Source organism: Solanum dulcamara, chromosome 8 (assembly GCF_947179165.1).
Source record: "Solanum dulcamara chromosome 8, daSolDulc1.2, whole genome shotgun sequence".
NCBI classification, from domain to species: domain Eukaryota; kingdom Viridiplantae; phylum Streptophyta; class Magnoliopsida; order Solanales; family Solanaceae; genus Solanum; species Solanum dulcamara.
This window is the reverse complement of record NC_077244.1, coordinates 53,071,040-53,143,128: the sequence shown is the minus strand read 5'-3', so window position 1 is coordinate 53,143,128 and position 72,089 is coordinate 53,071,040. Positions and strand designations below refer to the sequence as shown.

Below are 72,089 nucleotides of genomic sequence, written 5' to 3'. Positions count from 1 at the left end.
CTTAGTGCTGTAAGGGCGCGACGCGCCACTATCGCGCCAGAAACATGCCTCAGTAGTTTGGTCTCTGGCGCAGCGTGCCACTATGAGGTGTGCAGGTTTTAGGCGTGTTTCAGCCTGGCGCTGCAAAGGCGCGATGCGCCACTATCGCGCCAGGTGCATTTTTGCCTATTTTTAGAACTTTGGAGAAGGGGCAATTTGGGAATTGCCCCAAATTATATATGTATCACCCTAGACTATTTTAGTATCATTTCTTCAGCCCCCACTCTCTCTCTAAAAGCCCTAGAAAACTCTTCTCTCTCTCTCTCTCTCTTCTTCTTCTTCCTCTCCAAATCATTCTCCAACAAGAAGAGTTCCAAGAGCTTCAAGGTTTGAGTTTTCCATTGAAGACCCACCCACAAGGTTTTCTTCAAGTCTTCACTAAGGTATGTAAGGCTATCCAAAATATGGACTAATTCCACCCATGTGCCCTACTCTTGCTTTGAGGTTAGATATCTATGAAAAATGTAGTTTCTTGGCATGATTCATGTTTGAATGAGTTTTGTCCCTTATTTATTTAATGCCATATGTGTTGATGTTGTTGAGCTAAGAAACTCCTAAAACCTTCATGTTAGTATGAGTTGATGGAGATGACTTGTTATTTTGTTTTGTTGATCTTCTTAGCCAAGTGATTATGTTGCTTAAGTCATTTTCCTTAAATGTGTTATTCTACTTAAATTGTTGAGCTAAAGTCATAGAGTCGTGATGAGTCTTGAGGAGATGTCATGAATGCTTACCTAAATGAGGCTTGATTGAGTTAATTGGAGGATAGAATTGACGAGGGGACAAGGTCCTAAATGAGACCTGCCATCATGACTTAAATTGAGTTAAGAATGAGCATAGAGTTGATGAGTGGGAAATGTTCCACATGAAGCTAGCTGTGAGGGCTTATTTGAGATGATTGGAGGGAGTCTTATGAGCATAGAGTCATGTGAGGAGTATCGAGCACCGAAGCGGGTAAGAGTATAGTCCATACTCGAACCCCAGAAACTACGCCGCCAACATAGGTAGGGATGGAACTGTTAAAGTTGGATGTTTCCCATGGGATCGAACCGTTAAAGTCATATATTTCCCATTTTACTGTCCTGAAATGATAGGACTTGACTAATCGATGGTATCCATGATTAGGGAGGCGTTCATACACTGGCAAGGTATGGACGGACGTGGAACTAACGTCTGATTGTTGTACTATCACTGGCTCATAGGTGATGGTTGTCGGTTAAGAGAAACTCCCATTTAGGCCTTGATAGTGCTCCGAGTCAGTAGAGTTAAGTGGCTTATGAGTTAGTCCTGTCTAAACTATCCTTGTTGGACTTACGAAATTTGAGTGAGTTGTCATGTATACATGTATGAGTTGTTATCCTAACTTGATATTGATGTTTTCTTAATGTGGTTTCATCTGGCCATTTTACATACTCGTACATTCCATGTACTGATGCCATTTGGCCTACATCGTTTCATGATGCAGAGTCAGGTACTAGAGATCATCAACCGGTGCTCCGTTGAAGATCCACATACACTTCCAGCTAGTTAGTGATTCCCCTCAGTTTCCGGAGGATCTTGAGCCTTCTTGTACAGTTTTGTTGTTATTTCTTTTATTTTGATTATTGGTAGCCATGGACCTATCATTAGCACCTTTTAGACTTGGATAGATGCTTCATAGACTGGAGTGTGGGGAGGTTGAACAGTTAATTCGAGGAGTCCTATTATATTTGTTGTTGAGTTGGTGAATGCTTGGCCTTCGGCCCTCATGTTACGAATAGTATTTCATTAATTGAGTTTCCGATAAGAGAATGTGATTGAATGAATATGTGAATGGACCAGGTGGTTCGCTCGGAGGTCAGAAATGGCCTTCGGGTGCCGGTTACGTCTAGGGTACCCTCCCGGGGTGTGACAAACATGATATCAGAGCACAGAGTTCAAGTGTCCTAGGGAGTCTATGAAGCCGTGTCTAGTAGAGTCTTGATTATGGGTGTATTGTGCACCACACTTATAAGCAGGAGGCTATAGGACATTAGGAATTATTTCACTTCTTTCATACTCTGACTTCGTGCGATAGAGTTAAAACTCTATAAGACTCCTTTCTAATTCGTGCGTTTATACGTTACAGATAATGCCTCTAAAACGTACTGCTAGCCAGAGGAATGTTGATAATGCCGATATGCCCCAGTCCGAGACACGCCCGGCAAGGGCTAGAGGCCGACCTGTGAGATACTCGGAGGCAGCCCAAGTGTCAGCTACTCCACCTGCACCCATATCAGAGGCTGAATTTCGAGGGGCAATTGCAATGCTCACGCAACTAATGGCTGCCCGAGGTGGTAATCAGAGTTCGCCGACTCTTAGCTCTAGATCCCAAGAGCCATCTGCTGCCACTAGAATTAGAGACTTCCTAAGGATGAATCCATCGGCATTCATGGGTTCTAAGGTTGATGAAGACCCCCAAAACTTTATTGATGAAATGTGTAAAATCTTGAAAGCTATGCATGCTACGGAAATGGAGGGGGTTGAGTTGGTGTCTTATCAACTCAAGGATGTGGCAAACATTTGGTATAACCAATAGGAGCAAGGTAGGGGTGAGGATGCTGAACCTGCTAGGTGGGATGAATTTGAGGGAGTCTTTCTTGACCACTTCTTTCCCCGAGAATTGAGGGAAGCAAAAGTAGAGGAATTTGTGAATCTGAAACAAGAAGGCATGACCGTTAAGGAGTATGGCCTGAAGTTCATCCAGCTGTCCAGGTATGCTCCAAAAATGATTCCTGATGTGAGGTCAAAGATGAGGAAGTTCGTCTCCGGATTAGGGAGGCATGTGAAGAAGAAGTGCAAAGCAGCATTGTTGATCTTAGACATGGATATTTCGAGACTAATAGTGTATGCTCAACAGGTGGAGGATGAGAAAAGAAAAGACAGAGAGGAGCATCTAAGCAAGAAGGCAAAATCAGCGGGCCCTGAGGGTAAACTGAGGCAAAGCAAGAGCAATAGGTCCTTCTTCCAGAAGAGGCCTCCAAATCATGCCTCATCTACCGCCAGCGCACCTATGCCACAGAAAAGGTATGATCGGCAGGGAAAGAGTCATCAGAATTTCAGACCCCAGGGTTCTCAATCCCAGGCCAGTGTGAGTCAAGGTGCGAGGGGGAGTCCACCATGCAGTACGTGTGGTAGGCTCCACTTGGGAGAATAAAGAGCGGGAAGGGTTGGTTGTTATAAATGCGGCCAAATAGGCCATTTTCAGAGGGAGTGTCCCACAGGGGGAAATAGAGTCCAACATTTTACCACCGTACTGCTGGCTAGAGGTAATCAGAGGGGCACTACTTCAGGCACCAGCGGAGGCACCAACCGTTTATATGTTATGGGTAGTCGCCAAGACCAAGAGAACTCTCCAAACATCATGACGGGTATAATTTGAGTCTCTTCTCTTGATTGTTATGTGTTGATGGATCTAAGTGCCACCCTATCTTTTGTGACTCCTTATGTGGCTAGTAAATTCAATAAAATTCCCGAATGTCTTCTTGAGCCTTTCAGTATAGCTACTTCTATCGGTAATTCTGTCTTAGCTGAAAGAGTCTATAGAGATTGCACTGTGTCCATTTATCACAGGGATACCTTGGCCGACCTAGTTGAGTTCGACATGGTTGATGTTGATGTGATCCTTGGCATGGACTGGCTCTATGTTTGTTACGCCTCTATTGATTGTAGGACTCAGATTGTCACGTTCAAATTCCCAAACGAAGCAATAATAGAGTGGAGGGGTAGTCCTATTATGACTTAGGGTAAGTTTATTTCTTACCTTAGGGCCAGGAAGCTGATCTCAAAAGGGTGTATCTATCACATTGTCTGAGTAAAAGATGGCGATGTTGAGTCTCCATCCCTTGAGTCGGTTTCGATTGTCAAGGTGTTTCCCGACGTCTTTCCCGAGGACCTGCCTGGAGTCCCTCTTGATAGGGAGATCGACTTTGGGATTGATGTTCTTCCTGATACCCAGCCTATCTCAATCCCTCCATATAGGATGGCTCCAGCCGAGTTGAAAGAGTTGAAGGAGCAGTTGAAGGACTTGTTGGATAACGGATTCATTAGGCCGAGCGTCTCACCATGGGGTGCTCCCGTCCTATTTGTGCGAAATAAAGATGGGTCCCTTAGAATGTGTATCGACTACAGGCAGCTGAATAAGGTCACCGTAAAGTACAAATACCCTCTCCCCAGAATAGATGATTTATTTGATTAGCTTCAGGGTGCCACTTGTTTCTCAAAGATAGACTTGAGATCCGACTACCACCAGTTGAAGGTGAGAGAATGTGATATTTTGAAGACTGCTTTCCGGACTCGTTATGGCCACTTCGAATTTTTGGTCATATCCTTTAGGTTGACTAATGCCCCCACCGCTTTTATAGATCTCATGAACCGAGTATTCAAACCATATCTTGATATAATTGTGATTGTATTCATAGATGATATTCTGGTTTACTCCAAGAATGAGGAGGAGTATGCCCATCATCTTAGAGTCGTCTTGCAAACTTTGAGAGACCAGGTATTGTATGCGAAGTTCTCTAAATATGAGTTTTGGCTTGCATTAGTGGCCTTCTTAGGCCACATTGTATCTGGAGATGGTATTCAGGTTGATGCTCTGAAAATTGAAGTTGTGAAGAATTGGCCTAGACCCACATCCCCAACAGAGATAAGGAGCTTCCTGGGTTTGGCCGGGTATTATCGAAGGTTTGTCGAGGGATTCTCATCTATATCATCACCATTGACTAAGCTGACCCAAAATAAGGATAAGTTCCAATAGTTCGATGCTTGTGAAAAGAGTTTCCAGAAACTGAAGGCTAAGCTAACCACTGCTCCTGTCCTGACTCTGCCCGATGGGACAGAGGGCTTTATGGTCTATTGTGATGCATCTAGAATCGGGTTGGGCTGTGTACTGATGCAGAGGGAAAAGGTGATAGCCTATGCTTCGAGACAGCTTAAGGTTCATAAGAAGAATTACCCAACTCATGACCTTGAGCTGGCAGCTGTGGTATTCGCGCTTAAAATCTGGCGCCACTATTTGTATGGAGTGCATGTCGACGTATTCACTGATCACAAGAGCTTGCAATATGTCTTCAGCTAGAGGGAACTCAACCTGAGGTAAAGGAGATAGCTTGATCTACTCAAGGACTACGACATGAGCATCCTCTACCATCCAGGTAAAGCTAATGTTGTTGCTGATGATCTTACCAGGTTGTCTATGGATAGCACTATCCATGTGGAGGAAGGAAGGAGGGAATTGGCAAAGGAAGTACATAGATTAGCCCAATTGGGAGTTCGACTCGAAGAAAATAATGAAGGTGGAGTAAACATTCGAGATGGGGCTACGTCCTCACTTGTAGCAGAGGTAAAGGAGAAACAAGATCAGGACCCCATCCTCCTTCGGTTGAAGGAAGTGGTTCACAAACAAGGGGTGATGGTTTTCACCAAAGGGGGAGATGATGTGTTGAGGTACCAAGGTAGATTGTGTGTACCTGATGTCGATGATGTTCAAGAAAGGATTATGGCCAAAGTGCATAGTTCCAGATACTCTATTCATCCAGGCTCCACGAAAATGTATCATGACTTGAGGGAAATCTATTGGTGGAGTGGGATGAAGAGGGATATTGTGGAATTTGTTTCTGAGTGCCCGAATTGCCAACAGGTGAAGGTTGAGCATCAAAAGCCATGTGGTTTAGCCCAAACCATAGAAATCCCAGAATGGAAGTGGGAGATGATCAACATGGACTTTATTACAGGCTTGCCGAAGTCCCGAAAGCAACATAATTCCATTTGGGTGATTGTGGATAGAATGATGAAATCAGCTCACTTCTTGACGGTTAAGACTACTGATACCATAGAAGATTATGCAAAGTTGTATATACAGGAGATCGTCAGATTGCATGGGGTCCTTTTGTCTATCATCTCAGATAGAGGAGCTCAATTCACTTCCCGATTTTGGAAATCCTTTCAGAAGGGATTAGGTTCAAGGGTGAACTTGAGTACAGCCTTCCATCCCCACACAGATGTCCAAGCAGAGTGCACCATCCAGACATTGGAAGATATGTTGAGGGCCTGTGTACTTGACTTCAAGGGAAGTTAGGATGACCACTTACCTCTCATAGAGTTTGCATATAATAATAGTTATCATACAAGCATTCAAATGGCTCCTTATGAAGCTTTGTATGGGAGGAGGTGTAGATCTCCCATTGGGTGGTTTGAAGTTGGTGAAGCCGAGTTGATTGGTCCTGACCTTGTTCACCAAGCCATGAAGAAGGTGAGAGTTATCCAAGATAGGCTAAAGACAGCCCAGAGCCACCAAAAATCTTACACCGATGTGAGAAGGAGAGACTTGGAGTTTGAGGTGGGAGATTGGGTGTACTTGAAAGTATCACCCATGAAGGGTGTCATGAGGTTTGGAAGGAAAGGAAAGCTCAGTCCTCGATATATTAGTCCTTACCATATTTTGAGGCAGATTGGGAGTATTGTTTATGAGTTGGAGTTACCCTCGGAGTTAGCTTCCATTCATCCGATATTCCATATTTTGATGTTGAAAAAGTGCTTGGGCGATCCCTCGTTGGTAGTCCCCGTTGATAGCATTGGAATTAAGGATAGCTTGTCTTATGAAGAGGTTCTGGTCTAAATTCTTGATCGCCAAGTTCGCAAACTGAGGAACAAAGAAGTCGCCTCAGTCAAAGTCCTGTGGAGGAACCAATTTGTTGAGGAAGCCACATGGGAAGAGGAGCGAGCCATGAAATCTAAATATCCCCATCTATTCATGCGTACCGACGAGAATGTTAAAGGTAATGTCCATTTCCATGATTTGAATTCATTTGTGCATCGTGAGTCTTGATTGATAATTGATTGAGAATTTGATTAATTGAATGACTGAGTTTTTATTGTGATTTGCACCCCGAGTCTATTCTTGATTTCTCGTCATTCGAGGACGAATGATCCCAAAGGGGAGATAATGTAACACCCCTCAAAAATTTTCTAAAGATTCGGACCCTTTTTGTGTTCGGGAGGGGTCGAACCCGAGTATATTGAAGTATATTCGTGAGTTAAGATGAGTCTCTGAGGGAATGAGCAGTGTTATAAGTGATGTGGGGTCACCAAGGACCCCTAGGACCGAGCTAAGTCCAAACGATCCGTCATGGCTAAGCTTAGGATGAGTTCATATAAGGGTCAACTTTTAACAACCTTATCTTTTGAAGGACGTCAATCTGGGTGGCCCACGACCTATCAAATTAAAGGTCGTCGAGTCTACTTTCCAATGCCACCAAGAACGTACATTTTGGAGTTTGGAGTCAAAAGATATGACGATCCCAAGACGAACTAGCACTATAGGAACTTCATTTTTGGCCTGAGTTGTAACTGATGGGGAAATGGCCTTGGCGCTGTAAGGTCACGACGCGCCATTATCGCGCCAGAAATATGCCTCAGTAGTTTGGTCCTTGGCTCGACGCGCCACTAAAAGTTGTGCAGGGTTTTTCAGGCCAAATTTCCAGAACCCAGAAAATTTGGCCTTGGCGCTATAAGGGCGCGACGCGCCACTATCGCGCCAGAAACATGCCTCAGTAGTTTGGTCTCTGGTGCGGCGCGCCACTATGACGTGTGTAGGTTTTAGGCATGTTTCAGCCTGGCGCTGCAATGGCGCGATGCGCCACTATCGCACCAGGTGTATTTATGCCTATTTTTTAGAACTTTTGAGAAGGGGCAATTTGGAAATTGCCCCAAATTATATATGTATCACCCTAGACTATTTTGGGATCATTTCTTCAGCCCCCACTCTCTCTCTAAAAGCCCTAGAAACCTCTTCTCTCTCTTTCTCTCTCTTCTTCTTCCTCTCCAAATCATTCTCCAACAAGAAGAGTTCCAAGAGCTTCAAGGTTTGAGTTTTCCATTGAAGACCCAACCACAAAGTTTTCTTCAAGTCTTCACTAAGGTATGTAAGGCTATCCAAAACATGGACTAAGTCCACCCATGTGCCCTACTCTTGCTTTGAGGTTAAATATCTATGAAAAATGTAGTTTCTTGGCATGATTCATGTTTGAATGAGTTTTGTTCCTTATTTATTTAATGCCATATGTGTTGATGTTGTTGAGCTAAGAAACTCCTAAAACCTTCATGTTAGTATGAGTTGATGGAGATGACTTGTTATTATGTTTTGTTGATCTCCTTAGCCAAGTGATTATGTTGCTTAAGTCATTTTCCTTAAATGTGTTATTCTACTTGAATTGTTGAGCTAAAGTCATAGAGTCGTGATAAGTCTTGAGGAGATGTCATGAATGCTTACCTAAATGAGGCTTGATTGAGTTAATTGGAGGATAGAATTAACTAGGGGACAAGGTCCTAAATGAGACCTGCCATCATGACTTAAATTGAGTTAAGAATGAGGATAGAGTTTATGAGTGGGAAATGTTCCACATGAAGCTAGCCGTGAGGGCTTATTTGAGATGATTGGAGGGATTCTTATAAGCATAGAGTCATGGGAGGAGTATCGAGCACCAAAGCGGGTAAGAGTATAGTCCATACTCGAACCCCAGAAACTACGCCGCCAACGTAGGTAGGAATGGAACTGTTAAAGTCGGATGTTTCCCATGGGATCGAACCGTTAAAGTCAGATGTTTCCCATTTTACTGTCCTGAAATGATAGGACTTGACTAATCAATAGTATCCATGATTAGGGAGGCGTTCATGCCCTCGAAAAGTATGGACGGACGTGGCAACAACGTCTGATTATTGTACTATCACCGGCTCATAGGTGATGGTTGTCGGTTAAGAGAAACTCCCATTTAGGCCTTGATAGTGCTCCGAGTCAGTCGAGTTAAGTGGCTTAGGAGTTAGTCCTGTCTAAACTATCCTTGTTGGACTTAGGACATTTGAGTGAATTGTCATATATACATGTATGAGTTAAGATCCTGACTTGATATTGATGTTTTCTTAATGTGGTTTCATCCAGCCATTTTACATACTCGTACATTCCTTGTACTGACGCCATTTGGCCTGCATCGTTTCATGATGCAGAGACAGGTACTAGAGATCATCAACCGGCGCTCCGTTAAAGATCCACATACACTTCCAGCTAGTTGGTGAGTTCTCCCAGTTCCCGGAGGATCTTGAGCCTTCTTGTACAGTTTTGTTGTCATTTCTTTTATTTTGATTGTTGGTAGCCATAGACCTGTCATTGGCATCTTTTAGACTTGGATAGAGGCTTCATAGACTGGAGTGTGGGGAGGTTGAACGGTTAATTCGAGGAGTCCTATTATATTTGTTGTTGAATTGGTAAATGCTTGGCCTTCAGCCCTCATGTTGTGAATAGTATTTCATTAATTGAGTTTCCGCTAAAAGAATGTGATTGAATGAATGTGTGACTGGACCAGGTGGTTCGCTCGGAGGTCATAAATGGCCTTCGGGTGCCGGTTACATCTAGGGCCATTTTGAACTCCTTAGACACCAAGCTTGAGACACCAGAAATAAACTTGTTCAGCCTAGCTCTTGTGTCGGAGACCATAAAGGGAGCATACTTTGACAACTTAGTGAAGTTGAGAGCATACTCCCTCACGCTCATACTCTCATTGATGGAGGTTGATGAACTCTTAGATTTTGGCCTCCCTTAGCTCTAATGGGAAGAAGTAGTCTAGGAAGGTACCTTTGAGCTCTTCCCATCCTATCGGCTCCATTTCTTCATCCCTCTCAAAAACCCATTATTCGTACCATACTCGAGCCATACCTTTGGTTGATAGGATACTAGCTTGGGATTCTCATTCGATGGCACACCCATGATAACCACAATCCGGTACACCTCATCAATGAACTCTATAGGGTCCTCATCTAATTTAGAACTATCAAACTCGGGCGGATTCATTCTTTTGAAATCTTGAATCATAGAGGCTAAATTTTTTATTTGGGGAGGAGGAACACCTTGATTCCCTTGTTTGGCTACGACTTGAGTCAACAACATAATGATATTATAAAACTCGGCATGGATTACCCCTTCCTCATGATGTGGGGCATTGGGAAACGGAGGAGCTTGGTCCTCATCATCAACCCTAGCTCTTGGAGGTGCTCTTACATGAGTCATTATCTATAGAACACAAAATGGGTCGTTAGTTAAAGAAAAGCTTAGGGCACTCTGAGGCACGACATAAATTTTAAAAAAGTAAAAACTTTCCTAAATGTCTCATAGTCTCATATTCAAGTTATGGCATGCTTCACAACCATGAACAAGATCCTATTTGATGCAATATGTTGGACTCTGAGTAATATTAAAAACCTCAGGCTCTAATACCAAGTTTGTCATGACCCAAGCGTAGGGCCTAGACGTGACATGGGAAATAAGGAACCCGAAAGTATCTCAAACAACCCTCTTAGCATTCCTTTAGTCTTTCATAGATAATGACAATAAATAAATAAGAAGAAATCATAATAGTAAATCTTCAACTTACATATGTCCAACAATACCTTTAAATTTTAGATTTAATGAGGCTAAGAGAAGTCCCTAGCTCACCCAATCATAATAGAAAGAAATGTCATAGTAAGTGTCTAAAGATCTCAACATATCATAAGCTAGAAAGATAAAGGAGTATTGCTCCCCGGAACATGGGAACTCACCAAAAATAGTCTTCAAATAAAATTTCAACTAGCCACATGGAGGAGGACGAGGAGGAGCACCGGTCGCTACATGGTGATATCATATAGGCAAAAGAGTATGCGTTAGTACTTTGAATGTATTAAGTATGTAAGCATGCATGAACATTGAGGAAACATTAAAACATTTATGGAATATGAAACATAATGCAATGCATGCATAATCAATCATATATATATCCTTTAAAATATTTATTTTATGGAAAAATAATCATAACCGACATTTAAGACCATGCGAGCTATTACATGGAATCAAACATAACCCCCTACGTTGGACGGGGGAATACTTGCAGGGTAGAACTCCGTCAACTTCATTCATTTCTTTAACTTTAACTTTCAGGGCTTTCATCGATCCATTAGCCTAAGCCTACATGGGCTTCTATGTTGGCAAATAGTTAATGAGATAAAGGGTTGCTAATAGGATTTTCCTTACCGAATTTCACCTCAATGACCCATTCAGTGATAAGTCAATCCCACGGAATAGTTTAATACTTTAAAATATTTATAGTACATAGTTTGAGAATTTAAAACATCATATTCGATATAATAGCTCATTAAAACCTTTGATAATTCAAATATGCAAGAATTGTCCTTATTACATAAAAATCCATCATTCGTATAATTTCATCATTCTTTCATTTCATAAGACTCCCTTTTAATCATAGATATTACTTTTATAAACATTAATTTGGAATCAAATCTTTCAAGGCAAATTTTATTGAAAACATAGTAAAATTAGGTGGGTTAAAATCACTTCAACTTGCAAACATGCATGTAAATGAATATGCATAAATACTTTAAAATACATTAATTAAAAATCATTGTTTAAACAACCCACCATGAATTTCAAGAACCTTTAAGGAGATAAATAGAGAAATTATTTGCTAACCATCAATTCATACATATAAAATCATGTTGCATCAAAATAGACCAATAATCATCAATTTAACCATGATTCATGCTATTAAGTAAAAATAAGAATTACCCATAAGAAAATATTTCTTAAAATCAAGAAATTTAATTAAAAGAGTTTTTGGACTACATGGGTGGAAAAACCCATGGATAAACACTCACATAAATTAGAGTAATGCTTAAAGAAAATAAGCATAATTTATTATATAATTAAAATACTTTAGGCATGAGATTAGAAGGAAAACTCTCATTGAGCCTTACATACCTGGAATTCGAAGCATTACTCAAAATTAAAGCATTTAATAAACACTCTTGAATCCTAGTATTTTCACCTCTCTAGAGCATTTTGTGTACTACCGAAGATTGAAGATAATTTCCCACAAGCGTGGAGTATATGAATCACCGGAATAGTATTTCTATACCACTAAAAACTAAAACTATATTTTGAGAATGAGTAAAGGAGTGTATAAAGAGAAGAGTTGTTTGAGAAAGCTTGATGAACAAAATGATGAAATAAGGTGAGTATTTATAGGTGTGAAGGAGGGACCTACCAATAATTAAAATAATTGTAAAGAAAAATCTAAAATTTTAATGAAAGATTGTGATGTCATGGGTGATGTCAAATGGAGGACTATTAATGTCATGAGTGATGTCAAATAGATCTAGATCTTTCCATTGTTGGTGAGATGAACCTTCTTTTAACAGAATACCCTTTTCGGATCTGCATTTAAAAAAGATAACTTCTTCATTAGGATTTGGTGTCTTATATGAATTGTTGCTCTAGAAGTCTACTTTCATTTCATTCAAGAATCAACTGATTTGGAGCATCCTACAGTGAGATATAATTTTTTCTTCTACAAATACTCCATTTCGTCACAACACCATATCTTGTAATAATTAATTTATTTGACCTACTTAACCTCTGAAATATAAAATAGCTCACAAAAGTTATAGATAATGATGTTCGGGTTATTCAGAAATTTGAATCATCTAATTTGAATAATTCTATTAAAAGTTATTACCAAAATAAAGAAGCAATATCATTTTCATCGAGAATCGGAACATCATATACAATGTTTTTAGGGGGTGTTACAACTTTACCCTTATTTCAAGTAAGAATAAATTAGATATTTTGGATTGAGCTAATAAATATTAAATTGAACTAATGACATTGTGACAGCTACCTATAATTCCCTTTCAGGTTATTCTAGTCATGATTAACTTGAAAGGGATTTCCCCACTACCCTCGCACACACAAATAAAGAAGGGTTCTTTTTTGGATAAATTTTGGCATTTTATTGATGAAGTAATGTGTATAAACACCATCTTACACCACCTCGGGCAAAGCCCATTCCCTACATGTCCCAATAGACTAGGAAAGATATAATCAAACAACCAAAAATAAAACACCTAACATTTTGAACTTCCCTGTCTCCTCTATCCCTTAGCTGCAGTTACTCTCAAATAGGGATATTTTAGTTTATCACTGTTAATAATGTTTCTTTCTACTACTTCCAAAATTTTGAAAACTTGATAGTTACACCCTCCTTTATCAATTGCAATATTTGTCAAGTAGTCTGCTTGTTGATTTCCTTCTGTGAGAACATGCTGGAATATATGTTGTTTGTCCTTTAAGGATGTTTTGATTTCTGTCACCATCTCTGTGATTATCCAGGGACATGACCATTTTTCTTCTAGAATCTTGTACAATAGAATAGCGTCTGTTTGAATGATTATATTATTGTGTTGTTCCTGCCTGTTATGTTTACATGCTTCTAGAATTTCCTTCACCTCTGCTACAGTGTTAGTGGTATTTTCAATAATAGCTCCCTCTGCATACAGTAAATCCCTTCTTTCATTCCTCAAATAAAAGGCATAGGAGCTTATATCTGGATTTCCCCTCAAAGATCCATCAGTATTATATTTTAGCCAGCCTATTGGTGGGAATCCCACAATACTCTTGTTACCTTCATCTTGGGACTGTAACCTTCCAAATCTTTAATCATATCTAGCCAATTACTAGGATATTTCATATTAGGATTCCTCATTTGTATCGTCATGAAAATGTTCCAAGTAATATTATGAATAACTCTCTGAATTGATGTCTTCTTTCCCTCATGCTTCATTATATTCCTTCTTCTCCAAAGTTCCTATATTATAAACCTAGGGATAGCTCTATAGTATGGTCTCATTCCTTTTTTAACATCTGTCTCCCACCATAGAATTGTCACTTTAGTCAAGTGCAGTCCTTCAATGTTAAAACCTACAAAAGAACAAAAATAGGACCAAGTCCTGTTAGCTAAAAAATATATCAGGAACACATGAGCAAGTGTCGCCTGAGTAGGTTTTTCACAACACCAGCACCAAGATGGACCTTCCAGCCCTCATCTTCTCACTTTATCATCTACAGGTAGTTTGAATTTCCATAATCTTCATATTGTAAATGCCACTTTAAAAGGAATGCCTTTTGCCTAGATCCACTTGTAAATTTTGTTTTCTCCTTCCTTATGCCTTGTATACTACCAAGTTGATTTCATAGAAAAGGTTCCTTTATTGTCCAACAACCATAGTGGCTTATATGACTCAATCATTTGTCTAGGAGGTTGAATATTATGACTGATATACTCTACTAGCTCCTGTGGCAGTATATCATTCAAAACTTCTATGTCTCATTTTCCTATATTTACTAATTCATCAACTCTTTTGTAGTTGTCTTCCCATTCATAGTCTTCTCCTATAATGGTGTACAAGTTCCCCATTCTCGTCCATTTATCATGCCACACTGATATTGATCCCTTTCTTAGTAGCCAAAAAATTTGATGCTCAATAAGATCTCTGGCCCTTAGCATTTTCTTCCACACTTGTGATCATGCTCAATAAGATCCTCCACACCACTTCATTTGCATGCTCCTTTCAACAATACTTATTCCTCATATACTCACTCCATATTGATGGTTTTATTTGAAAATTCCATAAAATTTTGCAAAACAGGGCCATTGATACATCTTATATTAGTCTGAATCCAAGTCCACCTTTCTTCTCTAGCAAGCATAAATTGATCTACTCTGTCCAATGTCTTCCTCTCCCTCCAACACAACTGCTCCAAAAAAAATTATGTCATTATTTTTTGAGCTTAATTCAATACATTCATGGGAGGATTCATGACTGACAGGCAATAAATGGGAGTGCTTTGGAGTACATGTTTTATTAGAATAGCTCTTCCTCTAAAGGATAGTAATTTTCCTTTCCATGCCTGAATTTTTTAACCAATCCTTTGTAAAATCTGCTGATAATATATTTTTTCTTCCTTTTATAGAACATAGGGCATCCCAAGTAAGTAAAAGGGCATTCCTTTATTAGGATTCTTGTTGCTACCTCAGCTATCATTATTTCTTCTCCTACTATAGAATGATGCATATAAATAACACTCTTCTCCTTGTTTATTTTCTATCCAAAAGTATTTTTATATCTCTTCAAAGTATCTGTAATCATTTGCATTGTTCTCACTTCTGCCTTGCACATTATAATCATATCATCTACAAATGCTAAATGATTCACTTTGAGACTACCTCTTGGCATTCAAAACCTCTTAAAGTTCTTTTTCTCCATAAGAGCATTTAGAAATGTAGACATAACTTCAGCTGCCAATATAAACAGGATAGGTGAGAGAGGATTACCCTGTTTAAGTCCTCTAGATGATTTAAAGATTCCCTTTGGTTGTCCATTTAGTAGAATCGAATATCAGATGTTACTAATTAGTCTAAATACCATATCAATATCCCTTTCCCCAAAAACTATTCTTCTTAATACCTTAGTCATTAATATCCATTCTACCAGGTCATAAGCTTTTATCATATTCAGTTTTATAACTAGATTTGGTGGCTTTCCTCTGATTTCAGCAATGATTTCTTGCACTAATAGCACATTCTCTTCGATACTCCTTCTTTGCATAAATCCTGCTTGTTCTAGAGAAATAATCTTAGGTAACACTGCCTTAAGTCGTTCATGAATAATTCTTGAAAAGATTTTATTCACAAAATTACTAAAAGAGATAGCTCTAAGATCTGAGAAAGTATTCACATTAACTTTCTTAGGAATGAACACTAAATTCGTATGGGTTATAAACCTCGGCAGATCTTCCCCTCCAAAGAAAGCCCTAACCATACTGTAAATGTACTCTCAAGTGATGTCCATATTTGCTGATAGAAAGTTCCTATCATTCTATTTGGCCTTCCTGCACTATCTTTATTTAGTCCCTGACTGCCTCTTTGACTTCGTCTACTGAAGGCATTCTCTAAAGTTTCTCCTTTTCTTCCTTACTAATCACTATTGGTAGTTCATTCAACATTTCAAATTCACCCCTATCTGCTTGTTTTGTAAACTTCTTTATGTAGAACTCTTCAGCTGCCTTTGCAATGTCTTCTTGATCCTCTAACCATTCCCCATCATCATTCTGGATTTTGTTCACTCTAATTCTATTTCTTCTCCCCTTGACTGTTGTATGGAAGAACTTTATGCTTCTCTACCCGTCCTTGAACCATTTCATTCCTTCTTTATGTTTTCAGAATTCCTCCTCCCTAAAAAGTTATTTTTAAGCTCCGCTTGAATTTTGTGAAGCTTTTCCCTGTTGGCTTTTGATAGGTCTATCTCAAATTGAGTTTCCTGAACTTTAATGACTTCCTCCAAAGTGATTATATCCTAAAATATATTTCTAAAAGTATCTTTACTCTATTTGGCCAAAGCTTTATTTAATCTGTTTAGCTTATGATGGAATAAGATAAAAGGATCCCCTTTTGGCAAGAGATGAGCTCGAGCTTCATCCCATTCTGATTCTTGGAAAACTTATAGAAGATAGGACTGTTGACCACGCCCCTTGCATTTTACTCAAGCCCTAGAAATGTCTGAAGCCTATGCTTTTGCTTCGGAGTTCGTGTCGGCGGGAGGGTCCTCTTCCTCTCAACAGTGCTTTTCGAGGCTCCACTCTGCCCCCTAAATAAGTAAGGCCCCGTTAAGCCTGGGCGAAGATGGGGATAAAGAGTAAGGATCATTCCAGTATTGCTTTATAACCTCCTTAAAAGAACTTTCTCTTAACCAAAAATTAAGAAATTTAAATGGTCTAACTATTATCTCCTCAGTAGTTTTGAAGGTAATTAGAAGAGGTGTATGATTTGATTCGTTTCTCACTAAGTTCTCCACCTCCAATACTGGGAAGAGATCTTGTAATTTTTCATTTCCCATCACCCTATCTAGCCTTTTAAAAATGCACTCTGCGTCGGTTCTACCATTCTACCAAGTTCATTTACCTCATTTAAATCTATTATCCTCCATATTATACACATTAATACAATGATTGAAGTCCCTGACTTCCCTTTCGAATACTAGTAGAGCCCCTAGCTTCTCCTTTTCATAGCTTATTACATTGAAATCTTCCCCTATCAGCCAAAGGGCATTGACACTATCTGCCAACTCCTCCATGAATTCCCATAGCCTTTGTCTTTTACCTTGTGAACATTTAGCATATACAATTGATACTACCACTTTTGTGCCCAACCCTTGATTTTAAAGTTTGAGTGTTAGCATCTGATCTCCATCTTCTTCTATAGAGTATTTAGTGCTTCATCAATGAATGCTTAAATTTTGCCATTCACATTTGCCACTGCATGTTTCATCCCTAGCTTCTTCTGAAAACCTCTCATTCTTATTCCTCCTCAAATGGTTCTGAAAGACCCACAAAGTAAAATTGGTTTCTTTATGAAATTAACAAGCCTAGTAAACTCCTTTTGAGTGTTTACTGATCTAATATTCCAAATTAGATCTCTTATTGATATTTAGTATTTTTAATAATCATTCTCTTAGACCTTGAATAAGCTTGTACCGCATTGAGTTCTTCTCCCCCTTTATTCTTTGGCTTGGTATGTGAACCTTTAGCCTGCTTATTTGTTTAGAGGATAGATCCCCTTCTATAGCTACCTTCTCTATGTTTTGTGTCATATCTTCCTTTTCATTATTCAACCATGTTGATTCAATACGTCCCTCATAATTATCCTTCTGGATTGCTAGGGGTATTACTTCCTCATTACTTGGTTCATAAATCATCATGGTTCTATCCTTTTCCTCTTCTTCATTGTTTTGTCCCGTTTTTACATCTTATTATTCTTTATTTTGTTTTGCATCAAATTCCCCTTCCTCTTGTTCTTCTGTCATTTTCTCCTTGTCATTTTGGTTTTCTAGTTGTGTCTCAGTTTGCCTTGTATCAGATTGTCCCTCTTCTTGTCTCCTAAAATTCCTTGTCACCCATTCTTTCGTCAAACTTATTTGTGTTATCAATTTCCTCATGTTGTTCTTCCTTTTCTCTCAACACAGCAAAAGAATTGTCAGCTTGTACGTCCTTTCATCCTTCTATATGCCCATATTTATCCATCTTATATTTATTACTTCTTCGAACCATCCACTCTTGTTTGTTGTGTTTTGGTCTACAATATTTCCACTCATCAACGTTGTTCTTTCTTCCCCTTTCATTTCTTGCTTATTATTGAGTTTTTTTCTTCCTGATTCTGCTCTTCTTCAATCCTTGAATCATGTAATTTTGGATGGATTGCCCAGCAACTGTGTTCATCATGTCCTTGTAAGTAACATTCCTTATAGTATTTGGGCATGTATTCATATTGTACTTTGATCCACTTAAACTTTATAACCACTGTCACATCATCTTCTTCTGTTATTCTAACCATTTGTGGCAACTTCACAGTTAGATCTACCTCTATTTTGACTTTAGTGCAACTAGGTCTCATCTGATTTCTCATTGCCATATCTACTGTTAGTGGCTTACCTATTGCTGCAGCTATAGAGAAAATTTTCTTCTTCGCAAAAAAGTTATATAGCATATTCGAAAAGGATATCCATGTTACTCCTATCGTTGTTTTCAATATCTGGTTCAAACCAAGGGTCCCATTTTTGTGTTCTCATCTGCCAATAATTCTCCCTCTCTTTCACATAGAAGGCTGATGTTGAAAGCAAATGCACATAGTCCTCTAAACTTGTGAGTCTAATTAAGATATGTCTTGTGTCCAAAATGCCAATCATGCATTCATTTTAAATTCCATATTGACTAGGTATTGTTTGCCTCAACTCCATTATGTCAGGTTTACCATACGAGAATTTGCCAATAATGGCAAATTTTAGGTTTTCCTGAATGATAAGAGATCTGATTTCTGGTGCTTTCCAAGTGATATTTGGTTCTCCGTGAATCATTACTACAAGTTTGGGTGAACACTAATTTGTGATGTGGTGGTTAATTTTGGTTTAAGAATATTAGCAAACTAGGGTTTATTTGGTTTATTAGGTTTATTATTTTGTGGATCTAGATTGCTTTTCAGAGGTAATGATAGAAACTCCTCCGGAAGAGTAATTCCACCGGCGGTGGCTACAACCTTAACGGCTTAATGAGCAAGGCTAAATAGCTTACAACTCCTCAAGCCAAAACCCAACAAAAAATAGAAAATATTGCAGAATAACAGATATCATGAAAGTAGCCGCAAAGAAATATACCAAAATATTCATCCCTAATCTTGTAGTGGTGTAATGAGCTCTACCACCGCAGCTTTCTCCGTGTCATACCGAAAACCTATATGCCACCAGATCTGATGAAGGTGATCTCCTTGCTACGATATTTAGATCTGATAGCAACTGTTTCGGTCATTTCTGGTGGAATTCTTGATGTCACTGCTCTAGTCTGCAGTAACGATCCAACAGTTACTCCTTTCGTCGGCAGCTTACTCATCGTTGCTTCATTGATCTCAGCTGATGCGAAGCCTCGGTAGATTTCTTTGTAAGCAAAATTTCAGCAATAGAGGGCTTGATTTTTAGGTTTGTTTGATTGCTTGCTCATTTTTGCGTTGAGAGAATCATAGTGGAAGTTGTGAGTGTCGATCCGTAACAGATCGATAATAATGAACAGACGATTTGAAACTCCGTCTATACCTGAAGTAGTACCTTTCAGATTACCTCGACTTAGTGGTGCCATAGTAGAAGATTGGGTCTGTCGCCCCACATGAGACACTCTCTCTAAAAGTGACCCATCTTACCATATTTATAGAAACCATTGGTATCCTCTTTGCACTCTCCCAAATGGATTTTACCATACTTTCCACAAGGTGGTTTTCCTTTTGAACCTTGAGCCACACTTCATTGGGATTCGGAACCCTAAGCTCTAAAATTTTGGTGACTCAGGATTTCTAATCATACCTATAGTTGGGCGTCAGTTCACTTGCTGATGATGGAGCATAGACCTAAAACCACTTCTGGAGGAATTCTAGAAAAAGGACCTATTGCTCTTACCTTATTTCTGGTCATTCTTATGCGCAGATGATTTGGCCTTCTTACTGACATGCTCCTCTCTATCCTTCTTCTTATCATCCTCCACCTATTGTGCATACACCATAAGTTTGGAAAAATCCATGTAAAAAATCAATAACGATGCCTTGCACTCCTTCTTCATGTGCTTGCCCAAGCTAGAGACAAATTTCCTCAACTTGGACCTCACATCTGAAAAACATCTCTGGAGCATATCTAGATAGCTAAATGAACTTAAGGTTGTACTCCTTCACTGCCATCCCCTCTTTCTTTAGATTTACAAACTCTTCAACTTTATCTTTCCTCAATTATCTTGGAAAGAAGTGATCAAGAAATGCACCCTCAAACTCATCCCAAAGAGAAGGTTCAGCATCCTCCCTACGACTATCCTCCCATTGGTTGTACCAAATATTCACCACATCCTTGAGTTGAAAGGAAACAAACTCAATTTCCTCAATCTCAGTAGCATGCATCACCTTCAGAATCTTCCACATCTTATCAATGAAGTTTTGGGACTCCTCATCAACCTTAGATCCCGTGAAGATTAGCGGGTTCATTCTCAAGAAATCTCTAATCCTCACAGAAGTTGATGACTCTTAAGAACTAGACTAGGAGCTGGTGAACTCCGAATACCATTATGGCAGTTACTAATCGAGTGAGCTTGGCTATAGATCCTCTGAAATCTTTCTCTAAAATAGGAGCAGGCTGAGTAGTAGGCATTTGGGGCACCTCGGTAGATCATCCAGGTTGGTCTTTACTTCTCACTTCTAACTGTGATGGCATATCAAACTGCAGAACCTCAGTGTTGGCGATGTTCCTCTAATGAGCGGTATTTTTTGGCGGCATTATCTATAAATACGTAAATGCACAAATTAGGAAATAAATTTAATAGAATTAAACTATATCGCACGAACTCAGAATATGAAGAATAAAATAATTCCTAATGTCATATAGCCTCCTAGTTATAACTGTGGTGTACTTCACACCCATAAGCAAGACTCTACTAGACACGGCTTCATAGACACTCTAGGACTTTTGAACTCTATTTTATGATACTAAGGTTTTCACACTCCGAGAGGATATCCTAGACATGACCGGCACTCGTAGACCATCGCTGGCCCCAAGAGAACAACTTGGTCTGATCACTCATTTAATCACTTAGAAAAAGACCTATATATTCCAAAGAAGACATTTAAGTGGGCTAACAATTGATACTCAATGAAGTAATAGTTTAAATAAACAATGTTAAAAGTCTACTCAAACCTAATAGGTAGTATTTTTTTGCAAAACAGACTAAAAAGGAAATATCAACTTCAATCTACCCAGTCTATGTCTATGAAGCCTCTATCAATTGTCATAAAGGTATAGAGATAAGCTCATGGATACCTCAAAGAACTACTCAAAATTAAAAAATAACGTAAATATGATTCCTCCTAAAGCAAGGAGGTCTCACCAATATCAAGAAGAAAATGGATCTTCAATGGAGTCGGTTGATGATCTCTATCACATGTATCTGCATCATAAAATAATGCAGGATAAATGGCGTTAGTACATGAAATGTACGAGAACGTAAAATAGCTTAAAGGAAATATGATCAACAAACTCAACATTAAATAGCTCAAATCAAGAGACTCAACTCTAAAGGTAGATCAAATCAACTCGAGATGATGTGCAAGCTTATGAATAAACAATGCTTTGAAAATAGAATCAGTAATATGCAACTCAGTAAAAATCATGACATTTACTATTAGGGAGTTTCTCTAATCGAAAACCATCATGAATGAGCTATTGATGATACAACACTTTGTATTGTCATTGCCACAACCATCCAATATCTTGCAAGGATAAGAAACGATCAATCTCATTGGATCCACAATCAAGCAAAGATTTATTTTTGGGACTAGAGAGGCATAGCCTCTATCCTACGCTGGCTACGTTGTTTATGGGGTTCGAGTTGTTCTCTTACCCAAATTGATGTTAAATACTACTCTTAAAGCCTCAAACTGCTCATATTCTCAATCATATTAATATTGTTACATTCCGTATTTTTGTATTTTGGATTATTCGTAAGCTAACGATTATAAATTCAAGGACTTTTAATTTTAAATTTTAAAAGGACATGATTTGTTGTAGATGCCAAGTTATATGAATAATTTATGTATAGTAAAATACATCTCAAGAAGGACCCTTAAGCCAAATCAAAATAGAAAAGCTCTGTCCAATAATTCAAACGTAAAACCATGACTAGAATCCACTCTCAAAGCGCATAACTTTCATTTCCATATAGATTACGATTTTTAGCTTATGGCTGCTATGGAGCCGGATCCACCTCCGGACCTCCAAAAATTTCCTTCAAAAGATGGAGTCGTAGATATCGACGAGACGAATCCAACGCAAAAGGAATTGTCTTAATCCGACATCCGAAGCTCCGGGAATGTTGAAAAAACAGCCGCGATGACTGTTCATCTTCTCCAAGAACATGCTGCCGCTGATCGAGAAATCGATTTTAATTCAAATTCTGTGATTTGTTTTGAAAAAACACCAATTGGGGATGTTAGAGAAACATCTAATCTACAACATATCAGAAATTCAAGTGATTTCACCGTGGCAATTGAGAGAAACGAAGTTGCGACTGTTCAGGGAAATTCTGGCGAATCGCCAGCCAATCGGACTGCGATTTGGACGTCTTACGGCGACATTCGAGGTGGCGCACCATCTGGGGTTTGTAACCCACCTCGAGGCGCCCCTCATACTAAAAGCCCAACTCCATTGGACGATGGTGGCGCCGGCGATACACTGTCGAACTCCGACGTCGGAGTTCCGGCGACATTCGAGCTTCCAGACCAATGCCATCTTGTAGAGGAGCTCAATACGAGTACAATCATGCAAAAATCGCCACCATCCTCTAAGTCAAACTTGTCGAATATCAATTCGAATAATTCCGGCGGTGAGGCGATTTCAGGCAGTGGCGGCGCCGCCGCATGTGATGGTGAAAACTCGAAATTGTCAGTGGGTTTTGTGGATGATCATACAAGGAACACCATTAACCTAAAAGCCCCATCATCCACAACTCCTAACACTTTGAATTTGGAAATTAGGGTTGCACCACCACCTGCCGGAGGCGGCGCAGCGGCGGAGACCCAAACTCAAAATTGGCAATGCCAAACTGCTCAACACAATGAGGGGAGTCCACCAATGCAAAAAGCCCCATCAGGTATGCCTCATTTCAATTCGAATTTGACTTTTAGGGTTTCCAATTTGTCTAATACTGACAGCAGTGGTGTCGCCGGAGCTCCGGCGACCGGAAAAAATATTTTTGAATTGAATTTTAATCCCCAGCATCAAACTAACCCACAAGAACAAATTTTTTCCAAAAAAGATCCCTCCAACAATTCAAACGTCGATTCTAGTCTTGAACCTAAAGAAAAAACCACCGGAACCATCTTTCCGGTGAACGCCCAAAATAAGTCTCAAAGTAAAAGTAACCCTCATACTCTTAGGAACGAAATAAACCAAACAACACAATTTTTAGGCACCTCCAACTCAAATTCTAAAATTCCAACTTGTGTCACTAGGGGCGAAAACAGTCTTATCGTGCCCGAAGCTGTTTTGGTTGATCGTATCACCACCTTGGGCAATCCTAGCACCTCCACTAATCCTAAACATACCAACCACCCTCCCGTTTCAGACTTTCCCCCCATCTCATCCAATTTCCAAAAATTTGACCCAAAAAACTCTAAAAATCCGATAGTGTCCTTTACCCCCAGTGCGCTACCTCCTAAGACTAAGTCCCCTAACAACCAACCCACCACCACAAATCATCCTCCACCCCCTATAGCAAAGCAATCCATGGCCACAAGACTAAGAGCTAAACAAGCCGAGCATACAACCAGAATTGACCTAACACCTCCAAAAAGGGTGACAAAACAAGGTTGTCCGGCTATCATGTTTAAGAGAGAAGACTACATGGTTAAGATGGCCGAATCATGTAAGTATACTCTCATAGGCAAGTTCTACAGTCCAATGCCCAAGATAGAGGTAATTCGAAAGAAGTTCATTAGTCAAACTGAACTTCGAGGCAAGGTCAAGATTACCCATTTTAATTCTAGACATATATATATTGACCTTGATAATGAACACGATAGAACTACTGTACTAGATAGCAAGCGAATGTATATTGATGGTGTCTTTATGAGATTTCAAGTTTGGACCCCTACTTTCGATCCAAACTATGAAACCCCCATTCTCCCTGTGTGGGTCATACTCCCGGAGCTCCCATGGCATTGTTTCCATAAAGAATTTGTTACGCTCCTGCTTGCGGACGTGGGACAAGTGCTGCACTTGGACATGGCCTTCATGCAAAAGACGAGGGGGAGCGTGGCAAAAGCAAAAGTCCAAATGGACATCACCAAGCCTAGAATCCAAAGTGTATGGATTGGATTCGATGAAAATGATGATCCAAATGGAGAAGGAAGATGGCAGGACATCGAATATGAAGATGTCCCCCTTTACTGTACTTACTGCAAACACCAAGGTCATACTCCTCTTGCTTGCCCCGTCAGCAGAAGAGATACAGAACGCAACAAGGCCAAAGACAAGGAAGAAGAGCCAAAGAAAGATGCGTCGCCAAAAAACACAGGTATGATCTCTACTCCTATTGTCTTAACTAATGCTATAAGTTTCAGGCAACAGGTACCACTAGAAGAAACCACCACCACATATCAGGAAGGAAGTCGCAAAGCATAGGAGGAATCAACCAACCAAAACAGGAATCAAATCTCAAACAACCAATGGGAAACCCAAAAACGAAGAAACTTCAAAGGTAAGACTCAAACTGTGCAAAACACCCAAACGATACAAGGCAACACTCAACAGGTATATAGACCCACTCAAGCCATGAATACAGGTATTGATTGTAATATTGTTGCTATGACTGATGCAATTCAAAATGGACAGCACGAGCATCAACCAGGTATTGACTCAATGCTCCCAATCCCCCATGGCTCCCCCAGTAGTTTTAATGTATTGAATGTTTTAACTGCTGCTGCTGAAGTAGTTAACGGAGGTGAGGATGGTGGGATTCAGGAGAAGCCAACTAACCTGCAGGAAGGGGTATCCAGAGGGGGGGTTGTGTCTCATGTTTTGCATGAGAACCTTATGGTTGACCCTAGGAATGACTTTAGAGCTCCTGCTACCACTTCACATATTCAGCATTCTTCTTCCCAGCATGTTAATAAAAGAGATTCTGTTGATGCTCAAAAAATGGCCTCCAAACTGCCCCCTGCTGTGACCATTGGATGTGAGACCGCAGTTGATTCTGGAAGGCTTTCAAGTCCTTCTTTGAGAACTGAGCAGCAGCAGTTCAGGAGTGTAGATGTAGGGGCAAACCAGAGCCAAAAAATGACTCAACAGGTTGCTCAGAACCTGCAAGTCTTGGGAGGTTCTGCAACTGTTGGCTTGAGGGAAGCTATACATGTCCTGGATGCTACTTCAGCTGCTACTATGGAAGAAAATAGGGTGCACAATAGGGCCACTCAGATGCAGAAACAAAGACCTGCAGATGCTCCTATTCCCACCAAGAAAATGACCAATACTGCAGCCCCCTATCAGCCTCAAAACTCCCAGGAAAATAGGGTGCACAATAAGGCTACCCAGATGCAGGGATCAAGACCTGCAGCTGCAGGTTTGGAGCAAAATTTGCATGGTTTCGGCCCTATTTCAGCTTCTACTCTGAAGGAAAAGAGTGTCCAAGTTGTGGCCCCTAAACTAAAATCAATTCAGCACCACAGTCAAGGTGTAGATCACACTGAAAATGTTGAAAATGACCAACATTATGGTTGCAGTTTCAGCATTACTTCAAGTGATCAAACCTCTAGTCTTAGTTCCCACCAAGTGCAACATTCTAACTCCAAACAAAAAGACAATGCAACCATTAGTGGTATAGAATTCTCAGCTAGTCCTAGTCCCTATAACCAGCAAGCTACCTCTAAAACACTACGGAAAAAGAGAACTAGAAAGAAGAAACGAAAAAAGAAGCAAGAAGCTGCATCCCCTACCCCTCCAACCACTGCTGATACAGGTGGAAAAGATAACAATGGTGAGGTGTTTTCAAAATCTTGCTCACAGTATGTACTCTTAGATCAAAGCACACCAATAAGGAGCCCTGATTTTAGTTGTGAAGACCCTCTTAATCTTACCCCTTTGAATATTCAGCCTCCTTTTACGCAACCTGAAAATGCCACCAACATCCTTTGCACTAACAATGATGCTCAAACTTCAACTCCTGATAGTGATGATGAATATGGGGTTATTCATTCGGAGGATGAATATGACCAAGACTTTCAAGGTGAGGTTGAACTTGAGAATGAAGAAGAGACTGATGAACAGTCCAATAGTATAGCTGCACCATCCAAGACCACTACTAAGGTCACGAATGATGAGATGAACCAGCTAGCTAATAAGCAAGGCCTATCACCTAGAGGCATTCATCACAATCCAAAATTTACAACTATTCATGCTCCTATTAGCAGACCAAACACTAGGCTCCACAACCTTAGATCCCATCAATGATTAACACAATTGTTTGGAATGCTAGAGGTATCAATACCAAAGGAGTCATAGACAGACTAAAGTCACTCAAACATATCCATCAAACGTCCATCATTTCCATCCTAGAACCTTTTTCCAACAATGCTCATCTCCAAACCTTTAGAATCAACCTTGGTATGGATAAGTCCGTTTGCAATCCTAATGGCAAGATTTGGATCTTCTGGACTCAAGATGTTGATTGTAAAGTTATTGATGTTGACGACCAACAGATCACTTGCGAGATAAAACACGTAGAGCATCAAAATGCATTTCTCACGACTTTTGTTTATGGAAAATGCAAAGATACTCTTAGAAGACCGCTTTGGGATAGGCTCCTGCACCACGCTTCCACTAACCTTCCTTGGTGCACAGTTGGGGACTTCAATGTCATCACCTCCATTACTGAGAAACTAGGTGGAATCCCTTACAACATGCAAAAAAGCTTTGAGTTTATAAGCGTTATTGAAGCATGTGGCCTAACGGATTTGGGGTATCATGGCTCAGACTACACTTGGTGTAATCAACGAGATATGCATAAAAGAATATGGAAGCGACTCGATAGAGCTATGGTGTCCGATAATTGGTTAGCCGCTATGCCTCACACTTCAGTCACCCATCTTCCCTCTACTGGTTCTGACCATAACCCTTTACTAATAGAGATGAATGCTAGGCAGGATTCCGCTATTAAATATTTTAAATTCTTGAATTGTTGGGTGGATAACCCTACTTTTCTCGAAACTGTAGAGTCCTGTTGGGACAGACCCCTGACTGGGAATCCAATGTGGTCCTTCCACCAAAAAATGAAAAGGCTTTCCTCCACCCTTAGCAAATGGTCGCGAGTGGAATTTGGCGACATTTTTGCCAAGGTTAAGGAATATGAAGAATTGGTGAAAAGTGCCGAAGAAAATATGTTAGTGTTCAATAATGAAGAGAACAGGATGCAATTGCATGCTCTCAACGCCGAATACATCAGATTTCTTAAAATTGAAGAGAACATTCTCAAACAAAAAACTCAACTACATTGGTTCAAGGATGGAGATGCTAACACCAAGTATTTCCATGCTTTAATCCATGGTAGGAGAAGGAGATTGTTCATTCACAAGGTTACCAACGAAGAAGGGGATTGGATTCAAGGCGACGAACACATTGCTAGAGCAGCATGCGATCATTTTCAGAAAATATTCACAAGTGATGAATCTCGGATTCCGGAGAACATCTTGAATTACGTTCATAGAATGATCACAGATGCTCAGAATGAAAGCCTTCAAGCCACGCCTACCATTGAAGAGTTGAAACAGGTAGTCTTCTCTATGAATCCTAACTCTGCAGCTGGTCCGGACGGTATGAATGGAAAATTCTTCCAAGCTTGCTGGGAGATTATTTCGGAGGACCTACTAGCAGTGGTTACTTCTTTCTTCGGAGGGTATGCTATGCCTAAGTTCTTTTCTCATGCTTGTTTGGTCTTGCTCCCAAAGGTAGATCACCCCAACACACTCTCTGACTATAGACCCATTAGTCTCAGTAACTTCACCAATAAGATCATATCAAAACTCATTTGCCTCAGGCTTGCTCCAATTCTCCCCGGTCTTATTTCTCTCAATCAGTCCGGGTTTGTAAAAGGAAGAAGCATCTCCGAAAATATCATGCTAGCACAGGAGATTATCCACGATATCCGAAAGCCTGTTATTGGCGAAAACGTGGTTATCAAGTTAGACATGGCCAAAGCATATGATAGAGTCTCCTGGTCCTATACTTGTCTAGTACTGAGAAGGATGGGCTTCGGTGAGACCTTTATTGATATGATTTGGCGAATCATGTCTAACAATTGGTACTTCGTTATCGTTAATGGGTCTAGACATGGTTTTTTCCACTCCACCAGAGGGCTCAAACAAGGTGATCCTCTTTCTCCCGCCTTATTCATTTTGGGAGCGGAGGTGCTGTCCAGAATGTTGAATAGTCTTCATAATTACCACTTCTACCGTGGTTTTCATATGGAGAAAAGAGGCCCACAGATTAATCATTTGAGTTTTGCGGATGATGTTATCATCTTTTCCTCCGGAAGGAAGGAAATTCTCTAGATTATTATGAAGACCTTGACTCTGTATGAAAAGACATCAGGGCAGCTTATAAACAAGAATAAGAGCCACTTCATGATGCATCCCAATTCACTCCAAGACAATGTGGAAACGGTGAAACAGGTTACGGGTTTCACTCAGAAGCATAGTCCCATCACCTACTTAGGATGCCCTCTGTACATTGGCAGGCAGAGAGTCATGTACTACACGGACATGGTCTCTAAGGTTGTCAACAGAATTAGAGGGTGGCACTCCAAAATCCTCAGCTACGGCGGTAGAGCTACACTCGTGAAATACGTACTTCAGTCGCTCCCAATTCACCTTCTTTCGGCCATTACTCCCCCCCGTACTACTCTCAAACAGATTGAGAGAGTCACTGCTGATTTTTTCTGGGGGTGGAAGGATAACAAGAAAAAATACCATTGGGCTTCATGGAAGAAACTTTGTTACCCTTATGACGAAGGAGGTATTGGGTTGAGGAGAACTACAGATGTGTGCAAATCTCTCCAGTTAAAGCAATGGTGGATCTTTAGAGCTAAACCAACATTGTGGGGTGATTTTCTTAGAGCCAAATACTGTCAAAGAGCGAATCCCATCATCAAAAAATTCCATACTGGCCAGTCGCTTGTGTGGAAACACATGATGCACAACAAACACATTGCCGAACCTCACATTCAATGGAGGCTTCACTCGGGTTCGTGCTGTTTTTGGTGGGACGATTGGCTAGGTATCGGACCCTTAGCCAACTATAGGCAGGAGTTGGGAAGAGAAAACAATGCGAGGGTGGCTGATTTTCGTATAGATGGCCAATGGAACATCGATATGCTAAATCAGTTGGCACCAGCGCAGCTCGTTCCTCTCATTACTTCTTCCACACTTCAGCTGCAAGGAAACACACCGGATCAGGCCATTTGGAAGATGAATACCAATGGGAACTTCACATGTTCCTCGGCATGGCAGCTTGTGAGGGAACACCGGACCAAGACACTTTCCGACCATTACACTTGGCACAAAAACATCCCCTTTAAATGTTCTTTTTTGTTGTGGAGGGCTTTTAGAGGCAAGCTGCCAACAGAGGAAAAGATCACTGCATTTGGCTATGTTTCCACACCATGCTATTGCTGCCACAGTCCAGGTCCGGACACCATAGAGCACATTTTCAGCACTGGCCATTTCGCTAGGAATATTTGGCACTACTTCTCAAATTCCCTAGGCATAAGGCATGAAGCCACACCCCTCAAACCTCTTGTTATGAGCTGGTGGCTTCGCAAGTACCGCACAGAAGCTCACAAACTTATCCTCCATTCCACCCCAATATTTATATGTTGGAATTTGCGGAAGAATAGGCGCGCGAGCAAATACGGGGGGAAGAGTTCTAGCTTGGCGAGAGTGAAATTTGCAGTTTTCAAGGACATCTCAAATCTTCTTAGAGTCGCGTACCCCTATATCCATTGGCCCTCGAACTGGATCCACACCATCTCCTACATAGATAAGTGTACTCATGAGATGAAGATCACCCAAGTCTCATGGATTAAGCCACAACTCGATTTCGTCAAGCTGAACACTGACGGCAGCGCGATGGGTAATCCGGGGGCAATTGGGGGGGGTGGCATCTTAAGAGATCACATGGGTAAATTCATCTTCGCCTACGCCATACCGTTAGGGGAGGGAACCAACAATCAAGCTGAACTAGAGGCGGCAGTTTATGGGCTTAAATGGTGCATTCAACAGGGTTTTCAGCACGTTATCTTAGAAGTTGACTCGGAGTTGCTCACTAAATGGATCAATCATCAGACTAAACCTCCGTGGAGCCTTCACCAAGTAACTCAGGACCTTGTTGGTATTTCCAAATTATTTGTTCGCTTTTCTTGCAGGCATGTATACAGGGAGGCAAACTTCACTGCGGATGCTCTCTCCAAGCACAGTCACACTCTTACCACTCCAGGCCACTACACCACCCTCCAGCAGCTACCTCGTGGTACTCGAGGTTACTACATGCTAGATAGAGTCGGTTTGCCCAGCTTCAGACGGAGGAAGACCAAACGGATTAAAAAGCCTCCATGATCTACTATTTAGTGTTGCATCCTTGGATTGAGCACCCAATTGCAGTGTTTGTGATTTTCCATGTTATATCTTAGCCATGTTATTTGATGTTCATCGTCTATGCTAATTTTGTTGTATATATAGCATTTATGAGGATTCATCCCCATTTTTATTTAGATTTTTCCTTTATTTTATGTAAAGGGAGAGTCTCCCTTATTTATGCTTTCCTAGTTTCTTTGTATCGAGAGGAGTCATTTCCTTTAGGTGCATAGTTTCTAGGTTTTCTTTTCATGTGCTTGTATCGGGGATGAGTTGGCTGCCCTTAGTAGGATGGTCGGCTTATGAACCACCATAGGATTGGAGGTTAGGTCTATGTCCCCCTCCGTGTATTTTTCTGTTTTTATGTATAATACAGCTTGGGGGTGAGCGGCTCAACCCCTGGCCGCGCACGAGAGGTGGGAGCCTCGTGTAAGGTCTGTTCCCAAAAAAAAAAAAAAAAAAAAAAATCAAAATAGAAGCCATCAAATATGTTTTTCTTAAAGTCACGTTTCGGGTAAGCTGACTTTGGGAGGTCATAACCTCTTTATAATTTGGGAAAACTCTCAAAATGAAAGTTGTAGGTAATTGAAATATATTTCCAACCATAAGTCGTGGGACGAAATGTGATATCGGAGTAATAAAATATAGACGTTTTAAGTCTGACAGGCCAAACTAAATAGTGAATTCGGCCCAACCCAATTCTAATTCGGGTCAGGCCCAATACCCACGAAATTAATCTAATTCTTATCTCTTCCTTCATACTTTAGACTAAGAAAATATCCAGAAAAATTTCCAGAGAGAGAGAGAGGGGAAGTTCTTGAGAGAAAAACCAAATCCGACCAAGATTAAAGCTCCGAATCTCAAAGCTCTTGAAGAGAAAATTGTTGTACGTCGCATTGGCTTCAATTTGAGCTAGATATCATCCAATAAGGAGAAGATTTTATGTGGTGCTGCAAATTTAAGGTAATATTAAAGTCTCCTTTTCATTGTTAACAAGTTTAGTTAGAGTTTTAACGGATTAGAACGGAGAAAATAGTGTTATAAACTAGTTTGGTGATTTGTTGAGATTTATAGGTTAAAGGGTTGTTTTAGGTAGATTAAATGGATGAAATTAGCTTAGTGATGATGTATAATAATGGTTGATATTATTTTGATGTTGTTGATGAGTTGTTGTTCTTGAATTTGGAGGAAAAAGGTGTATGAAGATTGTGAATGTTCAAACCCGTTTTTGGAATTGAGTAGCTGGTAGTAATGCTGGAATATCTCATTGTGTAGACCTTCGATTTTAGATATTAAACATGTTTTGGAAAGATAATACACGTACCTACAACTCTTATGTTTATGTCTTAGTCTATATCTGCTGTTATTATGTCGACAACTGAGGATGAATCATAAGACAAATTCTGTCCAGATTCTGGATTGAAAAATCCTTCATGTATAGCTGTTCGTATTGTGATGATATATCTTTGTAGAAAATGATTTTTGAGTTGATTTCTTTTGCATTGGAAACTTAAGACATAGATCTAAATGTTTCATGAAGGTCATAAAGTCCAGTTTTGCCGTTTTCATTTTCAAAATTTAGATACAACGTGAGGTACTTGACTTTCCGAATTTACTACTTTGGTAACATGAGTCGGGTGGAAATATTCTAGGCTTATTGTCAATAATAAATCTTATTTTGTGTCAATATTTTGGATTGTTGATGTTGATTGATGATTATATGGCTGGTTTGAAAGTGGGAAAAGTGAGCGGTATAGGGGAGGTGTTGTCCAATTTTTTTCAGAAATAACCTACTAACGATAGACTACGTTTTATTCTTGTCCATAGCTTAACCATAGTGCTTAACGTTTTAATATAGGTTGAGACAATATTGGACAGCATATACGTATAAACGCTAAAGGTATGTAAAGTTAACATTTTCTTCTTTTGGCATGATCCATATGAAACGAACGAATGACGTATGCTTAAATTCCAAAGAAACTCTTATTCGTAGATATACTCGGATGTCTACCGTTCTTGATTTTTCAAAATTTATATTGTTATGTCTTGACTCATGTGTATGATTCCAACCATCCTAGTTGGTATAACTCATGTTGTGGTATAATTCATATTTTAGTATAATCCATAATTAGTGTGATTCATAATGACTATTGTCTTGGTTTTCAAATGATGGTCTGTTTTGCTTATTCTATTAAGTCTCCGATAATGATCAAATTTCACAAGGTTGCTAATGATACCTTATTCGTGCATATTGTTATGGTATTATTCACCGAGTCCTACGATAGGCCGGGTATGTTATCATGTATGGATTCCACTACATAATTCACCGAGTCCCTTACTAGAAGGCCGGGTACGTGATATGATAATATGATATTATGATGATATGACCATATGATTATGGCACCGAGTCCCATAATGGGCCGGGTACGGTATCAGTGTACACTACTCTATTCACCGAGTCCCTTGCTAGAGGGCCGGGTATGGTATATCTATACATGTGATGATATATTGATATAATTGTGACACTGAGTCCCATAACGGGCCAGGTACGATATATGATGATGATATGCATGTCTTCATTTTATAAGACACAGGTACAGTGATTTATTGATTATGATACTTGACTCCTGAATCTTTATTTCAGATGTGATCTCCTTTACGATATTTTATGTTTTATATACTCTGTACATATTTCGTACTGACCCCCTTCTTCGGAGGGCTGCGTTTCGTGCCCGCAGGTACAGATACTCATTTTGGAGAGCCGCCACCTTAGGATTCTACTCAACGGGTTGAAGTGCTCCATTGTCTCGGAGCCTAAACTTTTGGTACTAATCCTTATAATGTATATAATTATGTATTTAGGGGTACGGCGGGGCCCTGTCCCGTCATATTCTATTGTTAATCCTCTTAGAGGTCTGTAGACACATGAGTGGGTTGTATATAGATATTATCCGGTGTACTAGTATGGCTTATGTTTTTGGACGTTTACATTCGGAGTGGAAGCCTTATCGACTTACATATTCTGTTATCTTATTTTTGACAATTAAGACTCCCCAAGAAATAGCTGATTTTGGTATATATATAAGTGACCGTTTGATACGACGTGCTACCCATATAAATTCTATATCGTGTTTAATTTTCGATTGACAATAGATAATATGTGTGTATACGACTGTCCAATTCGGACACTATTCACGGCCCACGGGGCTAGGTCGTGACAAAAGTGGTATCAAAGTTCATCCTCGGAGTGTCTACAGACCGTGTCTGGTAGAGTCTTGTTTATTGGTGTGTTGTGCACCACATCTATAAACAGGGGGCTATAGGATATTTAGGATGTTATCATTTCTTTTACTTTAAATCGTGCGATAGAGCTGTATTATCAGGATAATTTCTTCCTAACATACTATTATATTTACAGCGATGCCTCCAAGAAAAGCGACAGCTGCCCAAAAGGGAAAGTCAGTAGCAGGAGAGACTAGCCGGACCCCGAGGATTACTAGGGCCCGTGCCCAGTCTATGCCTGAGGTTGTGCTCCAGTCGGCGAGCTCTACTACGCCGCCATATGAGGAAAGAGCAGCAGCAACTGCAACTATGGATCGGGGGGTTGCTTCACCGCCAGCTCCAGAGGCTCCAGTACTTGAGCCTACAGCTCCTCAGCCAGGGGCAGAGGATAGGACTATGAGAGATGCAGTTCAGTTGCTGACCAGAATAGCGACAGGGCAGGCTCGCAGGCATGGGTTAGGGGTTGACTATGCTGATAGACATGATAGTTTAAGGGCTCGTGATTTCTTGACTTGTAATCCCCCAGAGTTCTATGGGTCAAGGCCCGGGGATGACCCGCAGGAGTTTATCCGACAGGTGCAGCGTACGTTGAGGATAATTAAAGCTTCTGAGACGGAGTCTGTTGAGTTAGTTTCCTATCGGCTGCGTGATGTAGCTATTAATTGGTATGAGTCATGGGAGTTATCTAGGGGAGAGGGTGCTCCTCCAGCGGTGTGGGGTGAATTTATGGAGGCCTTCCTTGGCCACTTTCTACCTCCAGAGATAAGACGAGCCAAAGTAGATAGGTTTTTACAATTGAGGCAGAATGGCAGGAGCATCAGAGATTATAGCCTTGAGTTTGACTCGTTGGCGAGATATGCGCCCGCTATTGTAGTTGACATGGCTGATAGAGTGCATCGGTATGTGATGGGGCTGGATCGTTATTTGATTGATAGCTGTATGGCAATGGCTTCTCAGCTAGGTATGGATATTGCTCGGGTACAGGCATATGCACAGGGAGTAGAAGATCGGCACAGAGGGCGTCAGTCCAATAGAGATCATGATAGAGGCCAGCGTAAAAGAGCTAGATCGGCTAGTTATTCTAGGGAATTTCAAGGCGAGCAGCCTCAGCAGTATAGTAGATATCCTTCTCATCCAGCTCGGAGTGCACCCCCACAATTCAAAGGTAGTAGATTCGATAGTACAAGGTATTCAGGATCCGGTTAGAGCTCCAGGGTTTCAAGTTCACAGATAAATAGGGGTTTGCGTCAGTCGAGACCACCTTTACCTCGGTATCCTCGTTGTGGTAGGTCACATTTTGGAGAATGTCGTTTTACTACAGGTGCATGCTTTACTTGTGGCCGTCAAGGCCATATTATGAGGGAGTGTCTATTTAGGGGTAATTTAAATGGTGCAGCTCAGCCTACTGGGTCAGTTGTTGGCTCATCTTCTTCTGTAGCTATGCGCCCTGTGGGGCAGGGTATTCAGATAACAGAAGGCCGTGGTAGAGGCCGTGGTGGATCTTTCAGTTCTAGCGTTCCTTCAAACCGCATATATGCCTTGTCTAGTAGACAGGACCAGGAGGCGTAGCCAAATGTGGTTACAGGTATATTATCAATTTTCTCACAGGATGTATATACATTGATAGATCCAGGTTCCACCTTATCATATATATCTCCCTTTGTTGCTACTAGAATTGGAATAAAATCTGAATCAATAGAACTATTTGAGGTAGCTACACCGGTAGGAGATTCTGTTATAGCCAACCAAGTATATAGAGATTGTTTGGTGATTATATATAGTCGACACACCAAGGTAGATTTGGTAGAGTTAGCTATGACAGAATTTGATGTTATTATGGGCATGGATTGGCTAGCTTCTTGTTATGCTAATGTTGATTGTAGAGAAAAAGTAGTTCAATTCCAATTCCCAGGAGAACCAGTCATAGAATGGATGGGCAATACAGCATCACCGAGGGGTAAGTTTATTTCATACATCAAGGCAAGGAAAATGGTTAGAAAGGGTTATATTTATCATCTGGTTCGTGTCCATAACTTGGAAGCAGAGGTATCAACTCTTCAGTCAGTTCCAGTAGTTAACGAATTTACAGATGTATTCCCAGATGAACTTCCAGGTCTTTCTCCTGAGCGGGAGATAGAGTTCAATATAGATATATTGCCAGATACCCAGCCTATATCTATTCCTCCCTATAGAATGGCACCCGCAGAACTGAAGGAGTTGAAGGAGCAACTGCGAGACCTATTAGAAAAAGGCTTCATTAGGCCCAGTATATCACCTTGGGGAGCACCGGTATTATTCGTGAGGAAGAAAGATGGGTCACTACGAATGTGTATTGATTATAGGCAGTTGAACAAGGTGACAATAAAGAATAGATATCCTCTCCCCAGGATTGATGATTTATTTGACCAATTATAGGGTGCTAAGTGTTTTTCAAAAATAGACTTGCGGTCAGACTATCACCAGGTACGGGTAAAGGAGGCAGATATTCCAAAGACTGCGTTTAGGACCCGATACGGGCATTATGAGTTTCGGGTGATGTCTTTTGGGCTGACCAATGCCCCAACAGTGTTTATGGATCTTATGAACCGAGTGTTCAAGCCATTTCTAAACTTGTTCGTGATTGTATTTATTGATGATATTCTGGTCTACTCACGATCGGAAGGGGAGCACGTAGATCATTTGAGGAAGGTACTTGGGGTGCTCCAGCACCAGAAGTTGTATGCTAAGTTTTCTAAATGTGAATTCTGGTTGACTTCAGTAGCATTCTTGGGGCATATTATTGGAGCTGATGGTATTCGAGTAGATGCACAGAAAATCGAGGCCGTAAAGACTTGGCCTAGACCTACGACACCTACTGAGGTACGTAGTTTTCTTGGGCTAGCAGGATATTACAGAAGATTCGTTGAGAAATTTGCTTCAATTTCAGCACCTTTAACAAGGCTAACTCAGAAGGACGTTAAGTTCCAGTGGACCGATGCCTTTGAACAAAGCTTTCAGTTGCTGAAAGACAAGTTGACTACGGCCCCAATTCTAACCCTTCCTGAAGGACCAGATGGCTATGTTATTTATTGTGATGCTTCTTGTGTTGGGTTAGGTTGTGTATTGATACAACATGGTAGAGTCATAGCTTACGCCTCCCGACAGTTAAGGAAGCACGAAAGAAATTATCCAACTCATGATCTGGAATTAGCAGCAGTAATTCATGCTTTGAAACTATGAAGGCATTATTTATATGGTGTACATATTGATATCTATATGGACCACAAAAGTCTCCAATACATCTTTAAACAGAAGGACCTGAATTTGCGACAGAGAAGGTGGCTAGAGTTGCTGAAAGATTATGATGTTAATATTCTATACCACCCAGGGAAAGCAAATGTTGTAGCAGATGCACTTAGCCGTAAATCCATGGGTAGCCTGGTAGATGTACAACCAGAACGAGAAAAGATAGTCCATGATATTTGCCAGTTAGCTAACCTTGGAGTCTGTTTGGCTGATTCTAGTGATGGTGGAGTTTTATTCGAGGAGTTGCTGAATCCTCTATCATGGAAGCGGTAAAGCAACGCCAGTATGAAGACCCTATTCTGGCACAGTATCGAGATAAAACCCTTCAAAAAGAAAGGACCCCATTCGAGGTCACACCTGACGGAGTGCTAAGATATAGAGGCAGATTATGCGTACCTGAGATTATAGGGCTACGACAACAGGTTTTGGGAGAGGCACACTATGCCCGATATTCTGTGCATCCAGGGTCGACAAAGATGTATCATGACCTTAGATGTTTATACTGGTGGAATGGCATGAAGAAGGATATAGCAAAGTTTGTAGCCCAGTGCCCAAACTGCCAACAAGTTAAAATTGAGCATCAGAAGCCTGGCGGACTATTACAAGAGATGGAAATCCCGACTTGGAAGTGGAAAGAAATTAATATGGATTTTATTACAGGCTTACCTCGCACTCCACGAAAGTATGATTCCATATGGGTGATTGTAGATAGGCTGACAAAATCAGCCCACTTTCTTCCAGTTAGAACTACATATTCAGCGGAGGACTATGCAAGGTTATATATCAAAGAGATAGTAAGACTTCATGGGATTTCCATATCTATTATCTCAGACAGAGGGGCTCAGTTTACAGCTAGCTTCTGGAGATCATTTCAGAAGGGATTGGGAACACAAATAAATCTTAGTACAGCATTTCACCCTCAGACTGATGGGCAGGCTGAACGCACTATTTAGACGCTAGAAGATATGTTACGGGCCTGTATTATTGACTTTAGAGGTAGTTGGGATGACCATCTACCACTTATTGAGTTTGCCTATAATAACAGCTACCATTCTAGCATTCAGATGGCACCGTATGAGGCTTTATATGGCAGAAAGTGCAGGTCACCTATTGGTTGGTTTGATATTGGTGAGGCTAAGTTAATCGGAACCGATATGATTCAACAAGCTGTTGATAAAGTGAAGCTTATTCGAGAAAGGTTATTAGCAGCCCAGAGTCGACAGAAATCATATGCAGATAATCGACGTCGACCCTTAGAGTTTCAGGTTAGTGATTGGGTGTTTTTGAAGGTGTCACCCATGAAGGGGGTAATGAGATTTGGTAAGAAAGGAAAGCTTAGCCCGCGCTATATTGGCCCTTATCAGGTTACTCATAGAATAGGCAAGGTTGCATATGAGTTGGACCTACCATCTGATTTGGAAGCAGTGCACCCTATTTTTCACGTGTCGATGCTTCACAAATGCATTGGTGATCCTTCTAAAGTATTCCCCATGGATGATATCCAGGTGACGGAGGAGCTTTCTTACGAGGAAAACCCTATAGCTATACTTGATCGCCAAGTCAGAAGGTTACGTACTAAGGATGTGGATTCCGTCAAAGTATTGTGGCGAAATAACAATAGAGAAGAGATGACCTGGGAAGCCGAGGAAGAGATGAAGGATAAGTATCCTCACTTGTTTTCTACGCCTACAGGTAATCTAAACCTCTCGATTAATTATATTGATTGACATATGAAACTATTTGTTGTTGCAAAAAAAAAGACTATTCCGCCAATTTCTTATAAGACTTTATGAGGCGGGTTTAACATTCGAGGACGAATGTTCTAAAGGGGGGAAGAATGTTACATTCCGTATTTTTTAATTTTGGATTATTCGTAAGCTAACGATTATAAATTCAAGGACTTTTAATTTTAAATTTTAAAAGGACATGATTTGTTATAGATGCCAAGTCATATGAATAATTTATGTATAGTAAAATACATCTCAAGAAGGACCCTTAAGCCAAATCAAAATAGAAGCCATCAAATATGTTTTTCTTAAAGTCACGTTTCGGGTAAGCTGACTTTGGGAGGTCATAACCTCTTTATAATTTGGGAAAACTCTCAAAATGAAAGTTGTAGGTAATTGAAATATATTTCCAACCATAAGTCGTGGGACGAAATGTGATATCGGAGTAATAAAATATAGACGTTTTAAGTCTGACAGGCCAAACTAAATAGTGAATTCGGCCCAACCCAATTCTAATTCGGGTCAGGCCCAATACCCACGAAATTAATCTAATTCTTATCTCTTCCTTCATACTTTAGACTAAGAAAATATCCAGAAAAATTTCCAGAGAGAGAGAGAGGGGAAGTTCTTGAGAGAAAAACCAAATCCGACCAAGATTAAAGCTCCGAATCTCAAAGCTCTTGAAGAGAAAATTGTTGTACGTCGCATTGGCTTCAATTTGAGCTAGATATCATCCAATAAGGAGAAGATTTTATGTGGTGCTGCAAATTTAAGGTAATATTAAAGTCTCCTTTTCATTGTTAACAAGTTTAGTTAGAGTTTTAACGGATTAGAACGGAGAAAATAGTGTTATAAACTAGTTTGGTGATTTGTTGAGATTTATAGGTTAAAGGGTTGTTTTAGGTAGATTAAATGGATGAAATTAGCTTAGTGATGATGTATAATAATGGTTGATATTATTTTGATGTTGTTGATGAGTTGTTGTTCTTGAATTTGGAGGAAAAAGGTGTATGAAGATTGTGAATGTTCAAACCCGTTTTTGGAATTGAGTAGCTGGTAGTAATGCTGGAATATCTCATTGTGTAGACCTTAGATTTTAGATATTAAACATGTTTTGGAAAGATAATACACGTACCTACAACTCTTATGTTTATGTCTTAGTCTATATCTGCTGTTATTATGTCGACAACTGAGGATGAATCATAAGACAAATTCTGTCCAGATTCTGGATTGAAAAATCCTTCATGTATAGCTGTTCGTATTGTGATGATATATCTTTGTAGAAAATGATTTTTGAGTTGATTTCTTTTGCATTGGAAACTTAAGACATAGATCTAAATGTTTCATGAAGGTCATAAAGTCCAGTTTTGCCGTTTTCATTTTCAAAATTTAGATACAACGTGAGGTACTTGACTTTCCGAATTTACTGCTTTGGTAACATGAGTCGGGTGGAAATATTCTAGGCTTATTGTCAATAATAAATCTTATTTTGTGTCAATATTTTGGATTGTTGATGTTGATTGATGATTATATGGCTGGTTTGAAAGTGGGAAAAGTGAGCGGTATAGGGGAGGTGCTTTCCAATTTTTTTCAGAAATAACCTACTAACGATAGACTACGTTTTATTCTTGTCCATAGCTTAACCATAGTTCTTAACGTTTTAATATAGGTTGAGATAATATTGGACAGCATATACGTATAAACGCTAAAGGTATGTAAAGTTAACATTTTCTTCTTTTGGCATGATCCATATGAAACGAACGAATGACGTATGCTTAAATTCCAAAGAAACTCTTATTCGTAGATATACTCGGATGGCTACCGTTCTTGATTTTCAAAATTTATATTGTTATGTCTTGACTCATGTGTATGATTCCAACCATCCTAGTTGGTATAACTCATGTTGTGGTATAATTCATATTTTAGTATAATCCATAATTGGTGTGATTCATAATGACTATTGTCTTAGTTTTCAAATGATGGACTGTTTTGCTTATTCTATTAAGTCTTCGATAATGATCAAATTTCACAAGGTTGCTAATGATACCTTATTCGTGCATATTGTTATGGTATTATTCACCGAGTCCTACGATAGGCCGGGTATGTTATCATGTATGGATTCCACTACATTATTCACTGAGTCCCTTACTAGAGGGTCGGGTACGTGATATGATAATATGATATTATGATGATATGACGATATAATTATGGCACCGAGTCCCATAATGGGCCGGGTACGGTATCAGTGTACACTACTCTATTCACTGAGTCCCTTGCTAGAGGGTCGGGTATGGTATATATATATATATGACGATATATTGATATAATTGTGACACCGAGTCCCATAATGGGCCAGGTACGATATATGATGATGATCTGCATGTCTTCATTTTATAAGACACAGGTACAGTGATTTATTGATTATGATACTTGACTCCTGAATCTTTATTTTAGATGTGATCTCCTTTACGATATTTTATATTTTATATACTCGGTACATATTTCGTACTGACCCCCTTCTTCGGGGGGCTGCGTTTCGTGCCCGCAGGTACAGATACTCATTTTGGAGAGCCGCCACCTTAGGATTCTACTCAACGGGTTGAAGTGCTCCATTGTCTTGGAGCCTAAATTTTTGGTACTAATCCTTATAATGTATATAATTATGTATTTAGGGGTACGGCGGGGCCCTGTCCCGTCATATGCTATTGTTAATCCTCTTAGAGGTCTGTAGACACATGAGTGGGTTGTATATAGATATTGTCCGGTGTACTAGTATGGCTTATGTTATTGGACGTTTACATTCGGAGTGGAAGCCTTGTCGGCTTACATATTCTGTTATCTTATTTTTGACAATTAAGACTTCCCAAGAAATAGCTGATTTTGGTATATATATAAATGACTGTTTGAGACGACGTGCTACCCATACAAATTCTATATCGTGTTTAATTGTCGATTGACAATAGATAATATGTGTGTATACGAGTGTCCAATTCGGACACTATTCACGGCCCACGGGGCTAGGTCGTGACAAATATAATCAAATCATCTCATCTAAACTTATTAAACTCTCATCAAATTCAATTTCACCAAGAATCATCAAACTCTTTCATTTAAAACATGCTCTCAAACTCAGTTATATCTCCTCAAAATTCTATCTCAAAGCATTCATTTATATTTAAAATGCACATATTTAAATAATAATATTTTTAAAGACTTCTCAGACTCAATTCATTTTCATTCAAGACTCATGCTCGTTCAAATCTCAATCAACTATACAAAATCATACTTGGTTTAATGCATGAAAATCATTCTCATCAACTCAAATAAGTGCATATTCATATAATGACCACCAACTCAACTAGGGTTCATGTGAATTAAACTATAAAAAATGAATTCAAGAACTCAAATTATGGAAATCATCAAATATAATATATATATATATATATCAAAAAGGTTTTTCCCAAGTCATTCAATTTTACATGAATAATACTATCACAATATATACATATATTCTCATGATATTAAAATAATATAATTAAAGAACAACCACTGTTTCACCAAATTAATCATCAATTCTTAATGATGGACTTTGAAAATCCTCAATGATACCATAAACATATATTGCATAACATAAAATTGCACAAAACCTGAATGGTATCATCATAGTACACACATACTATGATGGCATCATAAGGTTTTACTAAGTCATTCGATGGTACATGAATGACACTATGATAATATATTTATATATTATCATGATATTGAAATTGTATAATTGAGGAGCAACTACTATTTCAAGCAAGTAAATCCTCAATGAAATACTTCTAAATTCCTCAATGATATCATAACATACATTTAGAAAAAATTGTACAAATATTAAATGATACCATCATATTATATATATAACCTAATGGCTCGGTTGATTGGCACCCCTTTAGGCTCATCTTGCATAAAAAATTTGGGGTCCCAAGTCCTACATCTACCAAAAATATTTCTTCTCTAAAGCATAAAACTTCAGATTGTAAGGCGTTTCCACTACATAAAAAAAACTGAAATTAAATCTTGGAAATAATCGACTCAAGCTCATTATAATCTCCTTTTTTTGATCCTTTCAACCAAATCTAAGTCCTATCAAGTAAGAAGTGTAGAGATTTTAGTTGGTTGTTGACCAACAGAAAGCATGAGAGTTGTTGGGCGTAAAAGTTTCTTCTTTATATGATATTTTTAGTTAGATGAAATATATATATATATACTGTAACGGTATCATAAACTCTTGAAAACTTCTGAATTAGGCTTAACCCCCTTAAAGTCAATCACACCTAGCTGAAACATATACTTAACGACAAGATAAATATCAGGACATGTCGAGAAACTGCAATTCTCCATGATAGAACTCATATAATTGTCGAGGTTGTTTTTCTGCTGGATCAAATAGAGGATCTTACTTTAAGATACACATTGAATAGGACCAATTATGATTTATGAAGTAGAAAGTAGATTTTGATACTAAATTATGATGACCCACCACTTTATCAAATCACATAGGCGCCACATGGCATAAAATTGTCTATATGGTAGCTTACATAGGAAAGAAGACTAGACTTAGTAGAATATTCAAGCGAAATATGGAGACTTTCCCTGGAAGATCCTACAATATCAAAGATTTACATAGAAAGTCCTTGAAAACTTCTAGGATTGTAGAGTATTCTAGAGAAGGGACTTACTTGTAAATATGTAGGGACTTACACAATACTTATTATTTTCATATTAGTCCCTAAGTTAGTAGTATAAATAAAGAGGCATTCATTTGTAAAAACCATCCAGCAAAACTCAAATTTCTCTACATTACAATCTTTTCTAGAAATCCTCTTGTGTTCTCTCTTCCATTCTTTTAGTGATTCCTAGAGTCTTAAGCTGACTTGGCATAGCAAGATCATAAGCAAGTAGTGCAAGAATGTGAGCAAATTTTAAGTGTCATATGTGTGCTTAGTAAAAGACTAATGATTTGACAATGTGGTATTAGAGCAAGGTTACAACTAAGAAAATGGAAAACGATGAAGACACCAATGTTGCTAAAACCCAAGCCAACGTCACCCAAGATTCCATGGCAAAAAGAGGAATGCCTTCAACAAAAATCAAGAGGTGTTGCCTAAGGTTGAGCAAAATAAAGGGCTTACATCCCAAGAACCTTTTACCACTAAGGATAATGAGGATGATGTGGAGGTCCTGCCTGAGGACGTCTCACTTGGTAGAGAGTGGGTAATGAAGGTTAATATGGGGATGGATGCAGTCAAGATATTTGGCCAACGCTTGAGAAAGGTAGATGGCACTCTAAGAGTTCTTGAGTGACACACTCTTAAAGAGATCGAGAGCATCTGAAATGACATCGATGGACGCATAAAAATTTAGATAGAGATGAGGCAGACTATCACTATCTTATAGTGTAGACTCATTGAGGCATTGAGCACTATCGATGCCATGCAGGCAAAGATAGAGACATTCAAAGAGCAGGTCAATGCTGGCGTGATTGAGACCACCAGAAATATTTTTATGGAGAGGAAGGCTAAGATCGAGGCTCCCAAGCCATCAATTTTCAAATGGATTCGTGATGCACAGGAAGTAGAGAATTTTCTTTAGCACCTAAAGAGTTCTCCGACATAGAAATATAAGAAAAGACTATGCCAAGATCAACACTGCAGTTTTGTATTTATCAGAGACTTTCGTGCTATAGTGGAGACGTAAATTGGCTGATGTTGAGAGAAATTTATGCACTAATATCACATAGGATTAGTTCAAGTCCGAGTTCAAGAGGCAGTTCTTCCCAAATACTGTCTTGTACGAGGCAAGATGTAAACTTCGAGAGCTAAAGCAGACAGGAAGTATACGTGATTATATCAAGGAGTTCACCACCCTTATGCTCCAAATTTCCAACCTTATTAGCTATGACTTATTGTCTCACTTCATGGATGGGTTGCAAAATTAGGCCAATCAGGAGTTGTAATACCGACAAGTCACGGATATAGACCAAGCCATAGTAGAGGCTGAGTCTTTGATGAATTTTTGACATGAAAATTCTGATAAAGGTAAAGGCAATGAGTTAAAAATTAGCAACAATAAAGTGGGGGAGATTGTGGAGAAGGAAAACAGACCTACCAATAATGCCTGAAGACTCAAAAGGTCAACAAATCTGATTTTAAGAAGTTGAGTGGCCGTCAGAGCTATGTCGAGAAGAAAGCACAGGCCAAGAAGAAAGGATGCTACATATGCGGAGGATCTCATGGTTTCAGGAACTATCCCAACTTAAAGAGCCTCAATGCCATGGTGCATGAGAAGAAGGGGGAAAAGCAAGAAGAGGGTCCATGCATGCATAACTGGGTACGATAGAACTATGTGGAGCTGTCAAGAAGCAAGATATCCAACCCGATGACAATGAAAATCAGTACGTGGACCTTACCATCAATAACAAGACAGCTCATGCATTAGTGGATACTGAAGCAACCCATAATTTTGTGATTAAGGTTACAAAAAAGAGACTCAAGTTGAAGCTCGCTCCAACTAACTCCCGCATTAAGACCGTGAATGTCGAGGCTCAAAATGCTCATGGTTTTGCTAATGATGTTAGTGTCCAATTAGGCAGTTGGAAAGGTATGACAAGTTTTAATGTTATATCTTTGATATTGTTCTAGAGCAAGAGTTCTTTAGACATCATCATACTATGATCAACCCCTACCTCTAACATTTCTTGGTAATGGAACATAAAGGAACTTGCATGGTGCCTACCGTGCAGCATGGACCAATACAAGCACAACTTTTGGCTATGTAATTAGACAAGGGGCTCAATAAAGGGGAACCAACATTCATGGTAACTATTGCAAGCTTGTAGGAAGACGTGGGTTACCAAGAGACATTGTCGCCTTGTATAAAGAAGCTACTGGAAGATAATAAAAATGTGATGCCTAACAAGCTTCCTAAGCACCTACCTCCTAGGCATGAGGTAGATCATAAGATTGAGTTGAAACTAAGAGACAAACCACTCGCATTCGCTTCTTATCATATGGAACCACCTGAGTTTAAGGAGCTGAGGAAATAATTGAAAGTGCTACTAGATGTTGGTCATATCCATCCATGGAAGGAACGATTTGGCGCACCAGTGTTATTTCAAAAGAAGAAGGATGAATCATTGTGCTTATGCATAGACTACTGAACACTAAACAAAGTCACAACGAAGAACAAGTATCCAATCATACTTATAGTTGACCTATTTCATAGACTTGGGCAAGCCAAGTACTTTACCAAGGTGGACCTTCGAAAAGGCTACTACCAAGCTCACATTACGGAAGGATACAAGCCAAAGACAACATGTATGATAAGATATGGAGCCCTTGAGTGGTTTATAATGCCCTTCGGCTTAACTAATGTACCTACTATATTTTCATCTTCATGAACAAGATCTTTTATCGATATCTTGATTAGTCTGTGGTAGTATACTTAGATGATATAGTCATATATAGTAACACCTTAGAGGAGCATGTACAGCATTTAAGAAAGGCTTTCCAAGTCTTGAAGGAGAATGAGTTATACATTAAGAGGTAGAAGTGTGAGATTGCACAAGCAAAGGTACACTTTTTGGGCCATATCATCAGCAATGGTGAGCTACACATAGACGAGGCTAAAGTATGAGATATTCAAGAGTGGGAGGCACCTACAAAAGTAACCGAATTAAGATCCTTCCTTAGACTTATTAACTACTATCGTCGGTTCATCAATGGATATTTAGCCAAGCCAGTACCAATGAAAGAGTTTCTAAAGAAGAACAAGCCATGGGTTTGGATAAAACATTGTCAAAAGTCATTTGAAGGACTTAAGACAGTTGTGATCGATGAGCCAGTCTTGGCATTACTAGAATTTACCAAAACATTCGAGGTATTTACAGATGCATCTGATTTTTCCATTGTAGGTGTCTTAATGCAGGATAAGCATCACAAAGAATTCGATAGCCGCAAATTAAATGAGACTGAATGTCGTTACACAGTGCAAGAAAAGGAGATGACTGCCATTGTGCATTGCCTTCGCACATCGAGACATTACTTGCTTGGATCAAAATTCATGGTCAATACTGACAATGTGGTCACTAGTTACTTTTAGACGTAGAAGAAACTTACACTGAAGCAGGCTAGGTGACAAGACTTTTTAGCCAAGTTTGATTATGTACTAGAATATACGCCAGGCAGGGGTAATGCTGTGGTTGATGCCTTGAGCCGAAAAACCAAACTTGCTGCCATTACTACAATAAGGTGGGACATTTGAGACTCTATAAATGAGGGTATGCAATATGATCTAGTAGCCAAGCAACTCATGGAGTTAGCCACCCAAGGGAAGAAGAGATATTTTTAGATGGAGAATGATCTGCTCCTCACCACTCGATGGAGAATCTATGTGCCTACGTTTGGAGATATTAGGCGACATATCATGAAGGAGAGTTATGACACCTTGTGGTCAGGCCATTTAGGCCAACGTCGCACTAGGGCCTTAGTTGAGTTGGTCTTCTACTGGTCCCGCATGCGAAAGGACATAGAGTGCTATATTCAGACTTGTCTTGTGTGCCAACAAGATAAGGTTAAGCAGAGATAGCCAAACTTTTGGAGCCATTACTAGTTGCACAGCATTCATGGGAGAGTGTGATTATAGACTTTATCACTTGTCTACCAAAGTGTGATGGTTATGGCACTATGATAGTGGTCGTGGATAGATTTTCTAAGTATGCAACTTTTATACCTGCTCACCAAGTTGCACAGCCAAGGAAGCCGTCAAGCTGTTCTTCAAGAATGTGGTGTAGTATTAGGGCTTACCGAGGCATATCATCAGTGATCGAGATCCCCACTTAACTGGGAACTTTTGGAGAGAATTGTTTGACACACTTGGCAAGAAGTTGCACTTCTCTACTAGTTTTCACCTGCAAACAGATGGACAGACAGAGCGGGTCACTATCTTATTAGAGTGCTACTTGAGGCATTATGTAAGCGCACATCAGAAGAATATGATGACCCGCCACATCATCAAACCACATAGGCGCCACGTGACATAAAATTATCAATGTGGAAGCTTATATAGGAAAGAAGACTAGACTTAGTGCAATATTATAGGGAAATGTGGGGATTTCCCATGGAAGATCCTAGAATATCATAGATTTACGTAGAAAGTCCTTGGAATCTTCTAGGATTATAGAGTATTCTAGAAAAATGACTTACTTGTAAATATGAAGGTACTTACACAATAATTATTATTTGCATATTAGTCCCTAGTTAGTAGTATAAATAGAGGGGCATCCATTTGTAAAAACCATCAAGCAAAAAACAAAGTTCTCTACAATACAATCTTTTCTAGCAATCATTTTCTGTTCTCTCTTCCATTCTCTTAGCAATTTCTAGAGTCTTAGGCTGACTTGGCATATCAAGATTGTGAGCAAGTGGTGCAAAAACGTGAATAAGTTGTTAAGTATCGCACGTGTGCTTAGTAAAAGACTAAGGACGTGACAAAATTGACATAATCTTTCAAAATCGTATCACAGATCAGGATATATGATTGATCAGAAAATCTATATTGCATTCTCCTTTCAATTTATATTGTTTAGGAATGAATTTGTGTAATTCTTGAATGTCTGGTCATTCGTACGAAAATTTACCTACAATTATATATTGTTTTATGTTTAATTTTCTAATAGCAGATATGTTGTATATCATACCAAAGATTTAATTATAACACATGATGGATAGAGACGATCCATCAAAAATGAGCTAACAACATAAAAATCAACGTGTTGTCGATCACTACTACAACAAGAAGAGAAGCCTAACTAACAAAAAAAAACTGTCTTATAAACTTTAGATCTTATACTGAATACTTGTTTCTTATACCCCGGAGTAGGCAAAATTAGAATTACGGCGGATTGCTATTTTCTATAGAGCGTTTTTCCCTGTGGGTGACAAGAATTATATTGCCTCTTTTTTTCTTTTTCTTTTTTTCATTGTTTGGTGTGCTTAACCTAGGGATGAGAATATGAGAAGATAATTTCCAATTCAGTGGATGACCTTGGAGGCATCTTAAAAAGTGCTTAATTAGTACAATTTATATTTTATACATGTGTGTTGAATGTTGATATATATTTGGACTATCTGTCCAATTGTCTTTTAGCTTTGATGTGAAGCAAGATTTGATTAGATATTTCTTGTCTTATTGTCCTCCACGCCACTGAAAATTCCACAAAATGGTACAGTAATTCTATTCTTTTTTTAAATGAATAACACTGTTACTCTAACGGCTGTTCTTTTTTAAGAACTTGTAAAAACAACACGACTTTGACGCTAAGCATGTGCTTCAATTTATGTCGTTCTCTTAATCTCTCACTTACACTTGTTGAACATTTTGTGAGTGACGAAGAAATCTGGATTCCTCGTAAATTTTGGTTACATTTTTTTAGTAATATTCCTTGATTAGCACACGATGCTTGCGTGTTTGGAATCATTTGTTTTCAAGTTTGTTTTTTTTTCATTTTCTTCCACTTGTCTATAGTTTAATAATTTCTAGAATTGAGTTATGGCGCAAGTCATTAGAGAAAAAAAAAAGCAAAAATATTCTCTTTATGTTTGAGGGTTGGTTCAAATGGTCTTTAAAATATATTTTTGAGCACTTTTAATTTGGCCAAAGTGAATATCGTTATCTCAATCAAATATTTAACGAACTTTGAATATTAGATTTAAGAAGAATCGGGGGAAAAAGATAATTCACAAGAACATAGATATGGAGGTGCAATTTTTGATATTTTTGTTGGTATCGATCGATTTTGGAGTCTGGTATAATTTTGTTATGCCTGATATATGCTACTGTTAAAAAAAAACTATTTTGGTATATGATGCAGTTTTTGGTGCTGTGATTTTGGAGATTTGACGGGAATTTTTCTAGTGCTTCTGGTTAAATCATTTCTTTTTCAGAGTTTTCATAAAATCTAGACATAATATATAAATATGCTAATTTATATGATATTTATGTCCTTCAATTTTTTATGTACATAAGTAAGAACTTAAATTTGTATAAAGTTAAACAAGCAAACACATATGTCCTACATAACATATAATACATGTAGGATGTCGCGTAGGACACGAATTGCCACATAAGACGTGTATATCTACTTGTTCAACTCTACACAAATTTAAGTGTTAACTTGTGTACACCAAAAATGTGAAATAAAACGAAGTTAAAATGTATTATGCCTAAAATCTAATAACAAGAAGTTGTTAAATATTTGATGAAGATCAACTTAAAGGGGCAAAAGTGCTTAAAATATATTTACGAGACCATTTTAAACCTACTACGAAATATAAGAGCCATATGTGTCATTTTCTCCAAGTCAGTACGTAAGATCAAAAGATAATATAGGAAATGCTACAGAAAAATAAAAATCATCAGTTTGTGTGCGGAAATATTTGCATGTGTGGATAATAGTTAATCTCTTTTTTTTAATGTATGATCTGTTCAAAACAACTAATTTACCAACCATTATTTTAAAAAGTCCACCATTTTTAATCATTTGAAAATCACAACTACAAGTACACACTGGAATATGTGTACTTCAAATTCAACCCCAACTACCAACAATACATAGCAATTTATTATAAGATGTTGGGATAACCTTGAGAAAAAGCTAGCATATAATGCACCATTTTCTAGCTCCATGCTAATGGATAAATAGAGGTGTTATGATTTATGTCATGACTAGAACTATTAAATTGAAATCTCAATAAGTAGGACTGTAGATCTAGGGTCAAACACTTCAAGCATGGTACCAGAACATAGAGAATGATCTAAATTGGATTCTTGATGTTACCTATTAAGAATCCCATGAAAAAAAATTAATTAAATCTGCAAGTAAGAAGACGTATTGAATCATGAACAAATAATAAATAAGAATATATTCTTTCTAACCTCTTAAGTTTTAACACCAGATGGTCACACGCGGTAATAAAAAACATTGTGTTGGATTGCCTACGCAGTTATTCACAGGCATGTCCATCAGGTTTCCATTTCCTTGATTTAAAAAAATTAAGCAACAAGGTGGTGTAGTATAGCTAGAAAAAGATGGAGCATAAATATGCTATATAGTATCTTGACCATAATTGTATGAGTATCAAAGAAAAATGGTGAACATCATTTCCATGTTTCAACAGAGTAGTATTTCAAAGGCCTCATGGAAAAAATCCTGCTAAAATTAATGACTGGGAAAGTAATTTTAGTGTCACAAAGATATTAGTGTATGTTGATGTCAAGATCAATACACTACTAAAAAATCACTATTTTTCCAAGAAATTCTCTCTCAAAAATGTTCAGTGTCAATTCCTACAGATATTTCGATTGAATTAGTAAGAAACGAAAAAATAGTAATGTTTTTATAAGGAAAAATTAAGAAGTACCCTATTATTTCAGTGAAAATCTCATGTTTTCCCCATGCATTTTCCGAGTGATCAGCTGATGATTCAATGGAAAATGAACAAGGAAATCATGTTTTTATAGCACAAATTTTTCAATGATTCACGGTCGGAAAAACCTTTACTACTTATAGTGGTTTATGAGTACAAACTAATTCCTCTCAAGACTCCACAAAATTAATGGGTATCATTTAATCATCTTCATCAATGTACATCCAGAAACTTAATATGGTAAATACTGAAAGCAAGATAGACAAATTAACAAAACTTTGGAACTAACTGAATAAAGTCTTCAAGTCATGTTACATACACCAGGATGAATTACAAGTTCCTGATACTAAAAGCAAGAAGCTATAATGAACTTGAGGACTTCACAAAACGGAGGTCAGACAAAAACAACAACAACAATGTCTTTACTCAGAGACTGGCTATATGAAGCCTCACTCTCCATTTCACTCTATTAAAATTAGCTTTGATATTCTGAAAAAAAATTAAAAGACTGAAATATTTCAGTGATGATGCATATATAAAACCTGAAGTTGTGAGGAATTATGTATAATTCCTGTGTCACACAACATTAATATCCTATGGAAAGTCACTTGAAGCTTGTATCAGCATGAATAATATCTTGGAGTTTTTGTTGGATTACGTCCACATTAATAATCCTTGGCTGATCAGTGCAAACCTGCAAGAATCAGAAAAAGGAAATGCGAAATTGTTCATGATCTTTCACAATTAGCACAAAGGTATATATGTACGTTGCTCGAACCCTTTCAAAAATGTCAATTGGTACATATTGAACCCTCCAAATATAGTGCACTCTTTAGGATCCTTCATTGGTACATCAGTATTTTTCAATAGTCAAAGCAACATAGCAATTAAGTACTAATAAAAGATAAAATAATTCTCCGGAGTTCATGAGTTTAGGGATGGAGCTATATGGTGTAAAAAGGATTCAATTGAAACCTCTTCGTTTGAAATTAAGTCATGCTTATGTGCACATATATACTATTGAATCTCCTTAAAATAAGGGATCGGAAACTCATAACGTAGGCAACGATTTCTCACAGTTCCTTTTGCTAGCAAGTTTAACAACTAGACAGTTTTTGAATCCTCTGGTTAAATTTTCTGGTTTCGTCACAATCTTTAAGAAGTCATGAGTATTATCAAGTTTTCACTGGATTTAATATATACCTCAGTTCTTATAGTGTGAAGTAGACTTGTAGTATTTGTTTTGGTGCAGCTGCAGTTCACTATGCTTAGCCCCTCTTGAAGCAACACTTGAAGAACCCTAGAAAGGCGGAACCCTTCATTCTTGAGATCGCAATTAACCAAAATCTCCATGCCATCCAAGCATTCCTTCACTATCACAATCGCAGGCGAGGAGTAGCTAATTATGGAGCTTCCACTTTGGGGATTGCTTAAACCAATTGACTCCTTCTTTAACTTTTCCCTCCTTTCTTCCAAATTCTTAACATTCTTCTGAAGCTGTTCTATGTAATTCGCCGCCTCGAGTATGTGATCCGATGTGGAACGCTTTCCCTGAAAGATTTCAACATCTATGCTTTTAGAGACACGTCAATTACCTGTAACAACATGTTAAAATACACTGATATATAGAAAAATTGTTAGTGTATATATATATATATATATAGGTTAAATAACTCGTATAATGGATCTGATTAATTATGAGAAGTTAAAAGAAATGAAATGACTATTATTTCAATTGGCTAAAGTTAGGGAAATCGAAAGAAAAAAGGAATACGAGTTTCTCATACCTTAATATTTTCAAGGGGAAGTTGTTGTCGAAGAGAAGCATAAAGAGTAGACATTTCTTGTCTTCTTTGCCTTTCGATTTCTCTATGCATCACTTTCTTCTGTTTGTTGTCATCACTAGTAGACGTGACGGATGATTTCCCTAGCCTATTGCCTCTCTGATTGTTGTTGTTATTATTGTTGTTGTTGTTAAATGTAAGATTGTTGTCGCCTAACTCAAAGGGAGCAAAATCAGTTACCAGATCTTGTTGGTATATGAAATTAGAAGGGTTGGTATATGGTTCATGTGGAAAAAGGAGCTGTTGATGGGAATCATAATTAGCATCATCATCTTGTTGAAAAGGAAACATTGAATGGAAATTATCCATTAATACCAATAATTAATCAGTTTTGACCTTACATACAGGAACTGATTAATTAGTATAAATTTGAAGTGGGAAAAATAAACAAAGGAAAAGAGATATGTTTGTTAGGCTGTATGATCTGGGAAATCTTGAAGGGGTGTCCTTAATTATTTGATGTCAAGATTCTTAATTGTTCATAATTAAACAAATTTATATAAAGAGATTTATATAAGCAAATCTCACCGGCCAGTTTCTTTAATCTTCTACGTGTGTACTGATTCTATTTCTTAAAAATAAGAGAAAAAACTGCTAATTAATTAGTTCACACTCGTGTGGACCAAATGCCCTACCTAAGAGACCAATTATTGCATTATTTTATCGAGCACTGTGGCCAACATTTGTGTTATGTCAATAGTGTGACTTGACCAAATAGTCTAAATAGATTTATTTAATTGATAATTTCACCTCAATATAATTGATATCGATTAATTTATCATTAGTTTTACCCTGATTATTGTGGCTTGTTCAGATATTTAATGTGCTAAGTCTAATCGAAGTTGGCTTGACCAAATAATTCATTGGGAGTTATATATTATTGGGTAATCCTTTTAGAATAATGTACGTCTTATCTTATGTTTTCCTCTTTTCTATTCATGGAATGGTAAACCTTTGCGTGCATATGTACTAGGTTAGCTAGTTTAATTTATTTATCTTCTATGTAATTATACTTTGGGAGGTTTCGGTTGTTATGTTCCCCTCCTAACCTGTGTATGTGATTTTAATTTAACTAGTTAGGTATACGTGTTTTGCACGTGTGTATCGCGTTAATTAATAATAATTATTGTGTGCATGTTATACTATTAACTAAAAAAAAATAACGTAAATTTTTAAGATAAAAAATGTACTTAAAGAGGAACATGATACTCATCACACACTAACAATTAAGGAGTAAAATTAAACATAATGAAATTTTTTAATCATTGATATCAAAAGTCTAGTTTCAACACAAGAAAAAACACTGCAAATACTAAAGTAAAGAAAAATATGAACTATATAGTATATAAGCATAATAATATAGCACAACTATCCGCAATAAATTAACAATAGCAGAAAAAATTATGGCAAAGTAGAAAATAATAGTTCAAAAATTGCAATAGAATAAAACCGAAAGTATCTATAATGAGGCTAACAACACAATATTTTTGTCACTAAAACAATATACCTCAAAATACAATTAAACCACATAAATTATATCATAATTAGCAATAAACATGCAAAAAATAAAAGGAAAAAAATTAATATACTACGCCCTAAATACTTCATCTGAAAATGCCTATTAGCTGACGCTAAATAACTTTAACTCTTCCAAAGATACCTCTCACGTCTATTAAGATTCTTTAGCACAAAGTGGTTCTCAATTATGTAACCTTGTAATAATTTACTTGAAAACTAAAAGGTATAAAAATCTTAACTACTTCTAGTATGTATTACTTTCCTAATGGTCTTGGATGTATTGTTTAGTTTTGAATTTTGATTTCCACCAAAAATTTAGAATATTAAATAGATAATAAATCTAAATAATATGGACAACTTAACAAAACTCAAAATTATTTAAAGACGAGCACATTAATCGCTTAACTCTTTAACAATATAGAATTAGTTAATTCATTATTCCTTCTAACTTTTTCGGTTATTTTCTTCATATTATACCAAAATAATAAAATCGTTCTTCATTAATTAATATATTTATATCTTCCTCATCAAATCTCTTTTCCTTGCTTAGAAATAAGGTTAGATATAAAGAAAATGGAAAAGTTCATGAACATAGTAGTATAAAGAAAAGAAGAAAACAAATATAATAGTTCCACTAACTTGAGTAATATACTTGAACGTTGTAATTCACATTAAATATCAATATTATAGTTTTATTGGGGAAAGACTGTAGGGTGATATTTCAAGAGCTTTTTTCATTTTTAATTAAACATATATCCCTTCAAAATATGTATACATACAAACACAAAGTGAAGCCAATAAAAATGCAAAAACATTTATCGACCAAGCTGCATATAATTTACGAAATAATATAATATATTAAAGAAACGAAAAATATTATTATCTTTAAAATCATGATGTATAAGTTGTGAGTACAAGTTTACTCTTTATATAAATAATATGTGTTTTAGTGTTATTGTCCATTTGGAATTAGTATTGAATTGTAGGACTTTATGTTTCATTAAACAATAGAAACTCTGTTAGTTTATTTCAATCATAAACATTAGGTAAATTGTTAGTAGAAAACTCTTGCCTTTTGGGGGGTTTCTTTTTTGGACGTTTGTTTTCGGCCTTTTATTTTTCTTATTTTTTGGAAATTTTTTTTGCCTTTTTTTTTTTGAGTTTTTAAACATTTTTTTTGGACTTTTTGGGATTTTATTTTTGGACGTTTTTGTTGGACTTCTTTTGCTTATTTTTTCGAAGTTTTTTTTATTATTATTTTTTTTCTGGATCAATTTTATTTTAGTTGAATATTTTTTTTTAGGAATTTAAAATCTTCTCCATTTAATTTTTATTATGTTTATTATAGTCAATATTTAATATCATTAAAATAATATTATAATAATTGAAAGGGATCTTGCATTTAACTCAATCTTTGTGTGAAATTGTTAAGAAATGGATCTTGGGCCTAGTTGAACCCCAAAAACAAGTTATCAAGGGGAGTTAGAATTGTTCAAGACCATATAAGGAGACCATCTATCACATTAAACATCGATGTGGAACTTCTACCACAACAAATAAAAAAATTGTGAAAATTATTTAGCAGCGATAATATAATTTGGGTATTTATAATGAATGCGTATATAAATGCCGCTAAAAGCTTTATTGATTCTTTGATGCAATGATATTAACTCAATTATCGCTAAATGTTTGTCAGTAGAAGAAAAATTTATGATCACTAAATATTTTTTTTGTTGTAGTGTTCTTCACTCTTCAACACCCTGCCCACGCCCAAGGTTAGACACATGGAGTGGTGGGCAATTTAATATATATGGGGCTCATTAACCACCGATGTGGCATGAATTCTACATTGATATCATGTTAAGAAATGAATCTTGGATCTAACTAAACCTAAAAGTTAGTTCTTGGGAAGAGGATTGTTCAAAATCATATAATTAAGGAGACAAAACATGATCCAATTAACTATCGATGTGCGACGTCGTTACTCTTCAACAGAAATGTCTCCGGATTGGATTTTAATATAGAGTCCTACTTTATAATGGGAGTTTAATTGCTTTCTCCGTTTTAATTCACATGTCATGCTTCGAAATGTAAGGGTAAACTAACTAATATTTTGTGTGAATTAAAAAAATGCACTAACAACATCTCTGAAAAAGAAAAGTAGTTGTAAACACATAATAATATGTTGACCTAAATGGCTAAATTCTGTTTGTTTCGTTTACGGTCACTGTTTTTTTTTCTCATGAATTATCTTACTTTGTGTTTCAAGAAAATCAGTCTAGAAAGTGGGGTTTCCACCATTAGAAGGGGAAAAAAATATATTATAGGAAGAAAAGAAAAATTGAGCAACAGTGGAATTTATTTATTGTAGTTAAAATAAGACCAATTTGGTCGCCAAATTTATTTGGCTTGAGAAAATTATATATACATCCAAATCTTGCTCATATTCGAATATATCCAAATCTTGTTCATATTGGAATATCTAGTGTATGAATTTGCCTATCTGTGAGTTGTCCAAAATCATAGTATTTATTTAGAGGATGCTTACTGGGACGTGAGTTCCTATAGCCTGCCCTACGATGTAAATTTAAAGAGGACACGACAACTTGGCTCTCAAAAAAAAAGGCTTTGGAACAGTATCAATTCCTTAAGATACAGAAAGATTTTTTTTGTTTTTTTTAAGAAAATTGGAAAATTGATAAAGTTAGGGATTGCCATCATCTATAACGTACAAAGACAAAAAAAATTCTTAAAAAAGAAATTAATTAATTAAAGAATAGGTTAACAGCATCGTATCTTCTGATTAGAAAGGAAATCAGGAGTTCATTTGTTTATAATGTGTTTTTCCAATTTTAAAATGATTTAAGGTACTTGTTTTGAGTATTAGTTGATGTATTTGGTATTTGGTACATTGGTACCTAGTCCAAGTACAAGCCCCAAAGGTTGTCCCTTTATGTAAAAGGTTGTTCAGCTCAATCTCTTTTTTTATTTATTGGTGGATAGTCTTAACCCTTTTCGCCTTTTCTCTTTAGTTTCAAAAGCTTTAGATAATTTAAACTATTAGTGTAGAATAATACAGTATTTCTAGCTAGAAATATTCTAATGTATAAACTAAAATGCATGTAAAACAGTTATTTTTCATCATCGATAGTTATTATCAAAGTTGCTCAAGAATGAATATTTGTAATTAAGGCTATGAAAACAGTACTTACACTATTAAAAAGTTATTATGTTCCCACTAAATATATTTTGTGTCTATTTCCGGAGATTTTGATTTAATTGGTGAAAAGGGGGAAAATAGTTATGTTTTCATACGAAAGAAATTAGGAAGTTTCTCAATATTGCAATGAGAATTTATTTCCACCATGTATTTTTCGAGTGAGCTGGTTCAGTGGAAAATGAATGAAAAAATCATGTACCTTCTATAGCACAAATTTTCTACTAAATTGTGGTGCGAAAAACCTTTCTCTCTAGTAGGGTGAAGTGGTTGACAAGTGATAAAGAAATGAATAATAGGTTCAACTCAACGCAGAAGTTAGATCATGAGGAGAGGTGTCCAAGCAATATAATGAATCAAGTCCCTCATTCCTTAGCCAATAATGTGTGAGACTCAACAAACCCCGTGTCCATCCAATCATATGTCAACTGGAGTGTGAACAATATAATATAAAGGGTCAACATACAAGTGGGGTGTAGCTCAATTGCTGAGTTGTTCATATCCTTATTAAGTCCGGCACCTAAAAGGCATAAATTTTAACTCAATGAACCAAAAAGGTATTGTATGTGTTATACCCCGCACTTTTGTACATCAGAACCTTTTTTAACTGAAAGGTTGCCATGTGATCTATGTTATCTATGAAGTACTAACTGAGTAGTGATGGTTGGAAATAGGTTTGGAAGAATTTGGAAGGAGTTGGAAGCCACATAATGAGTCGTGATAATCGACCTACTTGTGTAAGCTACCAACTTGAATGTCTAACATAATTAAGCTACATGAGTATGCGTCGAGCTTAAGTAGCAAGGATTACATAGGTTCTTAAAGTGAGATGAGATTATGAACCCACGAAAAGGAATAAGTAGGTGATGCACCTACTTGGACTAAGTAGGTGATGCACCTACTTGGACTAAGTAGGTGACACACCTATTAAGGTGGACCCCACCCCGCCATGTGGCAGCCATGGGGTGGGTGCACGGATGAGGTAGACGAATAAGGGCTGGACACGTGTCATCCTAAGGGCCTGACACATGTCACTCTATAGAGAAGGGTATATAAGTTTCAACTATGACTAAGGGTTCTATTGTTCATCTTTACACTTAGAACTTTAAGAGAAAAAATGAGAGAAAGAAGAGAGGGAGCTACGACTAAGGGTGCAGCAAGGTAAGCCCTCCAATTTTGCTCCATAAATTAATTATCTAAGGTATTCTTTGATCAAACGAAGGTGTTTAACAACGTAAATTAATTATTGGGACAGCAAGAAAGTCCAATGGGAAGTCTATCAACTTTCAGTCGAGTTGCGGAGCCAAATTGCTAAGGTAGGGTTTCTTTCTTTCAAAATTGGAGTTAATGGTATTGTAATGGAAATATTACTTGTGTTAAATGAAGTTGGAGGTAAGAAAATTACATAACTATCGTTGACGTTGTAAACGAACATAATTAAAGTCGTTCTAGTTGGATTAAAATTTAGTTATTGTTGTCGTTGCTATAGTATTGTATTTTAAGGTACACATGTATGTGGAGGGGATGAAAACATAGTTGTGGATCAATATACGTGCTGCTGGTTGCAGCCACGTTATGCTCCTTTTCGTGTGGTTGTGATTTTATGAAATAAAGATCAAAAACCATATTTTTATGTCGTAGTTTTGGTGGGCTATTTGGAACTCGCTTTGAATAATATTGAAGTAGATTTATCGTATATGGATGGTGGTTGTTGTTGTTGGTATGATTGTCCTAATCGGAGGGTAATTGGAAGTTCGGATAGGGTGAGTTATAGGGGAAATGCTGCCCGATTTTTGTTAACTTCTTAATTAATTGATACACTAGTCGAGAAGTGTGAAAGAGGAAGTAATTCCTATAGGTAATTGGTTATAGGTTTAGAAGCTGTAAAGTCGAAGTTTATTCATAATCGTGTTACTTTCGTGTTAAATAGGTTCAAGGGGTAACAAAGCAAGCTTGGTTACAGTTGATCTATAAAAGGTATGTAAAGCCTATCCCTTCTTTTCTTTTGGCATGTCTTAGACGTAAGTAATAAATAATATGAGCTTTGGGGTAATTCCATTCATAAGCTCCGAGTATGAGCTATGAGTCGTATTCACTTCTTGATGTTAAAACTCTTAAAGTAGTTGGGGTACTACCCTCGAGCCTCTATATGTTGAATAGTAATTGGATGTATAAGCTCTTATCCGTAAAGACTCTACAATGACAAATGTCTCTGATTCTATAAGTTGTTTAGCATTGTCTTGATACATGTCTATAATTCTTGAAGCTCCATTTGATATGACCTCTAATGTTTAGAGGGTACTTGAGATGATTACTACCCTGATCTTCAAGTGATGGTTCACTTGACTATTTTATTGAGTCTCAGATGATGATTTAATTTGCATATGGTTACTTACTATTCTGCTCGTGCATACTGTTAATACATCATTCACCGAGTTCCATAATGGGTCGGGTATGTTACCATGCTTAGTTTCACTGCATTGTTCACTGAGTCCCTCACTAGAGGGCTGGGTATGATATATATTATATATATGGATCGGGTCATACGTTCCTCGACATTATTATATTATATATGAATCGGGCCGTACATTCCTTGACATTATTATATTATATATGGATTGGGCCGTATGTTCCTCGGTATTATATGATAGATTCACCGAATCCATAATGGACCGGATATGATATATGATATGATCATGCATGATTTCATTTTATAATGCACAGGTACAATGGTTTTTGAGTATCTTGCTTGTCTCCTGAACCCTTATTTCAAATGTGGTCCCACTTGTGATATGTTATGCTTTATATACTCAGTACATATGTCGTACTGACTCTCTTTCTTCGGGGGGCTGTGTTTCATGCCCGCAGGTATAGACACATATTTTGGAGATCCGCCAGCTTAGGATTTCCACTCAGCTATTTTGGAGTGCTCCATTGTATCAGAGCCTAAGTTGTTGGTATTGCTCTTTTGATGTATATATTCATTTATTCATGGGTACGGTGGGGCCCTATCCTACCATATGATACTGTTGATACTCTTAGAGGTCTGTAGACATGTGTATGTGGGTTGTATGTAAGTTTTGTTCAGCTGTGTCTACACGATGTATTGTAAATATTAACATGAAATGGCATCCTTATCGGCTTGCATGTCCCTTCATGAGATGATTCGTGACAACTTCTTAGGGGACAAATGATAGAGATGTATTTATATGATGATATCATGACCCATTGGAGTTCTTATGTATGTTATCATGTTGTTTGTAGTTTGGTTTGGCTACATTTGACAGGTATGTATATGGGGGGTCCAGGTCGGACCCCAGTTGCGGCCTACGGGATTGGATCGTGACAAAAGTGGTATCATAGCAGTTCATCCTCGAAGTGTTTACAAACTGTGTCTAGTAGAGTCTTGTTTATCGGTATGTTGTGCACCACATCTATAAACAGGAAGCTACAAGACATTTAGGATGTTATCTTTTCTTGTTATCTTAAATCGTGCGATAGAGCTGTACTATTCGGATAATTCCTCCCTAACGGACTATTATGTGTACTGTGATGCCTCCAAGGAAAGATTATTTCTGACCTCTTTTCCTGTAGGTAGGTGCAAATTTGTGTGAAAGATGGAGAGTCCAACTTCAGACAGTGGGGGAGGGGGGGTTATGGAGAAGGCCCCTAGGGTAAATTTGGGACCTCAGGCTCCAGGATCGAGTCGGAGGAGCCCCAGTTATTCTATTAAGACCGATCCCTCGGAGGACCCAACGACAATTCCCCCAGAGTGTTTGATATCCAGGGAAATGGTCCTAAAAGCCAAACTAGTTGCTCTTATGGTAGAACACTACGTCAGATGGGCTACCCCAGTAAGTGTTACAGAATATTCTAGCCCCCTGTTCTGGTCATCGATAAAGTAGGAGTTACCCGATTATCTATGTTCCCAGATTCAAATAAAGAAAACGATGAAGGACAGACGATAGATGGAGGACAAGCGATGACGGGGAGCATACTTCACTTCCTAAATCACCGAATCGAACGAGGGACTGTTGCCTACAGGTATAGTAGGCCCTATCGAAATTTCCTATGTATGTGCACTTGTCATAGACTGCCACCTAATTTGTATATACAGAATGGAAAATTTGTCATCATTATGACAAGTTATAGTTAAGGAAGTAATAGTGTGATTAAGACATGAGTATAGAAAAAGTTTCAAACAAGTTTATATGATAACGGAAATGATGGCGAGCACAAGGGAAGAAAGGGGCACTAAAAGGAGGAAACAAGAAGGAAGCGAGATAACAGTATAGAAATAAGTCATAACATGTGTAGCCGAGGATACGAATGCTAAAGGTAACGGAACTGTGAGAGACCAAGTTGTAGAAAACATAGCAATGAGGTAGAATGGGTGCTAGGAAATGACTGGTATAATACAAATAAAGATGGACGAGTAGAATGTATTTTGGAAATGAGAAAAAAGATTATGCGGAAGTAAGGTATTCCGAATGATGCAGAGGTAGTATAAAATCCTTCATGTGTAGAACAAAAGATAGACATAGACGGGAGAGATGATAAGGAAATTCTAACAGAAGTACCCAAGATAGACATAATTATTTGAATACGAGAATGGAACAAAAGGAGAATGTATAGTTGTAAACTTAAAGTCGTAGTACGATGACATGGTGATAAGGTAAAACCATTATTGAGGCAAATGTGGTATGTTATTGAGCACGTTAGAAGCTTGTGTTGGGTACTCAATATGAGTAGAAAGGCATAAGGCATAGAAGGGTACTGCGAGCACATGATCTCACCTCGAAAATAGTGAAATCCTTAAGGGACAAAGACAGTAGGCTTGAGGAACAAATGGTGCAATATACATTCCTCATGAGAGAAGGATGATATAGGTTGGGATAAAAATACTATTTCAAGAGAATTTTGGACACTTATCGTCGGAATATAAGTGCTGCCTAAGTAAGATTGGAATGACTACAAGTTTTAATTAACTATTGATGGGAATGAGTGGAATGTGACTTTGGTTAAGTCATTATGTTGGTCGTGTTACTTGAATACAGATTGTCAGATAAAATTTTGCACTATATTTGGCAGGGGTCTCATCACTTCATAATTTAGTCAAGGGTTCGTACGTGGATGATCAAATTATAAATTATAAAGGAAGATATGGATATGGTACAGTACTAAGTGGATTGGAAAAAAAATGAAATTGAATGAATTTGAGATTGGAAATAAGGAATAAAGCAAAGCATAAACAAATAATGGTATAAGTACACCGTTAAAGAGGGAAATGGGTATGAGGAATGTAAGTGCGAGATGGAAATAATTGACACTACAATATATTTGATATGGATGCTTAAACTTCAAATAAGATCCCTTGCTGAAACAAATTAGTAAGATCTGAAAGCCAGCAATAAATAAATAGACTTCAAAAAGGTTATGCAACCTACGAATATTTGTACTTTAAGAATGAGACTAAGTGAGTGAGTACATGATAAGAGGAGTAAGAGTTCAATAATGACAATGCAGTTATGAAATTTTGGGTACGTTACAGAGAGATGCACGATGGGTTAAGCCAAATTACCGGGATAGAATTAGTACTAAGGGCAAACAAGACATGGCCAAGGTTTGACCAAAGATCTATCCCCGAAACCGATTATAAGATAAAAGAGGAGAAAGCAAGGTAAAGCACGAGGGTTAAACGAGATGACGCTAAAGTATTTCTTAGGCTAAGTTGAGCACCTTCATATATTTTTGTAGAGATTTCAATATAACGTGTGACAGACAATTAAGAGAAAAATCTGAGTAAAAGGGCAATAGAAGAGTTTGGATTAAAGATAAGGAAACGACACAAGATAATATGTCTAGAGATTTTTACAAGTTGGGCTAAGGGAATTATGAGATGGTTTAAGCAAGATGATCAGAACTAGATGGTTCCCAAAAGGTAGGTAGCTTGGTAGATATATGTTACGCCCCAGGAGGGTACCCTAGGTGCGACCGGCACTCGAAAGCCATTTCTGGCCTTCAAGCGAACCACCTGATTCTGTCACACTATCATTCATTCACATTCACTCAGAGGGAGACTCAATCATGGACACACTATTCATAATATAAGGGCCGAGGGCCAATCACTATCAACTCATCAAGACAAATATAATAAGACTTCTCAAAAATTGCAGTCCAACCTTCCCACACTCTAGTCCATGAAGTCTCTATCAAGGTCTAGGAGGTTCCAATGACAAGCCCATGGCTACCAACAATCAAAATAAAGAAACGACAATAAAACTATACAAGAAAGCTCAACATCCTCCGAAAGCTAGGAGGACTCACCAACTGGCTGGGAGTGTATGTGGATCTTCAATGGAGCGCTGATTGATGATCTCTAGTACCTATCGATGCATCATAAAACGATGCATGCCAAATGGCGTCAGTACATGGAATGTATGAGTATGTAAAATGGCCGAGTAAAACAACATCAGAAAACATCAATATCAACTCAGGATCTCAACTCATATATATACATAACAACTCACTCAAGTGTCCTAAGTCTAACAAGAAATAGTTTAGACGGGACCAATCACAAGCCACTCGACTCAACTGACTCGGAGTACTATCAAGACCTAAATGGGAGTTTCTCTTATCCGACAACCATCACCTATGAGCTAGTGATAGTACAACAATTAGATATTGTTGCCACGTCCGTCCATACCTTGCCAGGGCATAAACACCTCCCTAATCATGGATACCATCAATTAGTCAAGTCCTATCATTTCAGGATAATAAAATGGGAAATATCCGACTTTAACGGTTCGATCCCACGGGAAGCATCCGACTTTAAGGGTTTCATCCCTACCTACGTTGGCAGCATAGTTTCTAGGGTTTGAGTATGGACTATACTCTTACCCGCTTCGGTGCTCGATACTCCTCCCATGACTCCATGCTCATAAAACTCCCTTCAATCATCTCAAACAATCCCTTATGACTAGTTTCATGTGGGACATTGCCAACTCGTCAACTCTATTCTCATTTCAACTCAATTAAGTCATAATGGCCAGTCCCATTTAGGACCTCGTCCACTCGTCAATTCTATCCTCCAATCAACTCAATCAAGCCTCATTTAGACAAGCGTTTATAACCTCTCCTTAGGACTCATCACAACTCTAAGGCTTTAACCCAACAATTCAAGTAGAATAGCACATTCAAGAAAATTGACTTATGCAACATAATCACATGGTTAGTGAGATCAACAAAACATAATAACAAGTCATCTCCATCAACTCATACTAACATGAAGGTTTTAGGAACTTATTAGATCAACAACATCAACACTAATAAAGTCAAATTAATAGGAGACAAAACTCATTCAAACATAAACCATACCAAGAAACTCCATTCTCATGGACCTCTAACCTCAAAGCAAGAGTAGGGCACATGGGTGGACTCAACCCATGTTTTGGATAGCCTTACATACCTTAGTGAAGACTTGGAGAAAACCTTGATGTCGAGTCTTCAATGGAGAACTCAAATCTTGGAGCTCTTGGAGGCAATTCCTTGTTAGAAATAGAAAAGAAGAAGAAGAGAGAAAGATACTCCTAAGGCTTTTAGAGAGAGAGAGGGGGCTAAAAATATATTCCCAAATTGGTCAAGGATGATACATATATAATTTGGGATAATTCCTAAATTGCCCCTTCTCAAAAGTTCTGAAAAATAGGCTAAAACGTTCCTGGCGCGATAGTGGCGCGTCGCGCCATTGCAGCACCAGGTCAATTATGCCTAAAACTTGCACATCTGTTAGTGGCGCGCTGCGCCAAGGACCAAACTACTGAGGCACATTCTTGGCGCGATAGTGGCGCGTCGCGCCCTTACAGTGCCAAGGCCATATTTTCTGGGTTCTGGAAATTTGTCTTGAAAAACTCTGCATACCTCATAGTGGCGCGCTGCGCCAGGGGCCAAAATACTGAGGCGTGTTCCTGGTGCGATAGTGGCGCAGCGTGCCACTGTGGCGCCAAGTCCAGTTTTCCAGCAATTGCAACCCAGACCTGAAATCCCTGTCGTGCTAGTTCGTCTTAGGATCATCATATCTTTCAACTCCGAACTCCAAAAATTACACTCTTGGTGGCGTTGGAAAGAAGACTCGACGACATTTAATTTAATAGGTCATGGGCCACCCAGATTGTCGTCTTTCAAAAGATAGGGTCATTAGAAGTCGACCCCTTAAATAAACTCATCCAAAAACGTAGCCATGATAAACCTTTTGGACTTAGCCGGGTCCTAGGGGTCCTTTGTGACCCCACATCACCTCCAACACTCTTCAATTACTCAGGAACTCATCTTAACTCATGCATATACTTCACAATACTCGAGTTCGACCCTACCCATATATACCAGAAGGGTCCAAATCTTAGGGAAAATTTTGAGAGGTGTTACAATATACAACCAGAACAAAAAGAGATAATTCATGAAATTCTCTAGTTAACTAACCTTGGAATCTGTGTGGCTGACTCTGATAATGGTGGTGTTTCTATTCGCGGAGTGGCTGAGTCCTGAAGGAGTGCTAAGGCATAAAGGTAGATTATATGTACCTGAGATTGCAGGACTACGGTAACAGACTATATGAGAGGCACACTGTGCCCGCTACTCTACTCACCCAAGGTCAACCAAGATGTAACATGACCTCAGATGTTTATATTGTTAGGATGACATGAAGAAGGACATAGCGGAGTTCGTAGCCTAGTGCCCGAATTGTCAATAGGTTAAAATTGAGCATCAGAAGTCTGGTGGACTATTAAAGGAGATGGAAAATTCCAACTTGGAAATGGGAAGCAATTAATATGGACTTCATTACAGGATTACCTCGAACTCTACGGAAGTACGATTCCATATAGGTTATTGTGGATATGATGATAAAATCAGCCCCTTTCCTTCCAGTCAGGACTACATATTCAGCCGAGGACTATGCAAAATTATATGTTAAGGAGATAGTAATACTTCATGGGGTTCCCACATCTATTATCTCAGACAGAGAAGCTCAATTTACAACTAATTTTGGGAGATCATTCCAAAAAGGGATTAGGAACACAAGTGAGTCTTAGTACAACATTTCACCCTCAGATTGATGGGCAGCCTAAAGTACTATTCATACACTAGAGGACATGTTGCGGGCCTACATTATTGTCTTCAGAGGTAGCTGAGGTGATCACATATTACTTATTGAGTTTATTTATGATAATAGCCATCATTCTAGTATCCAAATAGCACCATATAAAGCTTCATATGGCAGAAAATGCAAATCGCCTATTGAATGGTTTAAGGTTAGTGAGACTAAACTAATAGGCCCAGACATGATTCAATAAGGTATTGAGAAAGTGAAACTTATTCAGGAGAAACTATTAGCAGCCCAGAGTCAACAAAGTCATACGCAGATAACCAATGTTGACATTTAGATTTTGAGGTTGGGCATTAAGTGTTCTTGAAAATATCACCGATGAAAGGTTTAATGAGATTCAGAAAGGAAGGGAAACATAGCCCAAGGTATATTGGCCATTATTAGATCATTTGTAGGGTAGGCAAGGTTGCCTATAAGTTGAACCTGCCATCTGATTTGAAAGAAGTACATCCAGTTTTTCACGTGTCAATACTTCATAAATGTATAGGCGACCCTTTCAGAATACTTTTCGTGAATGAGGTCCACATAACAGAGGAGTTATTCTACGAGGAGCAACCTATCGCCATTTTGGACCGGTAGAGTAGAAGGTTGCGAACTAAGAATGTGGCCTCCATCAAAGTATTGTGGCAAAATAAGAATAGAGAAAAGATGACCTGAAAAGCTGAGGAAGAGATGAAGAATAAATATCCGTACTTATTCCCTATATCTACAAGTAATCTAAACCCCTAAATTGATTGTATTGATTAATAAGAGGCTTATATATGGAAACTATTGTAGAGATTTCCTGAAATCCTTGAAAAACCTTATGACACTAGTTAACATTCGAGGATGAATGTTCTAAAGGGGGGAAGGATGTTATACACCATATTTTTGTACATCGGAACCTTTTTTTTCTGAAAGATTGTCATGTGATCTATGTTATCTATGAAGTACTACGTGAGTAGTCATGATTAGAAAAGAATTTGGAAGGAGTTGGAAGTCACATAATAAGTCATGGTAATCGACCTACTTGCGTAATCTACCAACTTGGATATCTTACATAATTAAACTACTCGAGTATACATTGAGCTTAAGTAACAAGGATTACATAGGTTCTTAAAGTGAGACAATATTACGAACCCATGAAAAGGAATAAAGGGGTGACGCACCTACTTGGAGTAAGTAGGTGACACACCTACTAAGGTGGACCCCACCTCGCCATGTGGCAGCCATGGGATAGGTGCATAGATGAGATGGCCGAATAAGGGCTGGACACATATCACTCTTAGGGACTGACACATGTCACTCTCTAAATAAGGGTATATAAGTGTCAACAATGACTAAAGGTTCTATTGTTCATCTTTACATTTAAAACTTTAAGAGAAAAATTGAGAGAAAGAAGAGAGGGAGCTACGTCTAAGGGTGAAGCAAGGTAAGTCCTCTAATTTTACTCCGTAAATTAATTATCTAAGATATTCTTTGATCAAACGAAGGTGTTTAACAACGTAAATTAATTATTGGGACAGCAAGAAAGTCCGATGGGAAGTTTATCAACTTTCAGTCGAGTTGCGGAGCCAAATTGCTAAGGTAGGGTTTCTTTCTTTCAAATTAGAGTTAATGGTTTTGTAATAGACAGATTACTTGTGTTAAATAAAGTTGAAGGTAAGAAAATTACATAACTATCGTTGACATTGTAAACGGACATAATTAAAGTCGTTCTAGTTTGATTAAAGTTTGGTCATTGTTGTTGTTGCTATAGTATTATATTTGAAGGTACAGGTGTATGTGGAGGGGATGAAAACATAGTTGTGGATCAGTATACGTGCTGCTGGTTGCAACCACGTTATGCTCCTTTCCGTGTGGTTGTGATTTTTTGAAATAAAGATCAAAAACCATATTTTGATGTCGTAGTTTTGGGTGGGGTGTTTGGAACTCATTTTGAATAATGTTGAAGTAGTTTTATCGTATATGGATGGTGGTTGTTGTTTTTGGTATGACTGTGCTAATCGAAGGGTAATTAAAAGTTCAGATAGGGCAAGTTATAGGGGAAATGCTGTCCGATTTTTGTTAACTTCTTAATTAATTGATATACTAGTCGAGAAGTGTGAAAGAGGAAGTAATTCCTATAGGTAATTGATTGTAGGTTTAGAAGCTGTAAAGTCTAAGTTATTCATAATCGTGTTACTTTCGTGTTAAATAGGCTCAAGGGGTAACGAAGCAAGCTTGGTTACAGTTGATCTATAAAAGGTATGTAAAGCATATCCCTTCTTTTCCTTTAGCATGTCTTAGACGTAAGTGATAAATGATATTAGCTTTGGGGTAATTCCATTCATGAGCTCCGAGTATGAGCTATGAGTCTTATTCACTTCTTGATGTTAAAACTCTTAAAGTAGTTGGACTACTACCCTCGAGCCTCTATATGTTGAATAGTAATTGGATCTATAAGCTCTTATCCCTAAAGACTCTACGATGAAAAATGTCTCTGATTCCATAAGCCGTTTAGCATTGTCTTTATACATATCTATAATTCCTGAGGCTCCATTTGATATGACCCCTAATGACATTTAGAGGGTACTTGAGATGATTACTACCATGATCTTCAAGTGATGGTTCACTTGACTATTTTATTGAGTCTCGGATGATGATTTAATTTGCATATGGTTACTTACTATTCTGCTCGTGCATACTGTTAATACATTATTCACCGAGTCCCATAATGGGTCAGGTATGTTATCGTGCTCAGTTTTACTGCATTATTCACCGAGTCCCTCACTAGAGGGCCGGATACGATCTATATTATATATGGATCGGGCCATACGTTCCTTGGCATTATTATATTATAGATGGATTGGGCCGTACGTTCCTTGATATTATTATATTATATATGGATTAGGCCGTATGTTCCTCAGTATTATTATATTATATATGGATTGGGCCGTACGTTTTTCGGCATTATATGACAGATTCACCAAGTCCATAATTGGCCGGATATGATATATGATATGATCATGCATGATTTGATTTTATAAGGCACATGTACAATGGTTTCTTAAGTATGATGCTTGTCTCCTGAACCCTCATTTCTGATGTGGTCCAACTTGTGATATGTTATGCTTTATATACTCAGTACATATGTCGTACTGACCCCTCTCTTTGGGGGGGTTGTGTTTCATGCTCGCAGGTACAGACACGTATTTTGGACATTTGCCAGCTTAGGATTTTCACTCAGCTATTTTGGAGTGCTCCATTGTATCGGAGCCTAAACTGGTTGTATTGCTCTTTTGATGTATATATTCATTTATTCAGGGATACGGCGGGGGCCCTGTCCCGCCATATAATACCGTTGATACTCTTAGAGGTATGTAGACATGTGTATGTGGGTTGTATGTAAGTTTTGTTCAGCTGTGTCTACACGATGTATTGTAAATATTAACATGAAATGGCAGCCTTGTCGGCTTGCATGTCCCTTCATGAGATGATTAGTGACAATTCCTCAGAAGACAAATGATATAGATGTATTTATATGATGACGTCATGACCCATTGGAGTTCTTATGTATGTAATCATGTTCTTTGTAGTTCGGTTTGACTACATCTGATAGGTATGTACACGGGGGGTCCAGGTCGAACCCTAGTCGCGGCTTACGGGGTTGGATCGTGACAATATGTCCCTAAAAATACGGCCCAAAACAGATCGCGCCCAAGATTGGGTGCTATTCATGCTAATTTATTATGGAACTTAATTTCAAGATGCAGTATAATCGTTCTTTTTAAGAAAGATAAATATTAACTAAAGGATATGTTAAACAAATAAAATATTATTTTTAAAGAAGAAACTCACAAACAGTGAATTAGTCATAAGATTAGTGATTATTTAACAAAAGCATTGCAGCCCAACATATTTAGTGAACGTGTTTAAAAAATGGTCTTTTAAAAAACATTTACTAGCATATCAAATTAGCCTTAAATTATACTATATGGCTATATGGTTCCCTAAATATTGACTTTGTGTCAATTTCCTGCTTCTATTCTATGTGATCTTTAATACATAGTGCCCAAAAAGTGAAAAGGAAAAGTTGCCACCTCTTTCTTCCAGTTGGCATATATGATTTACCTTGCTGTAAATTGGTCATCATCTTTTGACTAACTCACCATAGAAAGCGTTATCCATCTATTTATGCTTCTTTTGAGTCGAGGGTCTCTCGAAAACAGTCTTTCTATTTTGGTAAGAGTAAATTCTGTGTATATTTTATCCTCCTCAGACTTCACGTTGTGGAATTTCACTGGGGTGTTGTTGTTGAATTATTATTTTATTAATATTTCTAAGATTTGAGTATGCTGTCTTTTCAAAATTCTAATATTAATCTTAATTTAATAGTACTACTTTATCTTAACCACATTAATTTTTCTTTATTTACATTTATTAAGATTTATCTTAATTTTCTATAAGAATGTATTTGTTCCAATTTATATGATTCAGTCTCCTTTTTAGTCTGTTTCAAAAATAATTATATATTCAACAATTTAATTTAAAATATTCATTTTTTCCTTAATGAAATAATTTATAGTTATACAAACATATATGACTTATTTTAAACTCACAAATTTCAAAATTACTTCTTCCTTTCTTTCTTAAACTTAATGTCAAGTCAAATACATCACATAAATTAAATTGAGACCGAGGGAGTAAATATTCTGAACGGATTATTTTTAGTAAGAAGGACCGAAAACAAAACTAGAGAGGAGGGAGTACATTTTAGGTTTAAGGAAATAAAGTTGGAGGTTCACGTTCACTTGGAAATGTGAACGTTCCTTTCATTACTGGCCTTTCATCGACGAGAAATGAAAGAGTACTAGGCCGTCTTTACACAATTTATTTTATCATATTTTTTAAAATATTCTATTATTTGAAA

General features: G+C 38.0%; 1 protein-coding gene and 1 long non-coding RNA gene across 2 annotated transcripts; one reads left to right on the top strand and one right to left on the bottom strand.

Annotated features, from left to right (window-relative positions):
* The first annotated feature begins 31,551 nt into the window (after positions 1-31,551).
* Positions 31,552-34,248, top strand: LOC129901377 (uncharacterized). Its single transcript, XR_008769826.1, has 3 exons — positions 31,552-31,655; positions 33,431-33,517; positions 34,111-34,248. It is a non-coding gene; the product is annotated as an uncharacterized LOC129901377 (long non-coding RNA).
* Positions 34,249-51,723: 17,475 nt separating this feature from the next.
* LOC129900481 (transcription factor bHLH36-like) lies at positions 51,724-53,766 on the bottom strand. Its single transcript, XM_055975464.1, has 3 exons — positions 53,244-53,766; positions 52,660-53,007; positions 51,724-52,150 (listed from the first exon to the last, which is right to left on the bottom strand). The coding sequence occupies exons 1-3, from the start codon at positions 53,607-53,609 to the stop codon at positions 52,061-52,063; spliced, it is 804 nt and encodes a 267-aa protein (XP_055831439.1). The 5' UTR covers positions 53,610-53,766; the 3' UTR covers positions 51,724-52,060.
* Positions 53,767-72,089: the final 18,323 nt, after the last annotated feature.

Excerpts from the sequence above, each read along its gene's own strand:
- LOC129900481 (XM_055975464.1), bottom strand. The coding sequence starts at position 53,609 with ATGGATAATTTCCATTCAATGTTTCCTTTTCAACAAGATGATGATGCT. Across the intron at positions 53,008-53,243 it reads TTCCCCTTGAAAATATTAAG|GGAAAGCGTTCCACATCGGA; the intron begins GTATGAGAAACT and ends GAAATCTTTCAG. Across the intron at positions 52,151-52,659 it reads TTCACACTATAAGAACTGAG|GTTTGCACTGATCAGCCAAG; the intron begins GTATATATTAAA and ends TGATTCTTGCAG.